This window comes from Chroicocephalus ridibundus, chromosome 21 (genome assembly GCF_963924245.1).
Source record: "Chroicocephalus ridibundus chromosome 21, bChrRid1.1, whole genome shotgun sequence".
Taxonomy (NCBI): Eukaryota; Metazoa; Chordata; class Aves; order Charadriiformes; family Laridae; genus Chroicocephalus; species Chroicocephalus ridibundus.
In genome coordinates this window covers 4,700,742-4,770,365 of record NC_086304.1, presented here as the reverse complement: position 1 = coordinate 4,770,365, position 69,624 = coordinate 4,700,742, and the positions used below count along the sequence as shown (strand labels likewise).

Here is a 69,624-nt window from a genome sequence, read left to right as displayed (position 1 = left end):
GGCGAAGCCGCCCCCTCTGCGACGTCGACTCCCTCTCGCTGCCCGAGGAGCTGCTGATGCTCAATTACAGCATGGAGGAGCTCCTGGAGGGTGCCCGCATCCTGGAAGGATTCCTCTATGGGCCAGAGAGCGACGTCCCCAGCAGCCCCTCTGCTGTCCCCAACAGCCAAGCCCTCGGGGACACAGCCGGCCACCTTGCAGTGCCCCAGGAGGTGCCTGTCAACTACTTTGTCATGGAGGTGACCCAGAAGGCCGTCGTCGTCCTGGAAGATATCTTCACCAGGACGAAGTCCCAGGAGTCGTGCGGGGACACGGGGATGGAGCTGCCGCCAGCCCAGCCTGCCATGGCGGAGAAGAGGGGGACGAAGCGGGGGACGAAGCGGGGGACGAAGCAGGGGACGAGCTCCCCGTTGCTGCCACCCAGGAAGCGCAGGGCTCTGGCGGACAGGCCGGGGGTGGCAGGGGGGAAGAGACGCCCCCCAGCGAGGAGACGTAGATGAAGGGGCGTGTGGGGGGGTTGTATTTAGGAGAGGGGGGTGGGGAGGCTGATTTAAGGGAGGGGACTGTATCTGGGGGGGTGGTGTGTTTGAGGGGGGTGGAGAGAGGGACATGTTTAGGGGAGGGGGGGTTAGAGTAGCTTTGATAGGGCCTTTTCTCTCCTGTTTTTCCATTAAAAGTTTTTTCTCCAGCCCCGCTCCGTGCCTGTCTGGGAGGGGAGGGAGCGCGGGGGACAGCGGGAATCGGTCCCCACCAGGTGCCACAGCCCCACACGGGACCCCGAAGGGCACCGAGCCCCCCCCCAGGGCCGAGTCACCGCCAGTGGGGTGGCAGTGGCGGGGGGAGGGGACTCCCCTGACCCCTTCCCCAGGGGCAGCCAGGACAGACGGGTCCCCGCCGGACCCACAGACACAGCCCCACGCAGAAAGCAGCACGGAGCCCCCAGGACAAGGACAGACCTTGGGGAGCGGGAGGGGACGGACACACACGACCACAAGGGCTGCCAGGCCTTCGGCTGGACCCCGGCCAGCGTCCCCTCCCGCGGGGACAGGCCTCGGGGCAAAGCCCCCAAAGCCTCGGGACAATCACCCCCGTCCGCGGCTCCGCAGCCCGGCTTTGCCTCCCTGCGCTGCCCAATCACCCCAAATCACCCCCACAAGGGCCAGGGGGGAGCTGCCGGCCAGGCAGGGACCCTCCTCCCCTTCTCTGCCTGCGCCTTGGGCAGCCCCGACACCAGCCCGAGGGGAAATAAGGAAAGAAATAAACAAAGAAATCACGGCAGGAGCCAAAAGTGCCTGGAAACCCCAGCTCTTTATTGCCCGTTCCCCCTCCCAGCTCCACAGCCTGGGGCCAAGGCAGCCAAGGGCGCCTTCGGGCAGCGGCCGCCCCTCTGCGGGTCCAGCGCACAGAAGGTGCGGGGGGAGGTCCCCGGTTCCCGTCGGGGCAACCCCGGTGTCGGGGGGAGCCGCTGCGGGCCCCGGGCGGGCGCAGTCCCCCTGGCCTCGGCAGGGCCTGGCGCAGCTCCCGGCACCGCTGCTGCTCCGCGTCCGGCCTCCCAACCCCCCGCCCCGAGCACCCTCCTGCACCCAAAACTCTCGTCCCCTGCAGCAGCTGCACCGCCACCGCCCGCAGCTCTCGGGGGCCGCGGGGACCTGCTCTGCGCAAGAGAAGGCGGAAAAGGGAAGAGAAAGACCAGAACACAAACTGCAGGGCTGACCTCGAGTTAAAGCGAGGGCATTCTCCAAGTGCCTCTTGGGCACAGAGAGACTTGGGGCATCAACCACCTCTCGAGGACGCCTCTTCCAGGGTTTGACCGCCCTCTTGGTGAAAAAACGCTTCCTAATGCCCAGGCTGAACCTCCCCTGGCGCGGCTTTGAGCCACTTCCACGCATCCTGTCCCTGGATGCCCGGGAGAAGAGCTCAGCCAAGACCTTCCCGTTTCCACGAGTCCCCCGCTGAAGGGAGATTTTCGTTAATACTTGGCCCTTGTTTAACTTGGACGTTCAAGCAGATGAACTTTTTCTGACTTACTTCTCCCTGTATATATATATCACACTTTCCTGCCACCAGCCTTTCCTTTTCTCCTGACTTGGCCTTTCCCAGAGAGTTCTTGGCTAGTGGTTTTCTTCAAAGCTGCTTTAGTGCTGCTGAAGGATGTTGAAGCGACAGCTCTGGCCATCCAAGCACTATACCCGCCTGTTGGAGGATTTTTAATACAAAGGGGTCATCCTGTGAACACTCCAAGCACCCAAGAGCTGCTAACAACTATGTAGGCTTTGTTAGTTTGAAGGCTATGTGAAAACATTGTAGCGATGTTAGAAATGCTGAGACCAACAAGATATGAGAAAGTGTGCTGAATTCAGCGTGCGAAATGTAGAACTTCACCCAGGATATAGGAGGGGTGATTGTCCGCGTGGACAGATGCTTTAAGCCAATTATAATATGCTGCTTGCCGCGTGCACAGCTCGTGCAACCAATCAGCAAATTATCGGCGCGTGATGTGGAATCAGAACGTCTATAATAACTGAGCTATCTGTGTAATAAACTGGCATTAACCTGATCACATTGGTCGCTGTGTTATTGTCCGAGCCTTCCGCGCCGACAAGTGGCGCCCGAACAGGGACCCTCAGATCGGTGTTGGGATCAGCGAATACCCGATGAGCAACCGACGAACGGAGGGGGTGGAAGAAGCCGGTCGATAGGCGAGTGCTGCCCCGGCACTCAGGAAGACGCTAGCGCATCAAGGTAGGGAATCTCGCATTGGCCAAGCGAGCGGCCGGGGAGGAGATGGGGTCTACACTCTCCAAAGAAGAAGAGGCAGTATTTAAGCTCCTCCAACATATACTCTCTACGAGAGGATTAAAGTATGATACGCCTACCTTGAGGGCGCTCTTAGTATGGGCGCGGGATAAAGGACTTATCCCCACTGTTGCTACCGCTTTTGCTCAAGATACGTGGGCTAAAATAGGAGCGGTGTTGTGGGATGACGTAAGTAAAGGATCCAAGGAGGCACAGAAACTCTCCGCCGTGTGGAGGTTAGTACCAGAGACTTTGAAAACAATGCAGGCAGAACGTGCTGCGGCCGCCTCTGCCTTTGCAGCATTAACACCTGGAGTTAAGGATGTTTCTCCCACGAGTCTTTCTTTTGGGGGATCGCCAGAAGCTGTTGTCCCTCAACCCCGGGGCTGCAGAATAACACAGGGGAATGTAGCGAGTCGCGCCGTTACTGCCCCGAGCCAGCCTACTCCCACTACAGACTCTCTTGAGATACCTGTTTATGAAAGTGGAAAAGAGGAAGAAACTACGTTTCCTCCTCCCCCTCCCAAAGACACTGTTGTTGAAAATACCGAAGGAGACTCCCCTGAGGATTCCAGGGATCAGTCAATACCGTACCCTCCTCTGCCACCCTCTACTCCACCATCACCCGGCAGCAGCACTAGAGTACCACCTGGTGGACTGACAGACCATCAATTCCGGCAGTTGTTAAAAAAGTTGGAAGAGATGGAAGCTCGTCTAGACGATCAATCCAGTTCACGAGCTTCTCCAGTTTACCCTGCTCCTTTGCCACTGCCTCATCATGCCTTGTCGTGGCCACCATCGTCGGAAAATGCGGGGGGTGGGGGAGCGGTAGGAGGGGAGAAAGAATTAACAAACCGATGGAGGGGAGTAATTAGAGATGCGGCAATTGAGGGCGTGTTTCTTGATCCTATGGCGTTTCCGGTGTTTGCTAATGCGGGGGGTGGAAAAGATTGGGAACCGTTTGATTGGAAATTGTTAAAGGAGGCAAAACAAGCTGTTAGTCAATATGGACTAAGCTCTCCCTATACTAGGGCTATGGTAGAGCATTTATTTACTGCGAATTTACTCACACCACATGATTCAAAGCAGATTTCTCAAATGTTGCTCACCCCTTCTCAGCAGTTGCAGTTTTTCAGTGTGTGGCAGAACCTATGTGATCAGGCTGCTGCCACCCCGCGTCCTCAAGGTGATCCTTTGTATGGGGTACAAACACAGATGTTAATGGGGACGGGACCTTACGTTCGGACTGACTGGCAAGCTAATTTTGCTGTGGAGGTTTTGCAACTCAGTCAACAGTTAGCTCACAGGGCTTTTTTGGGGATTAGAGGGGAAAAAACTCCTCCTGCTTTTACAAATGTTCGCCAAAAATCTACGGAGCCTTATTCTGAGTTTGTTGATAGATTGCATGCGGCTATTTCTGCTCACCCTGACCTTGATGAGACCATGAAAGCGAAGTTTTTAGACTTACTTGCTTTTGAGAATGCAAATGATAAAACTAAAAAAGCTCTTAGTACCCTACCTCGAGGCAGTACCACTGCTCAGCTGCTGGAAACAGCAGAGCGAGTGCTTTCCCAAGAACAGGCTACGGTTATGGCTGCTGCTGTTGGAGCTGCAGTACGTCCGTTGATGCAACAGCAATCAAAAGGAAAATGTAATAATAACGATAAGAAATGTTATAATTGCGGAAAATCAGGTCATTTTCGTAAAGACTGCAGAAATGCAAGTAAGGGACAAGCGAGCGGGCAAGTAAGCTCCCCACGTCAGAGTAGAGGTAGATGGTGTGTGAATTGTCGAAGTGCCACCCATAATTCTGTGGAATGTAGGCGATCGGGAAACCGGGTACCGAGCGCGACGCGTCCTCCTCGCGCTATGACACAAGTACAGGAGGCAGTACAGGGTGCCTGGAGCGTTGCGTCACCGCCACTGCAAGAAGTGCGAGAATGGACCTGGCAACAGCAGTAGATACCACGTTAGTCACAACGGCGGTCACTCTAATTGATTCAGATCAACGAGGACCGCTGGGCCATAAACTGAGTGCTCTGTTAATTGGGCACTCCTCCGTGTCCCGTCAGGGCATTCATTTTTATTGTACCGAGCCTTATCAACACTGATTATACAGAGATTATAAAAATTATAGTATATACGCTGACCCCCCCGATTACCATTCCACAAGGGTCAAAAATTGCACAATTGATACTATTTCAATCAATGCTTCTGAGGTCGCTGCCAAAACAGAGGGGTGCTAGAGGTTTTGGCTCAATAGAGTCTCCTGATGTTTTGTTAGCTATTGATATTGCACGAGGCAAGCCTGAAGAAAAGGTGGTTATGACACATCCTTCAGGATCGTCTATTACACTGATTATGTTGATAGACACAGGTGCCGATGTTACGATTGTGCCTATTTCTAGCTGGCCATCAGCGTGGCCCCTTGTTCCTGCTGCGACGAGTGTAGTCGGAGTAGGGGGTCCACAAAGGACAATGATCAGCCAAACTTTAGTTTCTTTTACATTTATAGATGGAACTGTAGTCTCAGTCAAGCCATATGTGATGCAGATACCTGTCGCCTTGATAGGTAGAGATGTGCTTTCTCAGCTTGGGGCTCGACTTGTGACATCGCCTTTTTAGGAGCGGTCACGGTCGAGCAGCCAACATTAAAACTCACCTGGACCACTACAACTCCTGTGTGGGTGGACCAGTGGCCGCTAAAAGAGGATCGGCTGCATATTGTTCAAATGTTAGTACGGGAACAGTTGGAGGCAGGTCATATTGTACCTTCAACGAGCCCTTGGAATACCCCTATTTTTACTATTCCAAAAAAATCAGGGAAATGGCGCCTATTACATGATCTCCGAGCTATTCATGCAGTAATGCAGGATATGGGGGCATTACAGCCAGGTTTACCATCACCTGCGATGATACCAAAAGAATGGAATTTGTTTATTGTAGATTTAAAAGATTGTTTCTTTACTATACCGTTGCATCCGGAAGATGCAGAAAAATTTGCCTTTTCCGTTCCATCAACAAATAAGAAAGAACCAGCTAAGCGGTATCATTGGGTTGTTTTGCCACAAGGAATGAAGAATTCTCCCACCTTGTGTCAAATGTTTGTGGCCTGGGCCTTACGTCCGTTTAGGGAAAATAATCCATTTTTGCTTGTATATCATTATATGGACGATATTTTAATGGCAGGCCCAAATCTGGATATTGAAACAACTCTGAAGGAGTTAACTGAAACTGTAGAGCAAAAGGGTCTGAAAATTACTCCTGAAAAGATACAAAAGAATGCACCATGGCACTATTTAGGTTGGATTATTACGCAAAGTACTGTTAAGCCTCAAAAGATTCAGCTGACGACCAAAATTAAAACTTTAACAGATGTACAGAAATTAATAGGAGATATTCAATGGGTGCGATCCGTATCCGGTATCACCAATGATGACCTAGCTCCTTTAATGTCACTGCTAGGTACTTCTACACAGGCTGAAGTTTGTCGGCAACTCTCACCAACTCAAGAAAAAGCTTTAGATTTCATTGTTCAAAAAATCATGACTAGGTGCGTGCAACGCTTAACAGGAGTTCCCCTACAATTGATTGTGATAAATTCTGGGTCTGACAGAGAACATTTGGTAGATTTGTTAGTGTAACAGGTCGATTGTACGGTGTCTATAATAGAATGGGGTTTTCTGTCTTACCAACCTAAGAATACTGTCTGTACTCGTATAGAAATGTTTGCTAACCTTATTAGAAAAGGCAGACGTCGTATCGTTGATTTAACTGGACATGAGCCGGAGGTTATATATGTTCCAATTACCCAGAATTATCTGGATTGGCTTCTCTCTTCCTCAGAGGTTTTACAATATGCATTAGCGGATTTTTCTGGACAAATCACTAATGTCTACCCACCGATGAAACTTTTGCCATTAATCCGAAATCAAACTTTTGAAGAGACTCCACGACGTTCGAATTCTCCAATATCTAGACTCACGGTATTTACGGATGCCGGAAAGAAATCAAAAAGAGCAGCGATTACCTGGTACCTTAATGGACAATGGCATTCCAAACTGCTCGATGGTGTTTTACAAGATTCTTTACAGACTTTAGAACTACGGGCAGTGGTGTGGGCTTTTCAAAATTGGCAGGATGAACCGATCAATATTGTTTCAGATTCTATGTATGTGGTTGGTATTGTTATGAGACTGGAACGCTCGATGCTTCGATCTCTTAGAAATTCTGTCTTATATCAGTTATTGTTACAATTGTTACATTTGTTAAATCAGAGAACGTATCCTTATTTTATAGTGCACATACGTAGCCATCAACCGGATTATGGCCTGGCCATTGGTAATAATCGTGCTGACCGTTTGGTTGCAGCAACCTAGGAGAACCGTCAAACGAACCTATTTGGACAAGCTCGAGTGTCTCATGAATTTTTTCATCAATCAGCTAAAGTATTAGCGAGACAGTTTAATTTACCTATTTCTGAGACACGTGGCATTGTGCAATCCTGTCCAGATTGCCAAGGAACTGGTTTTGGGCTTAGCCTGGGCGTGAACCCACGTGGGTTGCGTTCCTTGCAATTATGGCAAATGGATATTACCCATGTTCCTGAATTTGGACGGCTCAAATATGTCCATGTAAGCATTGATACCTATTCGCATGCCATCTGGGCCACAGCACAAACTGGAGAAACAGCCAAACATGTTATTAAGCATATGTGTGCAGCTATAGCAGTTTTGGGGGTACCCCAGGAAATTAAAACCGATAATGGGCCTGCTTATGTTTCTCAACGATTTGCTAAATTCTGTACTTTACCACAGGACAGGCCATAGTCGAGCGTGCACACGCTACATTGAAGTCGCTTTTGCAAAAACAAAAAGGGGGAGAAATTACCTCTTCTCCTGCAGAACGCCTTGCAAAAGCTTTATATGTATTGAACTATTTGCGGTTAACTGGAGAACGTGACTCACCTCCGATAGTGATTCATCACATGTCATTACGGTCTGGTTTGCAAGCAACCACACCAGTACGGGTACAGTATAAGGATTGGCAATCAGGGCAATGGAAGGGTCCAGTGGAGATAAAAATGACTGGTCGCGGATACGTTTGTGTTTTGACAGATCAAGGTCCAAGATGGGTACCAGCACGTTGGATTAAGCCGTGGAGGGAACCTGAAACGCAAGAGAGTAGAACGCGAGACGGTGATGTGACCACGTGAACTCACCACTCTGGCTCTCGCAGGCCTGACAACTGTCATATGTCCAGCTTGTAAAGAATGTGAATCGTGGGTTCTTTGTAAGTGTAACGAGTGGAAGAAGCAACTTTATCAACGTGCCGGATTGACAGGGTTTTGGTGTTTGGATTGTCTGGAAGTCCAGCATGTAAGAATACAACAGGCTGTTTGTATAGCTATTTTAACAGGGCATGTAGCAGAAAAGTTTTAATACCTCGCATTTGGAAGGTAAAACCGGAAGAGTGGGAGGAGACGAAGAAAAAGTGTGCAAGGCGATTTGGCTGGAAGCAAAAAGGAAAGTCATAGCAGCAACATGGGTTGGATAATTGAGATAATGATTATTGGTTTAGTGGGACCAGAAGTGGAAGGTATTACAAACATATCCCCTAGGCAGAACATATGGGTAACATGGGCAAATCAGACAGGCAATTCGGCTTTTTGCTTATCCATGGCTACTCCATCAGATCCTTTCCGAACATATTTGATTGGTTTTCTGTTCCTGCGATTGGAGGACTTTGAAGGCTATGTATCCCAAGTCAATTTAACAAATAGTTCGTTGTTAGAATCAGAGCAGGTTAACGTCACTTGTAACCTGTCGCGAGGATCTGCAGACAGCTATTGGTGTCCAAAAGGAGTAGGATCCTTATTTCAAGGGCATCTCATTAATCATTTAAACCGATCAATTCCTCTTCCTTGGCAGGAATTGGATCTTTTGGGGTCACTTCCAGCAGTGAGACATCATGTGGGAAACAATACTGGCAAGCATATTGGCAACTTTAGCTTAGGATGTATTGAATTGGGAGGACAAAATTCAGTATTACAAAGAGATTATGGGTTTAAGGTGACAGGTGCTTTCACTGGTATGCAAAATGTTACTCCTACTGTATCATTTATTAAGAGTAATTATTGTCAAAACGAAGGTGCTGACCTAGGACTATCATATGGAGGGATTTGGAATAATGCATCTTTTCCAAAGCTACTTCCACCTGGATATTTTTTGATATGTGGTGATCGAGCTTGGGGAGGCATTCCTAGTCGCACAGTAGGAGGACCGTGTTATTTAGGCAGACTTACCTTGTTTGCTCCTGACAGGATTAGTCTTATTAATCTTAGAAACCAGTCACGGCGATCACAACGAGCGATTACCGATTCTACCCCTGAGTGCAGTGATCACATCAAGTTTTGGGACCGCCCGTCAAAAGTTTTTGCAGGCTTTTTAGCTCCAGGTGTGATTGCAGCTAAGGCTTTAACAGATCTAGAAAAGCTAGCCTGTTGGAGTATAAAACAGTTTAACCTGACTTCTGAGATGATTTCTGCTTTATTAACAGATGTTGATAGTATACGACATGCTGTGCTGCAGAATCGTGCTGCTATTGATTTTTTGTTGTTAGCACAAGGCCATGGTTGTGAGGATTTTGAAGGCATGTGTTGTATGAATTTGTCTGATCACTCACGCTCCATTCATGACCACTTAGCCCAGTTACAGCACAATATGCATAAGCTCACTCAGGGTCATTCGTGGTTGGAGCAATTGTTTAATTCTTGGGGACTGGCTGGCTGGGTACAAGATTTGTTGAAACAGGGCCTTGTAATTTTGATTGTTGTAATGATATTGCTGATCATTTTACCTTGTTTGTTTTCTTGTCTACGAAGATCTTTAGAAGCGTCTGTGGAAAAAATGTTTTCAGGTGCTTGGATTGTTCAAAAACAAAAAGGGAGATTTGTTGGAGGATTTTTAATACAAAGGGGTCATCCTGTGAACACTCCAAGCACCCAAGAGCTGCTAACAACTATGTAGGCTTTGTTAGTTTGAAGGCTATGTGAAAACATTGTAGCGATGTTAGAAATGCTGAGACCAACAAGATATGAGAAAGTGTGCTGAATTCAGCGTGCGAAATGTAGAACTTCACCCAGGATATAGGAGGGGTGATTGTCCGCGTGGACAGATGCTTTAAGCCAATTATAATATGCTGCTTGCCGCGTGCACAGCTCGTGCAACCAATCAGCAAATTGTCAGCGCGTGATGCGGAATCAGAACGTCTATAATAACTGAGCTATCTGTGTAATAAACTGGCATTAACCTGATCACATTGGTCGCTGTGTTATTGTCCGAGCCTTCCGCGTCAACACCCACCCATGAAATCCTTCCAGCTCCAGCAGCCGCAACACAGGATTCACAGCTCCTCGCTCCCCTGGACACCCTTCCAACCTCTGTATGACCCAATTCCATGACTATGGAGCTGGAGAGGCTGCAACCAGGGTCCCAAACGCATGGGGAAGATGTGGCAGCTATAGGGGAAGAAAGAGAGGTCAGAGAGTGCCACCTCACACCAAGCACCCCACACTTCTCACCTCACTTTGTCTTTCAGACTGAACTCCCACCCAAACACAAGGACAGACTTTGCTCTCTGGGAGTCTCATGAGCACCAGCCCTTGCTCGCTGCATTAGCAGCACAGCCTCCTTCATACACCCACCAGGAACGTGTGACAGCACCAAACATCTGCAGTGAGTTTTGTGCTGGCTACAGCCCATGCCAGAGAACGACCCCAGCCCCCAGAGGGAACGTGACTTGGTCCCATGGCTCCTCCATCCATCCTGCAGCCTGCCCACAGCAGGAAGAAGGCACAACGGCCTGCACCAAAGGAGGAGAAAAAAACAGTTCCTCCCATGGGCCACCAGCAGCCGAAACACAAAGCCCTCTCACACCTCAGCCGGGCTGAGCTTGAAAATCCTTCCAAGGGGTAATGTGGAAAATCGTGTTGCCAGAGCAGCCACAACAGAATTCTGCCCACGGGACAGCTTCAAGCAGATTTACACCTCTGTGCAATGGGAGACGGCTGAGCCCTGAGCAACCAGGCCTTGCATTTACTGCTTCAAAAAACCCCACATTAAAAAAGCCCACACCAAGCGCCCTGCATCTCTGCAGAGAGCTCCACCTTCTCCAGCTGACAGCCAGCAGGAGGCAGAAGAGCCAAAGCCCCAAAGCACAGAACCCCTCAGAGGTCACCAGATGGGGGCCTCTAGGGGGGTTGTTCTGTCCCTCGAGCCAGGATGAGCCCTGCTCCCCCGGCACAGCAGCTGCTGCTCATCCCGAACGCCTCACAGGCCAGCACCCAGGAGGTGCCCCAAAACACAGGCCCTCAGGAGCCACAACACGGGACGACACCTCTCCCCGGTGCAAGGCCCACACACCGGCCGCCCCGCGCCGCCCCTCCCCACACGGACAGCCCCTCCCCCGGGGGTCCTGCCCCCACGGCCAGGCCCTTCCTGAGGGCCGCCCCCAGCCCACAGGCCCTGCTCCCCCGCAGAGCGCTCAGAGCCTCCCACAGCCGGACGGACACTGACCTCAGCGGCGCTGCGACCCCTCACACAGCCCGCCCGGCCGCCGCCCCCGGCCCGGCCACACACAAACCCCGGCCCCGCCGCCGCTCTGAGGCGGCCTGGCCGCCGCCGGGCCTTTTCTACCCGCCCCGCGCACGCGCCCCCGTCACGTGGCCCGCCCGGCCCCTGCCCTCATCCCCGCGTGCGGCAGCATGGCGGCGGCGGCCCCCGCTGAGTGCGGGCCCACGACGGCCCCGGCCCCGGCCCCGGCCCCGGCCCCGGCCCCGGCCCCGGCCCCGGCCCCGGCCCCGGCCCCGGCCCCGGCCCCGGCCCTGCCCCGCCGGCCCCCCGGTACGTGCCCGGGCCCCCTCCTAACCCCCCTCGGTACGTGCCAGGCCCCTCCCCAACCCCCACAGTACATGCGCAGACCTCCCCATAACCCCCCGGGTACAGGTATGGCCCTTCCATAACCCCCCTGGTAGGGGCCAGGGCCCTCCATAACCCCCCCACTACGTGTACGGCCCCCCCATAACCCCCTCCCGGTACATGCCAAGCCTCTGCACTGCCCCCCCAGTACATGCTCGGCCCCGCTGTCCCCCCAGCAGCCCCCTGTCCCCCCTCTCCCTGTCACACCGCTCCCCCCATGGCTGGGGTGACAGGGGTGTGATGTTTCTGTAAGTTCCTCGCCTCCAAGGAGCAGTTCCATGCCTACCTGCAGGCCCGGGCCGAGCCCAGCGGCGGGGACGAGGAGGAGGAGGAGGAGGAAGAGGAGGTCGAGGAGGAGGAGGAGGTCGGCAGCTGCCAGAGCGAGCCCCCCGCCAAACGGGTGAAGTCAGAGGACCTCGGTCAGGACAGGGAAAGCCGAGAGGATGGTGGAGCAGCGGAGAAGGAGCCCGTGGAGCGGAAGCGGGCCCGGGGGCAGAAGAAGAGCAGGCCGTGTATGAAGCCCAAGCGCTACGAGCAGAGCAGGCTGTGCCCGTGGGTAACGCAGGTAGGGTGCGGGGGCCCTGCTCTGCGCTGCTCTGGGGTGGGGGATTTGGGACCCCGGTGATCCCTCCAGGGCTGTATTGATTTGGAAGTCTAGGGAAGCACACTGAAGAGAGAGCCGCACCAGGGCAGGCTCCCAGCAGGGAGCGCGTAGCAGGGGGCTGCGCCGGCAAAACCAGCTCCGTTGGCTGCCTGGGAGAGGGTGAAGCAGGATGAGCTGAGCGGGACAAGTAAAGCGTCAGCTTCCCTGAAGCGCTAGTGCTAAAATGTCCCCTCAAGTGGGTACGTCACCGCCCTTCTGCAGCACGTTACAGCAGTCGGCTTCCTGCCGGCTTCCTGGGAGCGTTTCGTGGGGCACCCAACATCACCCGGGGAGCGACGGGTGCTTGGAGCAGTTCTGGCCCCTCTCCGTGTTCATCCTTTAGCCAGTCTTGCATCCCTCTAGATCTGTAACTGCTTTGAGTTTCCTCCAAGCCGAGCACTGAAAACAAACGGAGCGGTTCCAGTTTCTGGTTCTTTTCTCCAAGTGATACATTCTCTTGGAATAGTTGGGGCTCTCAAAGAAAAACCAGTGATTTCCTGGGTTTCCCACTGACATTTAGCCAAGGCAAGTGCTACAATTGCTACCTGGAATATCCTTCTGTTTAACCACTGCTGCTTCAGCTCTCCTAACGTGCTCCTCCATCCTTCTTGTTTTCTAGCTGGAAATCCAAGGCAAGCTCTACTTGGCTCCGCTGACCACGGTAGGTGGATAATTCTCTCCTTTTGTCCAAATTTGCCATTGCCACATCTGGAACAGAGCAAATCTCCTGACAAACCATCTCTCTGCTGTCTCTTTCAGGGCGGTAACCTCCCTTTCCGAAGGCTATGTGAGCGCTTTGGGGCAGACGTCACCCGTGGAGAGACGGCTGCGTGCACAAACCTGCTTCAGGGCCAGTCCTCCCAGTGGGCTCTCCTCAAACGGCATCACGCCGAAGGTAATTTTTGGGGTGCAGGTGGGTGCTATCATCTTGAGAACCAAAGAAATGATAACTCGCTTCTGAGGAGAAAAGCTGCTGCTTGAATTCATGCAACCTGTCCCCCTCTGGTAGCTGGAGGGAGCGTTTCCAGACACGATGACCAAATGTGGCTCTGCACAGGCACGGCGAGAGGTGGGGAGGAGCTTTTCAGTGGCTCCTGCTGACTCTCGGCATGGCATTGCCAGGGGTGAGGCTGGTCTTCAGGTCACCAAACTTCAGAACCCGTTTTGGCACCGATTCTGGGTGACTGCCCAGCAAGAGGGGCATTGTCCTTATCGGGAGGCTGCGTCCCTCCAGTGCTGGGGTTCAGGGTTAAAGCAACCAGGTCTGTTAGCAACCGGATCATTTTAAATCCTTGTTGGGATCCGGTGCCATGAAACCAATTAAACCTTGCAGTGGATATGGGAGGTTGTTACGTGAAACGGGGCCAAGTGGTTTTGGCAGAAGATAAACCCCCTTGCGTTCTAACACTCCTCACCGAGGTGGGAGGCCAGGTGCGGCTGGGTTTAAATTCTGAGTGATGCCCAATTCAGCACTATCAGTCCAATCGCGTTTAATATGTATTAAACTGTTACGATTTGGATACACTAATAGTGGGCTGCACCTTCAGTCTAGTCGTGCTCCTGAACTAGCACGGCTTCTCTCAAGTTTTGGTCGCGTTCAGTGAGACGCCGAAACGACCAGCTACTGAAACAGTGCAGTTTATTTAAACAACAGATATACAGGTTCTTTAGGATTGCCGGTGATAAATACACTGTCTGCAAAGCACGTGCAAACAAAGATATTGTTAAGTATACAAAACGCGCGACAAAATTATAAATGATACAGCCTGGCTATAAATGTAGGGTAGAGATTCTCTAGAGAAATTTCTAAGTCCCCGAGAAAGCGCTCGGTGTAATTGAAGTCTTACTCAAAGGCGTCCCTATGGGGGGGAAGAAAGGCTCAGCCCGTCGACTGATCCCGGAAATCAGCGGTGGAATTCTTCGCGATGGTGTCTTCCCTGGCATCCCCTCTCTCTTGGGCTATTTTTATACTATTTTTTTATCTTCAAAGTGGAGTTTGAGTGACTTTAGTCATACGTACTTTTATTATGATTAATGTATTCAAGGAGGAGTGTTCACCCCTCGGGGGCGGATAGCCTCCGGGATGGAGGTGTGTTCTGGTACATTGTGGTGAGCAAAGTTCGCACAAAGGACAGCATTTCATCAACATTTGAGGAAATGTTGGCTTGGGTAGCGTGTAGGCCGCTTATCAGTTCCGTAGTACCATCTCATCCCCATATCTGCTATTCGTCACAAGGGAAGGCCACGGAACAAGCGCGTACTCGAAAGGCACCTTCTGGGGCACTGCAAGGTGTCTGTCCTTGTCCCCGAGGGCTTGGCTGTGGGGGACAGCAGAGGTGCTGCTGGGGACATCTTTCTCCCAGGAGATGTCACTCTCGCAGGGGTTGTCGCTGCTCCAGAAGGTGTCACTCTTTAGGGAGATGATGTTGCGGTCTGAGCTGTTGTCTTCTGAGGAGATGTCGCTTTCTGGGGAGAGATTGTGCTCTGGGGAGGCGTCGCTCTTGGAGGAGATGTTGCGCTCTGCAGAGATGTCGCGCCCCAAGGAGGTGTCACTCTTTGGAGAGATGTCGTGCCCTGAGATGTCACTCTCAAAGGAGATGTTGCTCTTTGGGGAGGTGTTGAACGCAGAGAAGATGTTGCTCTGAATCTGTAGGGGATGAGGAGACACCTCTGTGTCAGGAGCCCTTCTCCTTCTGGCAGATTTCATCTCCCCAGACAGCATGTGGGAAGCCCCTGGTGCTGTGAGGAGCAGGGCTGGGCAGTTCCTGCAGTTTGTGGGAGATGGGAACTTCTTGTCGGCAGCGCTCGGGGGGCCATCGAGGAAAGATGCCCTGCGAGACCTGGTGGTTGTGAGCAGAGAAGGACTCGTGGGAGACGGGAAGGTCTCGGCTGCAGACATCATGAAATGGTTGAGTTTCAAATTGTCAGAAAAAGGGTGGGCAGAGTTGCTCCCCTGGATTTTGGGAGGTGAATGCCCCATTAGGAAGGTTGCTGGTGATCCCAAAGTGGGAGGTGCTGTTGAGTGTGTTGAGGGCCAGGAGGCCTTGCAGAAGGCTCTAGATGGCTTGGAGCGTTGGGCAATCCTGAGGGGCGTGAAATTGAAGCAGTCCAAGTGCCGCGTTCTGCAGGTGGGAGGGAGGGAGTAACGGCGGCACCAGTGGGAATGGGGAGGGGGCGTCTGGGGAGCAGCCCTGCAGAAAGGGGTGTGGGGGTGGTGAGCAGCTCAGGAGGAGCCAGCAGTGTCCCCTGGCACCAAGAGGGCAAACGCATCGTGGGGGGCATCAAAGACAGTAGAAGCAGGCGGCCAAGGGAGGGGATTGTCCCGCTGTGTTCAGCGCTGGCGCGGCTTCACCTGGAGCACTGTGTGCGGTGCTGGGCCCCACCATTGGAGAAGGGTGGGAAGGTCCTCGGATGGTGCAGAGGAGGGCAAGCACGGTGGTGACAGGGCTGGAAGGCATGTCCTCTGAGGAGCGTCTGAGCGCTGGGGGTTGGTCTCGTCTGGAGAGCAGGAGGCTGAGGGGCGAGCTCGTGGCTCTGTGCAGCTTCCTGAGGAGGGGACGTGGAGAGGGAGGTGCTGAGCTCTTCTCCGGGGCATCCAGGGACAGGATGCGTGGAAGTGGCTCAAAGCCGCGCCAGGGGAGGTTCAGCCTGGGCATTAGGAAGCGTTTTTTCACCAAGAGGGCGGTCAAACCCTGGAACAGGCGTCCTCGAGAGGTGGTTGATGCCCCAAGTCTCTCTGTGCCCAAGAGGCCCTTGGAGAATGCCCTTAAGAACACGCTTTAACTCGTGGTCAGCCCTGCAGTTTGGGTTCTGGTCTTTCTCTTCCCTTTTCCGCCTTCTCTGGCGCAGAGCAGCTCCCTGCGGCCCCCGAGAGCTGCGGGCGGTGGCGGTGCAGCTGCTGCAGGGGACGGGAGTTTTGGGTGCAGGAGGGTGCTCGGGGCGGGGGGTTGGGAGGCCGGACGCGGAGCAGCAACGGTGCCGGGAGCTGTGCTGGGCCCTGCCGAGGCCAAGGGGACTGCGCCCGCCCGGGGCCCGCAGCAGCTCCCCCTGCCCCAGCGGCGTCCCTGGGGCTGCCCTGGGGCAGGGGCTCAGCCCCCGATGTTGGGGGTGCCCCGACGGGGACCGGGGACCTCCCCCACGCACCTTCTGTGCACCGGACCCGGGGGCTCCGTGCTGCTTTCTGCGTGGGGCCGTGTCCGTGGGTCCGGCGGGGACCCGTCTGTCCTGGCTGCCCCTGGGGAAGGGGTCAGGGGAGTCCCCCTCCGCCACTGCCACCCCACTGGTGGTGACTCGGCCCTGGGGGGGGGCTCGGTGCCCTTCGGGGTCCCTTGTGGGGCTGTGGCACCTGGTGGGGGCCGATTCCCGCTGTCCCCCGCGCTCCCTCCCCTCCCAGACAGGCACGGAGCAGGACTGGAGAAACAACTTTTAATGGAAGAACACGAGAGAAAAGGTCCTATCGAAGCTACTCTAACCTCCCCTCAAATGCATCCCTCTCCCCTAAACTCAGCCCCCCATCTCTCAAAATACACTACACCCCCTTTAAATATACCTGCCTCCCCTAAACACACCCACCTCCCCAAACACACTGCCCGCTACAACTTTTAATGGAAAAACAGGAGAGAAAAGGCCCTATCGAAGCTACTCTAACCCCCCCTCCCCTAAACATGTCCCTCTCCGCACCCCCCCCAAACACACTACCCCTTCCTAGATACAGTCCTCTCCCTTAAATCTGCCCCCCACCCCCCTCCCCTAAATACGACCCTCCCCCCACTCCCCAAATGCACCCCCCCCCGCGCCCCTTCATCTGCGTCTCCTCGCTGGGGGGCGTCTCTTCCCCCCTGCCACCCCCGGCCTGTCTGCCAGAGCCCTGCGCTTCCTGGGTGGCAGCAACGGGGAGGTCGTCCCCTGCTTTGTCCCCTGCTTCGTCCCCCGCTTCTCCGCCATGGCAGGCTGGGCTGGCGGCAGCTCCATCCCCGTGTCCCCGCACGACTCCTGGGACTTCGTCCTGGAGAAGATATCTTCCAGGACGACGACGGCCTTCCGGGTCACCTCCACGCCGAAGTACTTGACAGGCACCTCCTGGGGCACTGCAAGGTGGCCAGCTGTGTCCCCGAGGGCTTGGCTGTTGGGGACAGCAGAGGGGCTCCTGGGGACATTGCTCTCAAGGTGGCCGGCTGCGTCCCCAAGGGCTTGGCTGTGGGGGACGTCGCTCTCCCAGGAGTTGTTGCTGCTCGAGGAGGTGTCAGTCATTAGCGAGATGCTGTCGTACTCTGAGATGTCCTGCTCTGAGTAGGTGATGTTCTTTGGGGAGAAGGTGAGCTCTGGGGAGATGTCACTCCAGGGAGAGATGTTGCTCTTTGGGGAGCTGATGGTGCTCAAGGAGATGTCGCTGCCCAGGGGTGTCTGCACACGGGAGGCCCTGCTGGAGCTGTTGGTCTCTGAGGACCATTCCTTGGTGTTCTCGAAGGCAGGGATGGACGTTGGCAGCTGGGTGGGTGCTGGGGCCACCGCCCTCCCCTCTCTGATGATGCCACCGGGGTCCCCAGGTGTGGTGATGGTGGTGTCGGGGTCCTGGGAGACCTCGACCGTGTCCAAGGAGGAAAAAAAGAGCCAGAGGGGCTCTTGGAGGAGCATGTCCTCGATGACTTCAGTGTTGGAACCCAGGTCACCAGGAGCTTCTTTGTGGGGGGCAGCAGCAGGGCTGGGGGGGAAGTAGGTGCCCGTGGGGACGCGGCTGGCAGGGGGTGCCCCCAAGTAGGTGGCCTTGAGGTGCTGGCGTCCGGGGATGGAGGTGAGCAGCAGCGGGGGGACTGCGGGCACCGCTGTGCCCTGGTGGCCGTAGGCTGGGAGCTGCGTCAGTTGGGGCAGTGGGTGTTGTCCCTGGGGGGTGCCAGGGGCTGCCCAGGCCGGGAGGGTCCCGCAGCCCCCGGGGCCCCACAGGGCAGCGCCTGGCAGAGCAGCGGTGCCGTGTCCAAGGATGGTAGTGGGTGGCGCAGGCCCGTTGGTGGGGGTCCACTCGACGTGGAAGAAGCGCGGGTAAAAGCAGCAGCAGCCGCATGGGGCCCTGTGCAGCCCTGTGTGGGTGGGAGGGAGCCGTGCTGGGCCGGGGGCACCCTCCGGGGCACCCGCCGAGCCGCCCCCCATGGCCATCAGGGTGCTGATGGTGTCGGGGTGGCAGAGGGGACAGGGGTGCCATACCTGGTGGTGGGGCCTGTGGGGCCGCCCCCAGTGGGGGTGCCCAGGCTGCAGGGAATGGCTGCTGCTGCCCGGGGGTTGGGAACAGGGTGGCTGCGCCTGGAAGAGAGACAGGAGCCATGGCCGGCGGTCACCTCCTGCGCTCTTGTCCCCGAGAGGTGGCCCCAAGTATTATGGAAATTCTCAGGAACTGGGATTCACTGGGCAGGCGAGGGCAGGGACACTCAGCCGGGCTTGCTGAGCCCCCGTGCCAGAACTGCCGGGGGGGGAACAGGGGAGGTGGGATGGTGAAGGTGACCATGGAGAGGGGAGGGGGAGGCTGAAGGTGCCCAGGTTTCATGGGTGCGAAAAGGTGTTGGGGTGGCAGAGGGGACAGGGGTGCCATACCTGGAGGTGGGGCCTGTGGGGCCGCCCCCACTGGGGGTGCCCAGGCCGTGGGGAAGAGCAGCTGCTGCCCGGGTGGTGGGAACAGGGTGGCTGCGCCTGGAAGAGAGACAGGAGCCATGGTCACCTCCTGCGCTCTTGGCCCCGAGAGCGTCCCCGGGCTGCGGGTCAGGGTCGTTCCCTGCCTTGGGGGTAGAAGGTTTGTGGGAGTACAAAATCCTGAAGGCTCTGGGGCGCTGGGGGAGCACGGGGGCCGCGCAGTGGGAGCCACGGAGGTGGCAGCGCCATGGTGGGTCCCCTCAGTCTCTCCGCTGCTAAGGACTCTTTGGCGTCTCCAGGATGGAATGTTGGGGCTCCCTGTGCTCCGCCCCCTCCCAACGGCCCCCCCAACAGCCCCCCCAGCTCCTGCTGGGGAGGGAAGCGGCTCGGAGGGGCTGGGTATCCCCGGCCCCTACCAAGGGCTCTGTGTGCAAATGCTTTTTGCTTTCAACAGTATTTTTCAGGGGGCGAAAGGACCAAGTTGGTCCAGCCGAGCTTTGTGGGGACGAAGCTGCACCCGCAGCCTCCTTGTGCCACACGGCAAATGCCTCTGTGACTGTCGCCTGTGCTGCGCTGCCTGGAGTGACGCAGAGACAGGAACAAGGACCTGGAGGGTGCGAGGGAAGGTCACGCAGCATCCCTCGGTGGCACGCTCCCCTGCCCAGCCCTCCCTCAAATCCTGCTCTCGGGTCTTTTAGTCTCCTCATTGGGAAACAAGCAGCTCTGGGTCCCCCTCGGAGGGGGCTGCACTTCCCCTGGGTGCGTGACACCGGGAGGAGACGGTACCCACCGCTGCATGCTCCCAGAAAAGGCCGGGATTCTGCACAACATCCGATGACGAGATGCTGGGTCTCTCTGTGCTCTGCAGGACCCCAGGGACTGGGTTAGTTCATCCCCTCCTGGCACTGGGGAGGATTTGGCACTACCAAGGACACCCCGGTAGGAACAGAGGCCTCTCGCTCCCGCTACGTGAACAGCATGTGGCGTGGGGGAGCCGGGACAACTGCCGTGAGCTGGAGGCCAGAGATCCCTCCTGGCCTGTATCCTGTTCATTAAACAGATTGCTCTCTGTTAGCGAGGCACCTCTGGCTGCAAGATCGTGTGAGACCATCTGCTGTGTAACTTGTGGCAGGGACCGATGCTGGGGGCGTGAAGGCAACTTCTAAAAAACATAAAACTTTCATTTCAGAGCGCAGCTGAACAACCCCGTTCCTCGACACGCATCGTCCTAACGCCTCCTCTTGACCCGATGCCATGGGAAAGGGCCTCCTCAGCCCTATCTGTAGGAATTTGCCGTGTGTTTAGGCAGGAAGGTGAAGTTGGTAGCTACGGCTCCCAGCAGCAGCTCACTAGAAGAAAGAAAAGAACAAAAACGTCATTTCAGTCGGGACGGAGAAACGACAAGACTCTCCTTGAAGAGTTAAGTTAAGCACACTCTTTATTACAAACTTGGCTTTCTTATATATCTAATCTTTTGTCCACGCTCCGTTCACGCGTTCTTTCTACGCATTCAATTGGTTAGGTTACATAGCACAGGCGCTCGTAGCTACAATATGATTGGTTATTGAAATCCTATTCACATTGCTCAAAATCTGGCTTTCTCACAGCCTAACTCTCCTTGTTCTCTCAAGCAATCTTCTTCTTTCTCCTTTTTGTTACATTGTCCTTATACGACGCAACTCGCGGCCTTCTTATGGGTACACTGCAATCTCTGTCTCTTCTGTCAAGGGGTCTACAGACCCGCCGTATCCCCCAACAACTCCCCCTTTTTGTATTTGTGCTACAAATGCCGCCCCCATCACCTGCTGCAGGGCCCTTTGCAGTAGGGAGATGAGACATGGCACCATCATTAGCACAACTACAACTATCAACAATATTATTAATCCTGCTTTGACTATTGAAACCAGCCATCCTGAGAGTCCCCGGTTTTGCAAAAGGTGATCAAGAGAGAAGAACCCATCCTCTTCTTTTAACTTTTTCGTTTGTTCCATCAACTCTTGTACGCGTGCATGAATAGATCGAGAGTGGTCTGATAAATTCATGCAGCACATCCCATCAAAATCTTGGCAGCCATGACTTTGAGCCAGCAACAAAAACTCTATTGCAGCTCGATTCTGCAGTGTGGCATGTCTAACTGAGTCTACATCTAACAGTAAAGTACTCAAAACTAGAGAAGTAGCATTAGATTGCTCAGCCAGCCAACGTCCAAGCTTGTTAAGCGCAGCGAGCGCTTTAGCTGACGCCGCCCTGGGGGCTAAAAAGGATGCCGCGATTATTTCTCCAGGGTTCCAAAATTGTACATTGTCATCGCAGCTGTTTCTGAATGCGTGAGCACTTCCTTTTGGGCGCCTATAGTGCTGCTCAATCATAGATATATTTGGTGTTAGTAGGGTTAATCTTCCTAAACTACAGGGACCCCCTTTAATATGAGAGGGGGGGGACCAGGCCATGCTCTGTCTCCGCAGATGAGAGAGATTCCTGCTGGCAAGCGAAGAGGGTGAGGAGTAGATGCAGAGACATTGGTTGATGTGGAGTTGCAGATCCTGTGTTACAGGTATCTGGTTACAGATCTGGTGACTGTGTTACAGGTCCTGTGCAGGTTACTGTGTTGCAGACAGGGTACCCAACATCCCAGTTATCAACTACCTCACCCCCTTTTGTCAAGTGCTTCGGAAACTCCGGCGCAGGCCAGGCGTCTAAGGGCTGTCCCACCAGACAGGTTGAGAAGGGATTCTCCGGTGATGAGGCTGACAAACAAAGCGTGTCCTGGCCCGTTAAGTTAGCCAGGGTGACCCATACATTATTCTTTGGTTGAGGTGGAATCCAAACCCTTGAGGAGAGTGCAGTAAATATGTTAAGGCAGATGGTGAGCAAGATAGCCGGAGTCATCCTGCCGGTTCGCTTTGTTCCCCCGTCCTGGTTATCTTCAAATACAGGTGGACGTATCTTGCGGGCACCCACCGTGGTCCGTGATCTGTGGAAACACAAGCATAACCCCTTCCCCACGTGATTAAGTCATGCGGGCCCAACCACTGTCCCGTCCTGAGGTCCCGCATCAGCACTTTTGCTCCAGGACCCACCCGTTCCCGGGTCACCAGAGAACCAAAGTGCCGAAGGAGGGGTGGCATCGCAGCAGGAGTATCGTCAGCAAGCTGCAAAAAATTCAAGACATATACAGCTTTAGCTAATCGTGCTTCAGGGGTTTCCCCTAGCATTCCCCCTTTTTGTTTGTGTAAAAGGCGTTTCAGGGTACCGTGCGCACGCTCAACAATACTCTGACCCGTGGGTGAGTGGGGGATGCCTGTGACATGTGTCACGCCCCAGAGTTGTAAAAAACAAGCTCCTTTTTGCGATACATAAGCAGGACCATTATCAGTTTTGATCTGTGGTGGGACACCTAAAACAGAAAATGCACGCTGCCAACGGCGTAGGGCGTCCCGAGCTGATTCTCCAGCGTGAGCAGTGGCAACGAGGGCAGAAGAAAAGGTATCAATTGATACATGGATATCCCTCAAACGGCCGAATTCAGTAATATGTGTGACATCAGTTTGCCAAAGCTGTAAAGCACGTAATCCTCGTGGATTGGTGCCATAAAATATAGGTACATGTTGATCTTGACAATCGGGGCAGGCTGCAATAATATTGCGAGCCTCAGCGTTACTAAGATTAAACTGACGTTTTAAAGCACGATATCCCTGATGATAAAAACTAGGCGATGCTATCGCTGGCTGTTCAACATTGGGCACAGGTCCCAGGGCCACTGCAGACACTAAAGCATCAGCTTGTGCATTGCCTTCTACAATAAATCCTGGCAACTGGGTATGACTTTTAATATGCATCACGTAATATTCTTGCTGTCACTTTTGTATTGTTATCCGTAACAGTTTCAATACGCCAAACAGCAATTCATTGGTTACATCTCCTAAAACAGCCTTATCTAAACGTTAGTACCAGTCCAGCCACATCAGCCGAATCTGTCACAATGTTGACAGGGCTGGGGAGGTTCTGAAACACCGTGGTCATCGCCCGTAATTCTACGACTTGGGGCGAACCTTCTTGATGTTCGATCTTATGTTGCCATTGTGTTCCTTGTCTCCAGACAATGGCAGCTTTTCCAGTTTTTCCTGATCCATCTGTGAACACCGTGGGGCCCTCCACTGGGTTTCTGCGAGTGAGATTTTTCTGTGCAAAGGCCATTTGGGTGCCCAGTTTGATCAGTGGGTGTGAAGGTAAATGGGAGCTCACCTGCCCTGTATAATTGGTCACGGCTGCTCGTAGGGCAGTGCTGTTAGCTACGCACCGTTCAAAATAATCCCTCTGGACAGGGACTACAAGCTGTTCGGGGTCTCTTCCCATCAGTTCTGAACATCGAGTTCTAATTTTTATAATAACTTGTGCTATTAGCTCAAATAGACCAGGGGCTGTTTTCTTCGTCTTGTTGGGCAAAAAAATCTATTTTAAAACATGTAAGGGATCATCCCATTGTTCACACCATTGAGCAATCCCAGCAAATGGCACTAATTGATCTACTAACACAAAGGCCTGCACCGAAACCGCTAAGTCAAGTCTCCATACGTGTTTACTACTAAGAGCTTGTTCTATTTCAGCTACCACTTTTTTTGCTTCCTCAGTTAACATTTGTGGGGCTAAAATATTAGTGTCACCTTTTAATAGCGCAAAGAGAGGTTGTAATTTGGAAGATGGAATACCAACATAGGGCCGAATGCAATTAATCATTCCTGCTCATTTTTGTACATCATTCAATGTTTTTACTTCTATTTGTAGTTGGATAGGTTGTGGCATGACTGTCTGAGCTCATACTTTCATTCCCAGGTATAACCACGGTCGTTGCCTTTGTACCTTTTCTGGGGCGATTATTAAGCCATATTCACACAATGATTCCCCTGTTTTCTGTTCCATTTTTTCTAACTGTTGCGGTGTTGCAGCCGCTAGCAGAATATCATCCATGTAATGGTGACAGTAATCAGATGGGAACAGGGCACAGATTGGACTCAACGCTTTTGCTACAAACCATTGACAAATTGTAGGTGGGTTTTTCATACCTTGTGGCAACACTTTCCACTGGTATCTTTTGGTAGGCTCCATGTTATTCAGACGGAACAGTAAATGCAAATTTTTCTTTGTCTTGTTCTGCCAGAGGGATGGTAAAAAACCAATCTGTTAAATCCATTACAACAATTTCCCACCCCATAGGTATCATAGTAGGCGAAGGTAATCTCGGTTGTAGTGCTCCCATTGTTGCCATGACATCATTAATCTTTCTCAAATCATGCAACAATCTCCATTTCCCCGATTTCTTTTTGATAACAAATACCGGGGTATTCCAAGGGCTGTGTGAGGCCTCTATGTGTCCTGCAACAAGTTGTTCTGTTACCAGAGACTGCAGGGCCGTTCATTTCCCTTGGCTAAGGGGCCGCTGATCAACCCACACTGGTTTTTCTGTTAGCCATTTTAGAGCTAAAGTGGGCCGAGAAACACCCTGCAAGACAGTGGCCCCGACTAAAAATCCGTCGTTATGCGAACTCCCCATTGGCCCAAGCAGTCCCTTCCCCAGAGGTTTAAAGGAGCTGAGGTCACATATGGCCGCACTGTAGCCCTTTGCCCTTCTGAGTTTACAGTCACCATCGGGTTAGTGGACATAGAACTATTGGCAACCCCTCCGAGTCCTGCCACTCCCAAGGCACTGGAGGTTAATGGCCAAGCAGCAGGCCACTCCCTTAAAGAAACGAGCGTCACATCTGCTCCAGTGTCTCATAATCCAGCCACTCGGACCTTCTTGGGAGTGGCATCACTAAGTTCAAGAACACAGTGCATTTGTGGGCGTTGACCAGATACCGTCTGCACCCAATAGACTTGTGGCTTTCCCGTAGCACCAAAACCGCCATTACCACGTGTAACGTTGTCCCTTTGTGGAACACAACTTTGAAATGGGACTAACTGAGCAAGTCAAGTTCCTTTCTCAATAGTCACAGGTGGTGTAGCTGTCGATACCATGGCACATATTTGTCCTGTGTAATCAGCATCAATCGCTCCAACATGTACCATGAGGCCTTGTAAGGTGCTACTAGATCTTCCTATTAGGAAGGCACTTAAACCTTGGCCAATTGGCCCCCAAGCGTCCAGGGGCACCTTGTGTACGATGGGGGTGGCTCCCCAGAGTCCACCACTTCAGTCCCTTCCTCACCCGTTATAGGACTGCCCTCCTCATCGTCTGACTCAGGTGGCAGGGATGGAAAACCCAGACTCGAGATGGGGTTAGTAGAAATAGGAGGAGAAGGCCATGCCTCTGTTTCCCCCAAGGCTGGAGCCGGGGGTGCGGAGGGACGCACCAGTCCTTCAGGGTGGATAACACCCAGCCCTCTTTGAGTCTCTTTTACAGCTGCTCTTTGGTCACGAGGCAACACGTACTTATATTGTTTCTCTTTTGTGTTCATCGGGAGCAGTCCCTTATTTTCTTTAACAGCAATCCCCCGCCCCTTCATATCATCAACGGGAGGTTTTAAGGCCAAGGGCTCAGGGGCTGTGGGCGGCTGTTCACTTCCTTCCACTAAATCTTTCTGCTCCTTAAAGTTCTTTAACATGTCTAACAAAAGTCGCCACGTAGTTAACAGTTCAATGGCTGGTTTTGAGCCACGCGTAGCTTTCTCAAATAATGTCTGCCCTGGGTTCGTCCATTGCGTTACACTAAATGCTGTAACCGACGTTATTTCTACGCCCTGTTCCTTTCCCCACAGTAGCATTTTTCGCAAAGTCACTTCAGGGAGGATTACACCCTGCCGCTTCAACAGCAGCGTCCATGTGGAGAGTAGAGTCTGCGCTTCCTTAGTTAACTTCTCTCCCATGTCCCCAGTGGCTCACCTACTGCAGGTGTCTTCTTAAATATGATCCAGATCCGTCAACAGCTCTGCCCGCTGTCTTCAGCTTCACTGGGCTCCGGCCCCACGACTACTTCCAGTCGTCTTCTTCCTCAGCATCACGTCGGGGTCACTAATTGTTGTTTCAGTCGGAACGGACAAACGACAAGACTCTCCTTGAAGAGTTCAGTTAAGCTCACTCTTTATTACAAACTTGGCTTTCTTCTGTATCTAATTTTTTGTTCACGCTCTGTTCACGCGTTCTTTCTACGCATTCAATTGGTTAGGTGACATAGCACAGGCGCTCGTAGCTACAATATGATTGGTTATTGAAATTCTGTTCACATTGCTCAAAATCTGGCTTTCCCACAGCCTAACTCTCCTTGTTCTCTCAAGCAATCTTCTTCTTTCTCCTTTTTGTTACATTGTCCTTATACGACGCAACTCGCGGCCTTCTTATGGGTACACTGCAATCTCTGTCTCTTCTGTCAAGGGGTCTACGGACCCGCCGTATCCCCCAACAAAAACAAAGCAAAAAAAAACCAAGGAGAGGTTTGTGTCCAGTACAATAGAGCCACCGGTACCCTGTTGCGTCGCCCTGTGGCTCTACAGCGAAGGTGATGGCAGTCAGATGTGTCAAACCAAGCCTCTACCCTCCCGAAAATTTAGGGCTGCTGCACAAAACCGCCTCCGGTGCTGAGCTTTGACCTGCTCCTGTCATGAAATAATGACAGCCTGCGGAAGCATAATTTAGCCCAGACCTGAAAACGTCTGTTTTAAGGTTAAAAAGTCCTCCCAGCTAAACTTTATCCAACAGCAGCCATGAAAATATCAACTTGTCCGGTGTTCATTTGGGTTCCTCTCATTAATGAAGCCGTGCAGGATCCCAGCCCGGAGGGTCCATCTTTGCTTTATCCCAACTTCCCATATCCACTGCAAGGTTTAATTGGTTTCATGGCACCGGATCCCAACAAGGATTTAAAATGATCCGGTTGCTAACAGACCTGGTTGCTTTAACCCTGAACCCCAGCACTGGAGGGACGCAGCCTCCCGATAAGGACAACGCCCCTCTTGCTGGGCAGTCACCCAGAATCGGTGCCAAAACGGGTTCTGAAGTTTGGTGACCTGAAGACCAGCCTCACCCCTGGCAATGCCATGCCGAGAGTCAGCAGGAGCCACTGAAAAGCTCCTCCCCACCTCTCGCCGTGCCTGTGCAGAGCCACATTTGGTCATCGTGTCTGGAAACGCTCCCTCCAGCTACCAGAGGGGGACAGGTTGCATGAATTCAAGCAGCAGCTTTTCTCCTCAGAAGCGAGTTATCATTTCTTTGGTTCTCAAGATGACAGCACCCACCCGCACCCCAAAAATTACCTTCGGCGTGATGCCGTTTGAGGAGAGCCCACTGGGAGGACTGGCCCTGAAGCAGGTTTGTGCACGCAGCCGTCTCTCCACGGGTGACGTCTGCCCCAAAGCGCTCGCATAGCCTTCGGAAAGGGAGGTTACCGCCCTGAAAGAGACAGCAGAGAGATGGTTTGTCAGGAGATTTGCTCTGTTCCAGATGTGGCAATGGCAAATTTGGACAAAAGGAGAGAATTATCCACCTACCGTGGTCAGCGGAGCCAAGTAGAGCTTGCCTTGGATTTCCAGCTGGAAAACAAGAAGGATGGAGGAGCACGTTAGGAGAGCTGAAGCAGCAGTGGTTAAACAGAAGGATATTCCAGGTAGCAATTGTAGCACTTGCCTTGGCTAAATGTCAGTGGGAAACCCAGGAAATCACTGGTTTTTCTTTGAGAGCTCCAACTATTCCAAGAGAATGTATCACTTGGAGAAAAGAACCAGAAACTGGAACCGCTCCGTTTGTTCTCAGTGCTCGGCTTGGAGGAAACTCAAAGCAGTTACAGATCTAGAGGGATGCAAGACTGGCTAAAGGATGAACGCGGAGAGGGGCCAGAACTGCTCCAAGCACCCGTCGCTCCCCGGGTGATGTTGGGTGCCCCACGAAACGCTCCCAGGAAGCCGGCAGGAAGCCGACTGCTGTAACGTGCCGCAGAAGGGCGGTGACGTACCCACTTGAGGGGACATTTTAGCACTAGCCTTGGGGGTAGAAGGTTTGCGGGAGCATGAAAGCCTGAAGGCTCTGGGGCGCCGGGGGGGCGCGGGGGCTGCGCAGTGGGAGCCACGGAGGTGGCAGCACCATGGTGGGTCCCCTCAGTCTCTCGGCTGCTAAGGACTCTTTGGCGTCTCCAGGATGGAATGTTGGGGCTCCCTGTGCTCCGTTCCCCCCCAACGGCCCCCCCAACACCCCCCCCAGCTCCTCCTGGGGAGGGAAGGGGCTCGGAGGGGCTGAGGGCCTGCAGCCCCTACAGGCAGCTACCGGGGGCTGTGGGTGCAAGTGCCTTTGGCTGGAGCCTTGGTGTGTTCCCAGAGGTGGGGTGTCCTTGGGGTGAGTGGGGCTCGGTGGGACGTTCCCACGGCTGCGGGGCCGTGCTGGAGGTGCCGGGCTGTGCCGGGGGGGTGGCAGGGCAGGGGTGGAGGGGTGGCACCGTACCTAAAAAAGAGGTTTGATGGTCCAGCCACGATGGTGCAGTGGGGGTCTGCAACCCATCGCCCAGCCAGGATGCCGGCACTGAGGCCGTGAGTCTCTGAATCTCTAGGGGATGAGGAGACACCTCTGTGTCAGGAGCCCTTCTCCTTCTGGCAGATTTCATCTTCCCAGACAGCATGTGGGAAGCCCCTGGTGCTGTGAGGAGCAGGGCTGGGCAGTTCCTGCAGTTTGTGGGAGATGGGAACTTCTTGTCAGCAGCGCTCGGGGGGCCATCGAGGAAAGATGCCCTCCAAGACATGGTGGTTGTGAGCAGAGAAGGACTCATGGGAGATGGGAAGGTCTTGGCTGGAGACATCATGAAATGGTTGAGTTTCAAATTGTCAGAAAAAGGGTGGGCAGAGTTGCTCCCCTGGATTTTGGGAGGTGAATGCCCCATTAGGAAGGTTGCTGGTGATCCCAAAGTGGGAGGTGCTGTTGAGTGTGTTGAGGGCCAGGAGGCCTTGCAGAAGGCTCTAGATGGCTTGGAGCGTTGGGCAATCCTGAGGGGCGTGAAATTGAAGCAGTCCAAGTGCCACGTTCTGCAGGTGGGAGGGAGGGAGTAACGGCGGCAGCAGTGGGAATGGGGAGGGGGTGTCTGGGGAGCAGCCCTGCAGAAAGGGGTGTGGGGGTGGTGAGCAGCTCAGGAGGAGCCAGCAGTGTCCCCTGGCACCAAGAGGGCAAGCGCATCGTGGGGGGCATCAAAGACAGTAGAAGCAGGCGGCCAAGGGAGGGGATTGTCCCGCTGTGTTCAGCACTGGCGCGGCTTCACCTGGAGCACTGTGTGCGGTGCTGGGCAGCCCTGCAGTTAACTCGTGGTCAGCCCTGCAGTTTGGGTTCTGGTCTTTCTCTTCCCTTTTCCTCCTCGTCTGGCGCAGAGCAGCTCCCCGCGGCCCCCGAGAGCTGCGGGCGGTGGCGGTGCAGCTGCTGCAGGGGACGGGAGTTTTGGGTGCAGGAGGGTGCTCGGGGCGGGGGGTTGGGAGGCCGGACGCGGAGCAGCAGCGGTGCCAGGAGCTGCGCCAGGCCCTGCCGAGGCCAAGGGGACTGCGCCCGCCCGGGGCCCGCAGAGGCTCCCCCTGACCCCGGGGTTGCCCCGGCGGGAACCGGGGACCTCCCCCCGCACCTTCTGTGCGCCGGACCCGCAGAGGGGCGGCCGCTGCCCGAAGGCGCCCTTGGCTGCCTTGGCCCCGGGCTGTGGAGCTGGGAGGGGGAACGGGCAATAAAGAGCTGGGGTTTCCAGGCACTTTTGGCCCCTGCCGTGATTTCTTTGTTTATTTCTTTCCTTATTTCCCCCCGGGCTGGTGTCGGGGCTGCCCAAGGCGCAGGCAGAGAAGGGGAGGAGGGTCCCTGCCTGGCCGGCAGCTCCCCCCTGGCCCTTGTGGGGGTGATTTGGGGTGATTGGGCAGCGCAGGGAGGCAAAGCCGGGCTGCGGAGCTGCGGACGGGGGTGATTGTCCCGAGGCTTTGGGGGCTTTGCCCCGAGGCCTGTCCCCGCGGGAGGGGACGCTGGCCGGGGTCCAGCCGAAGGCCTGGCAGCCCTTGTGGTCGTGTGTTTCCGTCCCCTCCCGCTCCCCAAGGTCTGTCCTTGTCCCGGGGGCTCCGTGCTGCTTTCTGCGTGGGGCCGTGTCTGTGGGTCCGGCGGGGACCCGTCTGTCCTGGCTGCCCCTTGGGAAGGGGTCAGGGGAGTCCCCCTCCGCCACTGCCACCCCACTGGCGGTCACTCGGCCCTGGGGGCAGCTTGGTGCCCTTCGGGGTCCCGTGTGGGGCTGTGGCACCTGGTGGGGGCCGATTCCCGCTGTCCCCCGCGCTCCCTCCCCTCCCAGACAGGCACGGAGCAGGACTGGAGAAACAACTTTTAATGGAAGAACACGAGAGAAAAGGTCCTATCGAAGCTACTCTAACCCCCCGTCCCCTAAACTCAGCCCCCCATCTCTCAAAATACACTACCCCTTCTTTAAATATACCTGCCTCCCCTAAACACACCCACCTCCCCAAACACACTGCCCGCTACAACTTTTAATGGAAAAACAGGAGAGAAAAGGCCCTATCGAAGCTACTCTAACCCCCCCCCACCCAAACATGTCCCTCTCCCCAACCCCCCAAACACAGCACCCCCCCAGATACAGTCCTCTCCCTAAATACAACCCTCTCCCCACTCCCCAAATGCACCCCCCCCCGCGCCCCTTCATCTGCGTCTCCTCGCTGGGGGGCGTCTCTTCCCCCCCACCACCCCCGGCCTGTCTGCCAGAGCCCTGCGCTTCCTGGGTGGCAGCAACGGGGAGCTCGTCCCCGGCTTCGTCCCCCGCTTCTCCGCCATGGTGGACTGGGCCGGTGGCAGCTCCATCCCCGTGTCCCCACACGGCTCCTGGGACGTCGTCCTGGAGAAGATATCTTCTAGGACAACAACGGCCTTCCGGGTTGTCTCCATGCTGAAGTATTTGACAGGAACCTCCTGGGGCACTGCAAGGTGGCTGGCTCTGTCCCTGAGGGCTTGGCTGTGGGGGACAGCAGAGGGGCTCCTGGGGACATCGCTCTCAAGGTGGCCGGCTGCGTCACGAAGGGCTTGGCTGTGGGGGACGTCGCTCTCCCAGGAGTTGTTGCTGCTCGAGGAGGTGTCAGTCATTAGCGAGATGCTGTCGTACTGTGAGATGTCCTGCTCTGAGTAGGTGATGTTCTTTGGGGAGAAGGTGAGCTCTGGGGTGATGTCGCTCTCGGAGGAGATGTCGCTCCTGGGAGAGATGTTGCTCTTTGGGGAGCTGATGGTACTCCAGGAGATGTCGCTGCCCAGGGGTGTCTGCGCACGGGAGGCCCTGCTGGAGCTGTTGGTTTCTGAGGACCATTCCTTGGTGTTCTCGAAGGCAGGGATGGACGTTGGCAGCTGGGTGGGTGCTGGGGCCACCGTTCTCCCCTCTCTGATGATGCCGCCGGGGTCCCCAGGCATGGTGATCCTGGTGTCAGGGTCCTGGGCGACCTCCACCGTGTCCAAGGTTGAACCAAGGAGCCTGAGGGGCTCTTGGAGGAGCGTCTCCTCGGTCATGTCAATGTTGGCACCCAGGCCGCCAGGAGCTTCTTTGTCGGGGGCAGTAGCGGGTCTGGGGGGGACGCAGGTGCCCATGGGGACGCACCTGGCAGGGGGTAGCCCCACGAGGGTGGCTGTGCCGGAGCTGTTGGTGCCTGCAGGCTGTCCCTTGAGGTGCTGGCGTCCGGGGATAGAGGTGAGCAGCAGCGTGGGGGCTGCGGGCACCGCTGTGCCCTGGTGGCCGTAGGCTGGGAGCTGCATCACGGGGGGCAGTGGTGGTTGTCCCTGGGGGGTGCCAGGGGCTGCCCAGGCCTGGAGGGTCCCGCAGCCCCCGGGGCCCCACAGGGCAGCGCCTGGCAGAGCAGCGGTGCCATGGCCGAGGGTGGTGGTGGCCGGCGCAGGCGCGTTGGTGGTGGTCCACTCAATGTGGAAGAAGCTTGGGTTGAAGCAGCAGCATCCGCATGGGGCCCTGTGCAGCCCTGTGTGGGTAGGTAGGAGCCGTGCTGGGCCGGGGGCACCCTCCGGGGCACCCACCGAGCCGCCCCCCATGGCCATCAGGGTGCTGATGGTGTCAGGGTGGCAGAGGGGACAGGGTGCCATACCTGGTGGTGGGGCCTGTGGGGCTGCCCCCAGTGGGGATGCCCAGGCTGCAGGGAATGGCTGCTGCTGCCCGGGGGTTGGGAACAGGGTGGCTGCACCTGGAAGAGAGACAGGAGCCATGGCCGGCGGTCACCTCCTGCGCTCTCGTCCCCGAGAGGTGGCCCCAAGTATTGTGGAAATTCTCAGGAACTGGGATTCACTGGGCAGGCGAGGGCAGGGACACTCAGCCGGGCTTGCTGAGCCCCCGTGCCAGAACTGCTGGGGGGGGAACAGGGGAGGTGGGATGGTGAAGGTGACCGTGGAGAGGGGAGGGGGAGGCTGAAGGTGCCCAGGGTTCTTGGGTGCCAAAAGGTGTTGGGGTGGCAGAGGGGACAGGGGTGCCATACCTGGTGGTGGGGCCTGTGGGGCCACCCCCACTGGGGGTGCCCAGGCCGTGGGGAAGAGCAGCTGCTGCCCGGGCAGTGGGAACAGGGTGGCTGCGCCTGGAAGAGAGACAGGAGCCATGGTCACCTCCTGCGCTCTTGGCCCCAAGAGCGTCCCCGGGCTGTGGGTCGGGGTCGTTCCCTGCCTTGGGGGTAGAAGGTTTCTGGGAGCACAAAACCGTGAAGGCTCTGGGGTGCCGGGAGGGCACAGGGGCCGCGCAGTGGGAGCCACCGAGGTGGCAGCGCCATGGTGGGTCCCCTCAGTCTCTCCGCTGCTAAGGACTCTTTGGCGTCTCCAGGATGGAATGTTGGGGCTCCCTGTGCTCCGCCCCCTCCCAATGGCCCCCCCAACAGCTCTCCCAGCTTCTGCTGGGGAGGGAAGGGGCTCGGAGGGGCTGGATGTCCCCGGATCCCACCAGGGGCTCTGTGTGCAAGTGCTTTTTGCTTTCAACAGTATTTTTCAGGGGGCGAAAGGACCAAGTTGGTCCAGCCGAGCTTTGTGGGGACGAAGCTGCACCCGCAGCCTCCTTGTGCCACACGGCAAATGCCTCTGTGACTGTCGCCTGTGCTGCGCTGCCTGGAGTGACGCAGAGACAGGAACAAGGACCTGGAGGGTGCGAGGGAAGGTCACGCAGCATCCCTCGGTGGCACGCTCCCCTGCCCAGCCCTCCCTCAAATCCTGCTCTCGGGTCTTTTAGTCTCCTCATTGGGAAACAAGCAGCTCTGGGTCCCCCTCGGAGGGGGCTGTACCTTCCCTGGGTGCGTGACACCGGGAGGAGACGGTACCCACCGCTGCATGCTCCCAGAAAAGGCCGGGATTCTGCACAACATCCGCAGAATGGATCCGCATAGGGCCTCCTCAGCCCTATCTGTAGGAATTTGCCGTGTGTTTAGGCAGGAAGGTGAAGTTGGTAGCTACGGCTCCCAGCAGCAGCTCACTAGAAGAAAGAAAAGAACAAAAACAAAGCAAAAAAAAAAAACCAAGGAGAGGTTTGTGTCCAGTACAATAGAGCCACCGGCACCCTGTTGCGTCGCCCTGTGGCTCTACAGCGAAGGTGATGGCAGTCAGATGTGTCAAACCAAGCCTCTACCCTCCCGAAAATTTAGGGCTGCTGCACAAAACCGCCTCCGGTGCTGAGCTTTGACCTGCTCCTGTCATGAAATAATGACAGCCTGCGGAGGCATAATTTAGCCCAGACCTGAAGACGTCTGTTTTAAGGTTAAAAAGTCCTCCCACCTAAACTTTATCCAACAGCAGCAATGAAAAAATCAACTTGTCCGGTGTTCATTTGGGTTCCTCTCATTAAGGACGCCATGCAGGATCCCAGCCCGGACGGTCCATCTTTGCTTTATCCCAACTTCCCATATCCACTGCAAGGTTTAATTGGTTTCATGGCACCGGATCCCAACAAGGATTTAAAATGATCCGGTTGCTAACAGACCTGGTTGCTTTAACCCTGAACCCCAGCACTGGAGGGACGCAGCCTCCCGATAAGGACAATGCCCCTCTTGCTGGGCAGTCACCCAGAACCGGTGCCAAAACGGGTTCTGAAGTTTGGTGACCTGAAGACCAGCCTCACCCCTGGCAATGCCATGCCGAGAGTCAGCAGGAGCCACTGAAAAGCTCCTCCCCACCTCTCGCCGTGCCTGTGCAGAGCCAAAACCCTGCCAGTGCCAGAAGGCATTAAGGGCAGATGTGGTGGTGTGCTCTTCCCTTTTTCCCCCCCGGCTCCTGCTCAAGCCATGGCCATCAGCGGGAGTTGTGATGAGTCGCACTTGAACTGTGGGAGATGGCTGGCAACATAACCAAAACCTGTCTGGAGTGGGAACCTGGGTATCTTGTTCCCATGAGAATATGGCTATAGGTCAATTCTCTTACTCCATAAACAGTGGACAGCCCAAGAGTCCTTTGAGCTCTCCTGCACGGCAGCGGCTGCACGACAGGATCTCCTCTTGAGTGGGGACGCTCACTTAAGGTTCTTCTCCTCGAGGCTGAGAGATTCCTTGCCGCAACAGATTCTCGGTAAGTGACTAATAGCATGCTAAACTTTGAAATCTTAGCTAAGGGATCTAAGGATTGATTGCGCATATAGAATCCTTTAGAGATAAACCGTTGACCAAGTCTGGGACTAGGATTGGATCCAGCCGCAGCCAGACTCCTCTCTGAGAAGGAGTTTAGAAAGCCAGGGGGTCCTTTCTGAACCTCAGGACTCAACGGGAGGGTCTCCCTGAGAGCTTGTCTGACCCCGGCCTCTATGCAGTAAATAATCAAGTGTGCCCTGGCATCGAATCTCGTAAAACACTGTCGCATTCACTGCTAACTTTGTTAAATCACTGTTTTATGTTAATAAACATTTCCCTACTCTCTTACAAGTGAAGTTATTCACTGGGCTCGGCCCTCGACACCTGGCCTAGTCGGCAGGATGTCAGGAGTTATCACTGATTATTTAGGGAGGCACGGAGTGAAGCCGAGCCCCAAATTCTCAGAGGAATGGGCTGGTGATAATTGGTCCAATTGGGAAGTCGTTGAAGAGTACTTGAAAGCCATTAGGGGCCCTACAAAGGATGGAAAAGATAAGGGAGTCGTCTGTAAAATGTTAGGCACTTGTTTAGAAGCCGCGTACCAAGACAGGGAGAATAGGAATAGGAGAGAGCAGGAATTAGAGAAGGAAATAGAGAGCAGGAAGGCAGCTGAGTTACTGATACCTTTTAAAAATGAACAGCTGCAAAAACGATTGCAGGAAGAGAAGGAGAAAAGGTGGAAATGGGGAGAAAAGGTCGAAATGATGCTTATGCAGGCTCCCCACCCCCCTGACACTGTACAGATTAGGAAACTGATAGTATCCCCTGAAGATTGGGATGGAATCATTTGGGAGGATCCCGATGATAGCGAGTCAGAAGAAGACGTTCCTTTTTTCCCCACAAATCCTCCCGAATATGAAGCCAGACCCATTGTTAAAACAGAAGGAACTGCGGGACCTCGGGGTGCTAATCCACGGCATACCACGCGAACCAGTCCCTGGGGTCCGCTGCAAGGGACAAATTTCCAAGAGAGATATAGCAGAAACCCCGCTGACACTGAAACTGAATCCTTGTGGCGAGTATGCTTAACTGGCGGCGACCGAATCCTGTTAAGCCGCTGTGAAAAATAGTGAAGGTATTGTTGGCTTTCGCCGTAATAACAAGGCTATAAATCTTTGACTTATAAGGATAACTAACCTTTAGTAAATTAGGAAACATGAGAAACCTCAAAGATAACAACTAACAGCAACTGTGGAGAAAAACATCATGAAGAAACACATCCGAGAGAAACAAAAGAGAACTTCTCCAAAAGACTCCACAAGTGATTAAGAGAAGGAAACAGATGCAGAGGAGAAGGGAGCTGATGATAATCGATCCTACCAGAAGGAAACACATGCACGGGAAAAGGGAGCTGATCCTACCAGAAGGAAACAGCTGCATGGGAACGGGGAACTGAAGATCATGGATCCTCAGAAACAATTCAGAAGGAAACACACACATAGAAGAGGAAAAGGACTAATAATAATCAATCCTTATCAACAATTACTCTGTCTAAAAGAGGGAATATGTATGCAATATTGAATGTATATAAGACATGGTTGAAGTGTTAGCTGGTGTGCTTCTGACTTGAGTCACGCACCCAGCGCTGTGCTTTTGCTTTATTGACTTTGTCCCTATAATAAAATAAGTGCCATTTCTCTTTAAGGGATCTGGCTATTTATTACAATTTGGGGGCTCGTCCGGGAGAATTCACTTGGTCCCAGTGGGCTCGGAGACCCCGAGCAGGAGGTGCACCCCACCGATTTCAGCGGCCTGCTCACAGGACTTCCTGGTGCCTGTTGAGACTCCAAGCTGATAATGCCACGAGAGGAGGGACTCATAAAGCAAAAGGGGCAAGACTCCCCAGGAAAACCCGCGGTAGCCCATAATTCTTGTGCACGAAGACCCAGGCAAGAAAACAGGACTGTAAGTACTGCTTGGTTGGGCGGGTTTGGGGCTTGATTGCTGCGTGTGTGGAACTCGGACCGGACAGTCCGGATCTGGGGAGCGAGTGTGGAGTCTTTCTAAGCGCGGTTCCAATCTCCCGCGAGGGAATTGGCCGGTGAAGAGACGAAGCGTCAGAGATTGAGTGAAAGACAGCCCCGGGAAAATTGGGTGCTTGACTGCTGTGGTGAGCGGAAGACAGCCCCAGGGAAAAGGGGAGCGGGAAAGTGCCGGCAGATATACCCCAAGACAGTCCTTTGGGGATAAAATTGGCTAATTGGAATATTGATCCGGCTACTAAAAATAAGGCTAAAGTTAAAATGATTCAGTGTTATATGATAGAATGGACAAAGGAACCTCTACGAGCAGACCGTTTGTATTGGCCTAGATATGGGCCCTTTGAAGGGTGGATGTGCCAGGCTTTAAACCTTTGTGTAGACTCTAAAGAATCCTTCAGCCCAGAGGAGAGGGAATACGCGTCCTGCTGGAAAGGGGAGACTTGGCCAAAAGGAGTTAGTACCTTTAAAATAGCTGAGATCTCAAGGGAAGGAAAGGAGAAGCGGTGGGATCCTCTGGAAGTTTTGCCCCCTCCCTACCGCCTCCCTCCAACAGCCCCCCCTTCTCCTGGAAAAGAGCTGACACCTGGTGCTAGGAGAAGGTCGGACAGGTCTCAGAGGTTCATTGAAAAAGTATCACTTCCAAACTCTCCTAGGTTACGGCGGAAACCTTCTCTTAAAGTCAAGGAATCGGAAGACCAAGACACGGTGCAGGAAAGCCCAGGAGTTAGTTTATTCCCCTTAAGGGAAGTACCCCTGGGGGGAGCACAAGGGGGGATAGGATTTGTAAACGTTCCTTTGACTCCCACTGAAGTCAGGAACTTTAAAAAGGAATTAAACGGGTTACTGGAAGATCCAATAGGCCTATCAGAAAAATTAGACCAATTCCTAGGCCCTAATATTTATACCTGGGAGGAAATGCAGTCAATAATACGTATAACATTTTCTCCTGAAGAACGGCAAAGGATTAGAACAGCTGGGATGAGAATTTGGGAAAGGGAAAATCAGCAAGGCCCACCTGGGGACCAGAAGATGCCAATAGTACACCCAAATTGGAATCAAAATGATGTAGAGGGTCGCAGGAACATGAGTGATTATGGAAATGTAATTATTAAAGGTTTAAAAGAAGCCGCTCCTAGAGGGCAGAATGTAACCGAAGCATTTGATGGGCAGCAGGGAAGGGAGGAAACCCCGACCGAATGGCCTGAAACGCTGCGACCTGACATGAGGCAGTGCTCAGGAAGAGATTCAGAGAGTCCCGCGGGGCAAACATGGCTGAGAGTTCCAGTTGTTACACACGCCTGGCCAGACATTCGGAGAAAATTAAGAGAAACTAGAGGACTGGCAGGATCGGGGCCTGAAAGAATTACTGAGGGAAGCTCAGAAAGTATATGTACGAAGAGATGAGGAGAAGGTTAAGCAAAAGCTAAAATCATAGTAGCCACCGTGAGGGAAGGAAATATTCAGAAAAATCCCAGGGTGATGGGGGGGATGGGACGGAATCCTGAGAGGCGGGAGGAGACTTTTAGAGGGAACCAGATCCCTCCCAGAAGGGGACCATCGGGAACTGAGAAAAGGAATGAAGGAGGTGGATGTTTCCATTGTGGGAAACTTGGGCATTTTAAGAAGGAATGTCCTCAAAGGGATAAAGATCGGAAACTGTTTAGAGAAATTGAGGATTAGGGGTGTCAGGGGCTCTACCTCCTGGAGGATAGCTATCACCTTGAGCCCTTGATAAACCTAAGAGTGGGCCCCAGGAGGAGGTATTAGAATTTCTAGTAGATACAGGAGCTGAGCGAACTTGCGTTTGTAACATACCGAAAGGATGCGTTATAAGTAAAGAAGTAATTAATGTAACGGGAGCAAACGGGGAAAATTTTAAAGCCCCGGTGATCAAGCAGATGGTTTTTGAAGGTAATGACAAAATAGGTGTAGGGAATATTTTGCTAGTGCCTGGAGCTGGGTGTAATCTGTTGGGAAGAGACTTGCAGATCCAGCTGGGGGTTGGAGTAATCCCCGAGGAGGGGAAAATGATTGCAAAACTACTAAGATTAAGTCAGGAGGATGAATCCAAAATTAATCAGCAAGTTTGGGCTGTGGCTGGTAACAGAGGAGGTCTGAATATCCAACCAAGCAAAGTTTCTATAGAAAGGGAAAATCACCCCACCCAAGTCAGGCAGTTCCCCATTGCAATGGAGGGAAAAAAACGCCTCCAGCCGGTAATTGAAGGACTCATCTCTGATGGGACCCTCGAACCCTGTATGTCTCCTCATAACGCTCCTATCCTACCTGTAAAGAAACCTGACGGGACGTATAGGTTGGTGCAAGACTTACGGGAGGTGAATAAGAGAACTTTGGCTCGGTACCCTGTTGTACCAAACCCTTATACCCTTCTGAGCAAAGTTCCCCCGGAACACAGCTGGTTTAGTGTAGTGGATTTAAAAGATGCGTTTTGGGCATGTCCCCTGGCTGAGGAAAGTCGAGATATCTTTGCTTTTGAACGGGAGGACCCAAACACCGGACGTAAACAGCAGCTTAGACGGACAAAGCTCCCTCAAGGGTTTACGGAGTCTCCCAACCTGTTTGGACAGGCTCTGGAGGAGCTGTTACTATCTTTTCACACCCCTCCAAAAACTCAAATCACTCAGTATGTAGATGACTTATTAATATCAGGGGAAGAGGAAAAATTAGTCAGAGAAGTAACAACTCAGTTATTAAACTTTTTAGGAGAGAAAGGTTTCAGGGTTTCCAAGGGAAAGTTACAATTTGTAGAACCTGAAGTACGATACTTAGGGCATATAATAAGTCAGGGAAGTCGCAAATTAAACCCCGAGAGGATTGCCGGAATAATATCCCTCCCACCCCCAACTACAAGAAGAGAAGTAAGGAAGTTATTAGGACTACTAGGGTACTGTGGATTATGGATCGAGGGGTGTACCCGGGCGGTGAAATTTTTATACGAAAAATTGACGGGGGAAGATAAGATAGAGTGGACACAGAATGACGATGAAAAACTAGAAGAACTAAAGTCAAAACTGATGAAAGCTCCGGTTCTGAGCCTACCATCATTAGAGAAACCCTTCTATTTGTTTGTCAATGTGGAAAATGGGATAGCCCATGGAATTTTGGCCCAGGAATGGGGAGGGGTGAGGAAACCGGTAGCGTACTTATCAAAATTATTAGATCCAGTCAGACGAGGTCGGCCAATATGCATCCAAGCGGTAGCCGCTACCTCGATACTAGTGCAAAAAAAGTCGAAAACTCACTTTCAGGGGTAAGCTAATAGTTCACACTCCACACTCTGTAAGGAATATCTTAAATCAGAAAGCAGATAAATGGTTGACGGATTCTAGGATGTTGAAATATGAGGCCATTTTACTAGACAACGAAGACCTAACCTTGGTAACAGATAAGAATCAAAATCCTGCCCAGTTTCTATATGGGGAACCTAAAGAGGAACTAGTACACGATTGTTTAGAAGTAATAAATTATCAGACAAAAATCAGAGAAGATTTGACCGACCAAGCCTTATCGGTAGGAGAAAAGATATACATAGATGGATCATCTAGGTGTATACAAGGGAAAAGAATGTCTGGATATGCAATAATAGATGGGAGTAACATGACGATTATAGAAAAAGGAAAACTGCCATCTAATTGGTCTGCTCAAAGCTGTGAGTTATACGCCTTCAAAAGAGCATTAGAATTTCTAGCACATAAGGAAGGAACTATTTATACAGATTCTAAATATGCATTTGGGGTGGTACATACTTTTGGAAAAATCTGGGAAGAAAGAGGATTACTAACTTCAAAAGCAAAAGGACTAGTAAAGGGGCATGTAAAGGGGCATCAGAAAGGATTAACACCAGAAATAAGGGGAAATAATCCAGCTGACCAAGAGGCGAAAGAGGCTGCTGAAAATGCGGAAGAGAAATTATTAGTTGTTCAACAGAGAAAAGAGGAGCGAGGTAATATTCCTCAATTCACTGAAGCTGAAGAAAAGGAATTGACTAGAATAGGAGGAGAAAAGACTCCGGAAGGAAAATGGGTGTTACCTGATGGGCGTCAGATAGTAAATAAAACATTAGCAAGAAAAATATTGGAGGAATTGCATAGAGAAACCCACTGGGGAACACAGGCCATTTGCGATCACTTTCTTAGAAAATCTGGATGCATAGGGGTGTTCGGAGTAGCTAAACAAATCACCGAGAGGTGTATAACTTGCCAAAAGGTGAATAAAAAGGTAATGAGAAAACCCACCCATGGAGGGCGGGAGTTGGCCTTACGCCCCTTTCAAAATATACAAGTGGATTTTACAGAACTCCCACAAGTCCAAAGGTGGAAGTTCCTCTTGGTGTTAGTAGACCATCTTACCCATTGGGTGGAGTCAATTCCAGTCACTAGAACATCGGCTAATGTAGTAACAAAGATCCTGCTAGAACAAATTATTCCTAGATACGGAATGGTTCGTAGAAGAGACTCTGACAGGGGAACACATTTCACCTCCAAAATAATCACCCAGAGAACTCAAGCCTTAGGCACTCAATGGGAGTTACACACTCCATGGCACCCCCAAAGCTCAGGAAGGGTTGAACGAATGAATCAGACTTTAAAAAGGACTTTAACCAAATTAATGATAGAAACTCAACTGTCATGGGTCAAGTGCCTCCCTTTAGCATTACTCAGGGTTCGAACTCAACCCAGAACAGATCTCGGAGTCTCTCCATATGAAATGATGTTTGCTTTGCCCTTCTTGGCTTCACAGCAGGAAAAGGCTACTCATGAAGGAGGGGAGGCTAGTATTAAACAATACGTAATGCAGCTTGCAAAGAACTTGGAACAACTAAGAAATAAAGGGTTGCTCCCACAAACTACCCTGTTGGATTTTAAGATCCATAACATTAAAACTGGAGAACGGGTTTTAGTAAAAACTTGGAGAGAGCAATCTTTAACTCCTCAATGGGAAGGTCCCTTTCAGGTGCTGTTGACTACGGAAGCTGCAGTACGGATGAAGGAAAAAGGGTGGACTCACGCCAGCAGAATAAAAGGACCAGTAGAAGAACCTAGAGATTGAACTCTGACTTCAACTCCCGGGGACACCAGACTCACCTTAAAACGCCAACCAACGCGGTGATGTGTGGGAGAGGAACTGAATAATAACTTAGAAATCACAGAAACTTGGGGAGTGAAACCAGAACTTTATCGTTGGTTTCGGGTACGGCCGGGGCAAACCTTAAGGAAAATTAGATATCCTCCTTGGGGAAGAGCACTCCCGTTACAGACAGGAGGGTCAGGGTTGTATAAAACTGAAAACTCTCTGTTTGCACTTGCACGTGATTTATATAAAGAAGATAGTCAGCTATATCCTAACCTTGAGAAAGAACTACAGCCCCCTCCAGTACCCCGTAGTGTACCTTGTCTGATACATCCCTGTGCTAGACATCATAGTTGGGTGAAGTGCGAATGCTTAGGTTGTAAGCAAAATTGGTATTACCATTCATCCCAAAGACATCCCTTCTGTTTAAATTGCCGGAAGCAAAATTTGAGTTTGGCTCAAACTCAGATACGATATACCAATATCGTAACATTGATTTGTGGGTGGGAATTGCTAGTGCCGGTTCTGTGGGAAATTCCTGAAGAATGGTGGGAAACAGTGGTTTCTAAGTGGAAAAAACGATTTTGCTTGGAAAAGAGATAAGAACCCTACCTGCTACAAGAGCCAGGGATACCGGATCAAAAGAGGATGGAGGGCAAGACCAGGCTGGCCACTGTACTCGCTGCCAAGAAGAATTATTTCTCGGCTGTTGGAAGCACCCCAATAGGCCTGAGAGGTAGGAGTATAAGCCATACTGGACCTCCACTCCTCGTACTGTTATTAGCGGTATCCTTAGTACCCAGTAACGAATGCATGAAGTGTTACCAGCAGGTCTCCTGGAATAGGAAGATGGTTTGCACGATGGCAGTGCATTCGCATATCAACAGCCGCTGTTATAACTGCCGTGAGTTAACAGTGTGCAAATACGACCAACACGAATACTGGGTTGGGAAGAGTTTAGGAATAGGCGGAACAAGACTAGGAGTGCATTGTCCTAGAGGGGAGCAATGGCTCTGCTTTACTAAAGCAGGCATTGGGACATATCGGACGGAGGTGGGGTACAAGATATGATAAAAGCCGAAATAGTGAAAAATAAAATAGAACAAATTAAGAAAAAAATAACTCAAAAATTTGATGGAGAATTGTATGCAAAAATCAGAAAGCAGTTGGAGGAAGAAATAGGACTCCCAACATTAGGAAAGAATTTGTTTGTAGATTCGGGGGAAAGAATAAGCAGGGAATTAAATGTAACAAATGGCTGGATTTGCGGAGGGCCTTTAATGACGGAAGAGTGGCCTTGGGAAGGGAGCAGTTTAGGGCCAGCGGAACTCCTTAAATGGAATCGTACCAGTAGCACACGAGAAGACCGACCTGAGGGATGGATTTTGAGTTCTATCACAACAGGGGAAGAATGCCTACGGAGAGAGGGTAAAAATTATTTAAAGAGTGCGGGACATTCTCCTTGTAAAAGACTTCAAATCAGCAATGGGACTTCCACCTGGTGGTACCCCGAAAAGCCAAAATGGGTATGGGCCCTAAATAATAATACAGGAAATTGTGAATATGACAGTATGACCAGACTTTTTAAATGTAAAAAAAGGGTCCTAAACCCTTATCAAAACATCCCAGAAATATCCAAGTTTTGGGAAAATATAGCGGAGATGCAGACAGAGTTTTGGAAAGCCCCTGAAGGGTTATTCTGGATATGCGGAAAAAGAGCTTATTCAGAACTACCTTCTAAGTGGAAGGGTAGCTGTACCCTTGGTATTATCCAGCCGGGATTTTTCTTATTGCCTGGACCAAAAGGGGATGATTTAGGAGTACCGGTATATGAGTCCTTAAAAAGAACTAAAAGAGAGATTATAGGAGGATCTCAGAGGTGGGGTGAAGAGGATTGGCCTCCTGAACGGATAATCCAAGCATATGGACCAGCCACCTCGGCTCAAGATGGCAGCTGGGGTTACCGGACTCCCATTTACATGTTAAACCGCATTGTCCGACTACAGGCGGTTGTAGAAATAATATCTAATAGAACAGCTCGAGCAATAAATCTAATAATGAAACAGCAAAAACAAATGAGGGCTGCGATCCACCAAAACCGATTAGCCTTAGACTACTTCCTGGCGGAAGAAGGGGGCGTTTGCGGAAAATGGAACACTTCAGATTGTTGTTTAAAGATAGATGATAATGGGGATGCAATATTGGAAATAACAGAAGAAATCCGGAAAATTGCGCATGTACCGGTTCAAAAATGGGAATCTATGTTAAACGATAATTGGTGGAATAATGTTTTTGGGGGAAGCTGGTGGAAGAAACTAGGCTACATTCTCTTATGGTCAGTTGCTGGTTTATTATTTCTTCCTTGCTTAATCCCTTGTTTTATACGCTTAATGATAACAGTAGTCCAAAGCATGCAAGTAGTTCCCATGCCCAAGACTCCAAAATTGGCAGCCTCAGGCTCAACTAAAAAGGTAATGGTATTAAGGAGAATAAGAAATACTCCACAACAATTGGAAGAAGCAGAATCTATCTATGAAGAAAACAAATTGATTAAGCAAAATGAAAGTTATGGCTCAAGCCAAATGTAGTATAAAAGACAAAAAGGGGCAATTGTGAAAAATAGTGAAGGTATTGTTGGCTTTTGCCGTAATAACAAGGCTATATCTTTGACTTATAAGGATAACTAACCTTTAGTAAATTAGGAAACATGAGAAACCTCAAAGATAACAACTAACAGCAACTGTGGAGAAAAACATCATGAAGAAACACATCCGAGAGAAACAAAAGAGAACTTCTCCAACAGACTCCACAAGTGATTAACAGAAGGAAACAGATGCACAGAAGGGAGCTGATGATAATCGATCCTACCAGAAGGAAACACATGCACGGGAAAAGGGAGCTGATCCTACCAGAAGGAAACAGCTGCATGGGAACGGGGAACTGAAGATCATGGATCCTCAGAAACAATTCAGAAGGAAACACACACATAGAAGAGGAAAAGGACTAATAATAATCAATCCTTATCAACAATTACTCTGTCTAAAAGAGGGAATACGTATGCAATATTGAATGTATATAAGACATGGTTGAAGTGTTAGCTGGTGCGCCTCTGACTTGAGTCACGCACCCAGCGCTGTGCTTTTGCTTTATTGACTTTGTCCCTATAATAAAGTAAGTGCCATTTCTCTTTAAGGGATCTGGCTATTTATTACAACCCGTTTGGCGGGGGGCTCGCTCTGGCAGCTGCCGACCTCCTCCTCCTCCTCGACCTCCTCTTCCTCCTCCTCCTCCTCCTCGTCCCCGCCGCTGGGCTCGGCCCGGGCCCGCAGGTAGGCATGGAACTGCTCCTTGGAGGTGAGGAACCTACAGAAACATCACACCCCTGTCACCCCAGCCATGGGGGGAGCGGTGTGACAAGGCCATGGGGGACAGGGGGCTGCTGGGGGGACAGCGGGGCCGGGCATGTACTGGGGGGGCAGTGCAGAGGCTTGGCATGTACCGGGAGGGGGTTATGGGGGGGCCGTACACGTAGTGGGGGGGTTATGGAGGGCCCTGGCCCCTACCAGGGGGGTTATGGAAGGGCCATACCTGTACCTGGGGGGTTATGGGGAGGTCTGCGCATTTTTGGCAAGGGCCAACCATTTTAGAGGCAGTTATGAATATGTATTAGTATAGGAGATATAAACCAAAAATGGGGTCTGTAAGGTGTGTGTCTTGGTTGGGCAGAGACCCCCGGCACACCCAGCGCTGTTTGCTTGCCTTTGTTCCTTTAATAAATTATAAATTCTAATTGGAATCCTGTTTGCGATTAAATCATTTATCACAATGGGGTGAAATCCTCTTGGCGGCCGGTCACCAGTGGTGTCCCTCAGGGCTCAGTTTTGGGGCCGGCTTTGTTTAATGTCTTTATCAATGATGTGGATGAGGGGATTGAGTGCACCCTCAGTAAGTTTGCAGATGACACCAGACTGGGTGGGGGTGTTGATCTGCTTGAGGGTAGGAAGGCTCTCCAGAGGGACCTGGACAGGCTGGATCGATGGGCCAAGGCCAACTCTATGAGGTTTAATAAGGCCAAGTGCCGGGTCCTGCATTTCGGTCACAACAACCCACAGCAACGCTACAGGCTTGGGGCAGAGTGGCTGGAAAGCTGCCCGGCAGAAAAGGACCTGGGGGTGCTGGTGGACGGCCAGCTTAACATGAGCCAGCAGTGTGCCCAGGTGGCCAAGAGGGCCAACAGCATTCTGGCTTCTATCAGGAATAGCGTGGCCAGCAGGAGCAGGGAAGTGATGGTGCCTCTGTACTGGGCACTGGTGAGGCCCCACCTCGAGTGCTGTGTTCAGTTCTGGGCCCCTCTGCACAAGAGGGACATTGAGGTGCTGGAGCGTGTCCAGAGGAGAGCTACCAGGCTGGTGAGGGGTCTGGAGACCGGGGCATATGAGGAGAGGCTGCGGGAGCTGGGCATGTTTAGCTTGGAGAAGAGGAGGCTGAGGGGAGACCTCATTGCCCTCTACAACTCCCTGAAAGGAGGGTGGAGAGAGGTGGGGGTTGGCCTCTTCTCCCAGGGGAATAATGACAGGACCAGAGGAAATGGCCTGAACTTGCGGCAGGGGAGGTTTAGGTTAGATATTAGGAAGAATGACTTTACTGCAAGAGTGGTCAGGCACTGGAACAGCCTGCCCAGGGAGGGGGTTGAGTCACCATCCCTAGAGGTGTTTAAGAAATGTCTAGATGTGGCACTTCAGGGCATGCTCTAGTGACAGAGATTGTAGGTTGTTTGGTTGGACTCGATGATCTCCAAGGTCTTTTCCAACCATGAAGATTCTGTGATTCTAAGATCAGGAGGGGGATGCCCTCAGCGTAGGAGCTTCCTGGGGGAATGGAGATCCTCTAGGGGTCGGGCAGCAGATTCGGTGAGCCCTTTTGGGTGAGGGGACACTGCAGGGTTCAAACAGACCCAGAAGTTTCTGTGGGTTCCTGGGGCCGGCTTCTGAGCACAGCTGCCAGATGTGCCAACAGAGGTGATGCTCACCTGGATCTCCTACATGCAATCAGGGAAAAAAGGATCAGGGCTGTGATAATGGAGTGGCAGCCTTGGCTGCAGTGTCCATGAAGTAGCGGGTTCTCAGCTCCCCAGGGGAGCAAGCAAGGAGAGACACAGAGTGCAGACAGCAGGTCTCAGAGGGGAAGACTCTGAAGTAACAACCGAAAGGCCGCAAGAAGGTCTCCCCGGAGCCTTCTCTGATCCAGACGGAACAGCCCCAACTCTCTCAGCCCGTCCTCACAGCAGAGGGGTTCCATCCCTCCGATCGTTTCTGTGGCATTCCTCTGGCCCGTTCTGTGAGGCAGCAGCAGGAATGCAGGGAGCTCTGCCTGGGGACAGACAGACTCGGCTGGGAGCTGAGGCGTCAACAGGAGAGGACAGAACAACCTGGGAAACTGGCAGCTTTGTGGCGGGTGAACGTCTGCTCCAGACTTCATACCAACAAACAAGCAACAGCTAGTCAGGGATGTAAAAGCCAGGGCTAAGAAGGTAGAGTTGAGGCTCCTGAGAGACAGGAAAAAGGCCGAGAGCAGGAGACGTCTGGAGAGCAGGCTTTGGCCTGCTGGGGGACTGGCTTGGAAGAATCCTGTGGGATACGGCCCTGCGGAGAAGCAGGGTGCGGAGGGCTGCTTGAGGATCTCCTCTTCACGCTCCACAATGGCCCGCCTTGACATTCAGAAAGGACGGCGTGGATGAGAAAGAAGCTGCTGACAAAACCCAAGCCTGAAGAGGAAGCACAGAGGAGGTGGAAGCTGGCTGCCTGCCAGCCTCAGGGGTTTTGTGTTTCCATACCGGAGACTGGCAGTTGTGTGTGCGTGTGCTTGTTTATGTGGGGGGGAACTGAGGGATGAGGAGATCCTGGGGCCGGCTTCTGGATAGAGGATGTAAAACCAGCTCCTGGAGGGATCCATTTTCTCTGTGTGTCTCTACAGGTCTGTATTTCCCACTGACGTAGTCTGCCATACAGGCAGCGCACCGTACCAATACCCTCCCTGGTATTTTGGTGATGGTTGTCACGGTACTTCCTACTTGAGTCGGAAATTTTATTGAACTAGTACCTCCTTTAATTGTCTATCGTGGCCTGCAACTCCTCAGGTTATCTTGTGAGAGACAGCACCACCAGGGTGAGCCATCAGCATAGAAACATTGACAGCTGAGCAAATGGATCTTCATTCCAGGGCAATGGAGCTTCACTTCAGGGGAACCGTGAGAAACTCTGGGATATGGCCAAGAGAAACCTCCAGAAGTTTACAAGGAGAAGTGTCCGGTCCTGCACTGAGGGGGAGGAAGGTGCATCAGAGCCCGCTGGGACCTAACGTGCTGAGCAGTGGTCCTGAGGAGAAGGTGCTGGGAACTGGAGTGGCCCCCCAAAGAAAAGTGTCCCCCTGTGTGCAGCTCCCCATTTTGGAGGAGTGGGGAGGAACTGGAGAGTGCCCAGAGGAGGTCTGCCCAGCTGTGGTTCAGCGTATAGTGTCGGAGGACGTCGGAGTGGGAGACGGACCCAGAGTAACGATGGAGTCTCAATATGAGTATGATCGTTCTCCCTTTATTCAAGTTTTCACAGAGTATATATAGACAGGCAATAAGAGCACGCGCTAGCGGCAGCTATATGATTGGCTTACAGTCTCTTTTCACGCGCTGTCCATGCAGTTCATTCACAGATCAGATTGGTTACAAGAATTCACATAGTAAATTGCTTAGTCATTAGCACAACATGTTTTCTACCTTCTCAGTTCCCGTTTTTCCCATGTCCTAATTCCATTTTCTACCACCTGTTTTGCCCTTAATCCAATCTCTCACAGTAGGGAGGCTGGCTCACGTGACCATTTTCTCTCAGACACATTCCTACAATCCCCCCTTTTTCTTCTTGAGCCAGCCAGACCTTATGCATGGCATTTTCTATCATGTCAGTCACTTTGCGGAGAACACATGAGGCTACCATAATCAATAATAATATAACCAACAGTAGCATGAGCCCTTGCTTTAGTAAGTCTGATAACCATCCCATTATACCCCATGAGTTTGACCAATCATCGAAACCATTTTTGACCGCTTTTAATTTGGACATGTTATCCTTGTTGTGACGCTCTTAGCAGGTTATATACTAAACACAATTAAAAACAGAATCAAAAAGAACCCTGCTAAGGCAATAAATACCCAGATTCCTAAATTTAGCCCAGAAAGCCAATTTCTTTGGATTTACCCACGAGAAATCCTTTTGTAATATTTCAAATACATTGCGGTTGCTGACAGCATGAGCGACCCTGGAAAAACAATCGTGGCAACATTTCGATCATCATAGTTACTGGTTTTGAAAAGGTATGTGACAAAAATACCCACTCTAATGCAGTCAGGCTCTTTGCATCATCCCACTGTCCTATCAGGGCATAAAGTTGAAATTCTTGTAGGAAGGTGTTCAATGTGTCTTGCAGCAGTAGTAGACTATATCTTATCTTTCAACATGCTGTGATGCCTTCGGAGCTGTTGGGGTTAATGAACATAAAACTTACGGGGGGGGCGGGGGGGGGGGGGCAGACACAGTGCTTCAGGGCATCCCCTGTACCTTCAAAGTGTGCTCATGTCTCCCCCTCTCTGACCCGAGACAGCCTCCTTATATCCTGCACTGGATTGAGTGGAGAAGTACAGGCTAGAGTCGCTGCATGCATGGCCAGTGCACACAGCGAGTCCCACCAGACTCTCCTGCGCTGGATCGAGTAGAAAAGTACAGGCCAGAGTCGCTGCACACGTGGCCAGTGTATGCAGCGAGTCTCACCAAACTCATGATCCAGCTTTGCTAACAGCAGCTGTCTGATACGTGACTACATTGTTGTAATCCCTTCTTGTTATCTTCTTCTGTGAAGGTCAGGTTCTCATGGATACACACATAGTTTTTAGAGCAACATATTCTACAACTCGTACAAGGATACGATGCAAAGCGGCATTTACAGCTGATCGTATAATGCTTATTAAACACGGCAAACAGCGTACTAAACATAACAGACAAATTCCTTCCACACAGGCAATGAGTATAATTTGCTTCAACCAACCCCACCCCCAAGTCCATCCAGCAAAGAGATTTCACCCCGTGGTCTCCACAAGTTGCTGGTTCGGTCGGTGCAGTTCCTGCAGCTGGGCATGGATGGATGTGGAGTGGTCACTTAGATTCATACAGTACAGTCCTTTAAAATCTTGACAACCATGTCTGTGAGCTGAAAGCAAAAAATCAGTAGCAGTTCTGTTTTGCAACATCGCATATCGAATACTATCTACATCTAGCGATAACTCAGAAATAGCTGTACTAGTAGCATTGTTAAACTTATCCTTGGCAGCAAGAGAGTCCTTGTTATCACGAATCCTTGGCAGCAAAAGAGTCCTTATTAGCAAGAGCGCATGCAGACTCCCTGTTCTTGCTGGTGCTGTGCTTTGATCTTCTTCCACAACAGGCCAAGATTCCCAAGCAGCTGGATAAGGTGTCTGTGAGTCCATTACAGGCTTATGTCATCCAAATGTTTTTCTTGCCAGCACCCGAGACTGAATAACAATTGGTGTGATATCTGTGTTTTCCAGCACCCAGGTGCGAGTCCCTTGAGTGTATTTACAGTCCTCCTCGCCGATTTTCCGTTGCTTTCCCATATTCCACCCCCTTGCTCAAGAGACCGCTTCTGCTGGGTTCATTTTAGTCTCGCAGGGTATAACACAGAGCAATCTACTAAGGCATGCAATAACATAGACACATAGGAAAAAACCAAAAACATATCTCTATGGTACTGCTTTGAACCAGGTGTCCTATTTCTCTTTTTCTGATGCTTTCTCGTAATGTGTAAGGCATACTTTTGTGCTAACGTGGCACATTTCCCATCTAATTGTTCCTGTTTGGTTTCTTTTTTTTTTTTTTTTTTCTTTTTTTTTTTTTCCCATCACTTACGACTGACATAAAAGTCTGCCTTTGCAACAAGAGCTCAGTTTCTCATTTTTCCTTAAGTTTCTCATTTTCATACAGAGCATCCTATAGATTTTGGCTCGACTCCTTTTCCCAATCAACCATGACCTTATAGACAAACAACAAACAACCAGCGATACGCCCTGCATGGGCAAGCCGTTCCCGAGAGTGTAAACGTGTCGGCTCATGAAAACTCCCCCAATATTTCAGGACTTCCATCGGTTCTACAGCCCATCCTGGTGTATCTACCTGGGGTGCGCTCGCCTTACGTCTAAACACTGTGTATATACAAACTTCTTCACTTGATGGAGTGTCAGCCCTAGATGCATACGAAAACAGTACCACACCGGGCAGAACACTTGCTCAAGTGGAGTCACCTAACGACACTGCACACAACAAAAAGCAAACAGTAGCACACATGCTGATCAGCAGGTATAAGCTGGCGCCCACACACACTTACACAGCAGACATACAAAACCAGCACTTCTATCTCAGGGAGACGACTGGGGAGGGGAGGGGGCGAGGCGGGCAATGTCAGGAGCAAACAGCTCCGGCTCTGTCCTTCTCTGCTGACATTCTGCCTCCTCCATCGGCCTCAGGTGGAGCAGAGGGGATCAGCAGGGGATCGTCCCGGACCTTCGGACCTGGCCTGTTCGATCCCCCTCCCATGGGTTGTAATGCTGCAAAAGCCCCGGCTGCTGTGGCTCGCTCCGCGTTCATATCTTGTAAGGTCGATAACACCAACCACCACGTCGTCGCTAACGGTGATGCCTCTTTGTCTCCTTTACTTATCATTTCCCACAGTTTTTTCCCAACAGCCTCCCATATTTCTGGTTTAAAAGCTGTCTGGGGCTCTGGTGCAAATCCGTTCTCTCTGCACCAGGTTAACAACCTTCGGAGCATACGCTCATCGTATTTCACCCCTCTCTTAGAGAGGATATGCAGGAGAAGTCTTAATATAGCCCCTTCTTCTTTTGTTACTTGTTGCCCCATCTCCTGCCCCGGCTTAATCAGTTTGAGCAACAGTTTCGCTGGTGTTTCAATCCCTCCCTTAGAGAGGATCCCAGCGAGTAGTGTGGCCGCAGCTTCTGTTTCCATAGCTGCGCCTGGGAGGTGAGGAGCGACCTCACGCCGTTGTCTGCTCCCGCTGATGCGCCCAAGCAGCACGTCTCCCAGCCGAAGTTTCCCACTCCCCTCCTCTAGCTGCTTACCGCAGTCTCGGAGAACTCAGTCGCGCTGAACCATCCTCTGCTACCAGATGTCGGAGGATGTCGGAGTGGGAGACGGACCCGGAGTAACGATGGAGTCTCAATATGAGTATGATCGTTCTCCCTTTATTCAAGTTTTCACAGAGTATATATAGACAGGCAATAAGAGCACGCGCTAGCGGCAGCTATATGATTGGCTTACAGTCTCTTTTCACGCGCTGTCCATGCAGTTCATTCACAGATCAGATTGGTTACAAGAATTCACATAGTAAATTACTTAGTCATTAGCACAACATGTTTTCTACCTTCTCAGTTCCCGTTTTTCCCATGTCCTAATTCCATTTTCTACCACCTGTTTTGCCCTTAATCTAATCTCTCATAGTAGGGAGGCTGGCTCACGTGACCATTTTCTCTCAGACACATTCCTACAGTATAGTGCACATGCGCTGCGTGGGGAGGCTGAGGAATGTGGGCTTCTTTGCCCCTTTGGCCCCATGGTGGAGAGGCTCTGGGCAGGACAGGGGTTGCTCGAAGGACGGTTTCAGAGATGATGGGGCTTTTCTTCTTCATGGGAGACCGCACGAGAAAGAAAGAATGCCAGAACTTGTAGCTTGGGAGGTTTAAACAGGAAACGGGAGAAAGAAACGTCACTCCAAGGGCAGCGCTGTGGAAAAGGCGGCCATCCAGAAAGAATGTGGATCAGCCCGTGGCTTTGTGTCTAAAGACATATCCCCGAAGGATGGCGAGACTTCAGAAAGCTTAGTGAGTTGCTCAGGCGGGAGCAAGGTGGAGAAGCAGGGGAGACGTCTGCAGCCTGCAGGGAACATGCCCAGGTGTGGAACACAATAGGACAGCCTGCGGTGGTTTCAACAGTGTGGGGCTGTTGAAATGTGAAAAGCCCCCAAGAGATCCAAGGTCTTAATCTCCGTGTCTGTGACTGTCACCTCTGCCACTGATGCCTATAAGGAGTACAAGAGCCTGATGGCCTCCTCGTCCCCACCTGGGAGCCTGGGAGGTGTCCTGCTGTCATTCTGCACGTGTCATTGCACCTCCCTTCCCACATCATCCGCATGGAAGAGCAACTTGGAAGACATCATCCTGTTTATGGAACAGGTCATCCTGAGTGCCATTATGTGGCACATGAAGAACAACCAGGCGATCAGGCACAGTCAGCATGGGTTCATGAGAGGCAGGTCGTGCTTGACAATCCTGATCCCCTTCTAAAACAAGGTGACCCGCTGAGTGGATGAGGGAAAGGCTGTGGATGTTGTTCACCTGGAGTTTAGTAAAGCTTCTTGACACAGTTTCCCACAGCGTTCTCCTGGAGAAATTGGCTGCCCATGGCTTGGATGGGCGTACGCTTCGCTGGGTGAAAAACTGCTGGGACAGCCGGGCCCAATGAGTGGTGGTGAATGGAGCTCAATCCAGTGGGCGGCCGGTCACAAGTGGTGTTCCCCAGGGCTCAGTACGGGGGCCGATTCGCTTTAAAATCTTTATCAATGATCTGGACGATGGGATCGAGTGCACCCTCAGTAAGTTCACAGATGACACCAAGTTGGGTGTGAGTGTCGACCTGCCCAAGGGTAGGAAGGCAGGAGAAGAGGAAACGGCATCAAGTTGCACCAGGGGACGTTTAGATTGGACGTCAGGAAAATTTTTTACACTGAAAGGGTTATTAAGCATTGGAACAGGCTGCCCAGGGAAGTGGTGGAATCACCATCCCTGGAGGTATTTAAAATTAGGCGGGTAGACGTAGTGCTTAGCGACATGGTTTAGTGATGGTTTTTGTCAGTGGTCACATCCCTATATGGTGTATGTAGGTGTTTGCAGCCTTGTGCAGGAGGAGTTGGGCATATTAGAATCCAAGCATCATAGAATGGTTCAGGTTGGAAGGGACCTAAAAGATCATCTAGTCCAACCCCCTGCCGTGAGGAGGGACGTCTTTCACTAGTTCAGGTTGCTCCAAGCTCCTGACCTTGGACACGTCCAGGGATGGGGCATCCACAACTGCTCTGGGCAACCTGTTCCAAGGTCTCACCACGCTCATCATAAAGCATTTCTTCCTTATGGCCAACCTAAATATAACCTCTTCCAGTGTAAAGCCATTGCCCCTTGTTCTGCTATTACAGGCCCTGGTAAAAAGTCTCACTCCATCTTTCTTGGCCTATGACCACTGTGATTTCATCTGCAAACACTGTGGAGAGAGCCCAGAGATCTCCCAAGACAGGGTTTGGAGGCCTCAAGCACTTGACCAGTATCTAGAGGCTGAGAGCCCTGGGCTCAGTGGTTTGGAGACTGGGGACGGTATAGGAGGAGCCTGAGCGTGCTGGAAGGGTGCTTTCAGAGCTGGCGGAGCTTTTCTTCCTAGTGGAAAACAGCCTGAGAAAGAAAGAACTCCCCAACATGCAGGTGGGGAGGTGCAGCCTGGCCACGAGGAGAAAGAAACGTCACTCCAAGGGCAGTGCTGTGGTGCAACACGCCACCCAGAAGGAGTCTGGATCAGCCCAAGGCTTTGTGTTTCAAGGAAGAGCCAGGGAGGATGGAGAGATCTCAGCAAAGGAAGGTGACAGCAAGATGGGGCAGCCGGGTGGATGACTGCAGCCTGCAGGGAAAGAGGCAGAGGTGATGGGACACCGTAGGACAGCCTGTGGTGGAGAAGATAGAGGGATGTGGCAAAGCTGGAAGTCCCCTAACAGAGCCAACCTCTTCATGTCTTGGGCTACGGCTGTTGTCTCTGCCACTGATGCCTCTGAGACAACCAGTCCTTCCAGCACTGGGGTCTCGTTGCCTCCTTGTCCATACTCAGGAGCCTGGGAGGTGTCGTACCATAGTCCTGCCCTTGGCATTGCACATCTCCACATCCCACTGTCCCAGGAAGAGCCCTGAGGAAGGAGTGAGGGAGAGGATCTCCCTTCCTGGGGGCTGGGGGTCAGGCCTTGGCCCTTTGGGCGATGGAGTCAGGGCTTGGCCCTTTGCATTAATGAAACACATCCACGTTTACCCAGCATCAGAGTCACCTTCAACTTGCTTTTCCCGACCTGCCATCGCTGCCTCCAGTTTTCTGCTGTAACCGGACCCTGGGGGCAATTCCTCAGTGGTGTCCCTCAGTGGGACCCATCAACACCACAAGAAACTTTGGAGTTTGAACCCGACTTTGACTCCTTGAGAGGTTCCTTCGACTTCCTCGCAGCGTCTGACGTTCACGGACTCGGCCTCGAACCCACCAGAGGGGTCATTAAAACTCCTTGGGCTGGTCCTCTGCGTCTGAGCTGGGCTGGGCTCCTGGGATGGAGGGAGCTCACGGCAAGCGGGCAGCGCTGCAGAGAGACAGCTCTGCCCGGGAGCAGCTCCTCTGCCAAGCGCAGCAGGGCTGAGGGCACTGCCAGGGTGTCTCAGGGAGATGAGCAAGGCAGAGAGAGAGCTTGAAGGTGTCAGGATTGGGAGGACGACTGAGAGCTCACTGGAGGAGAAATCTTTGCAGCCCTTGACAGGGTAAGTCTGCGGGTGCAGGGCACTGCAGGCGGAGTTGCTGGAGGCATCTCCTAAAGCTGGCACAGCCACAGCTTACGGGATCTGTACATGTGGGAGCTCTTGTCAGGCACTTTGAATAGCTGTGAAGGTGGGTGTGCAGCCAGGGGTGCCCAGGGCTGTCCTTCAGAGCAGGCTCCCTGCACCCCAGGGGTCTGTGTGCCGGGGCAGGGACTCTGCCACCTGCCAGGGTCAGCTCTCAGCCTGCCTGGGAAGCCCACCACATCACTGTGGGGAGAAGTTCTGCATGGAAGGAGCATCCCCCGGCGGGGCAAGGTCCTGCTGCTGAGAGGGTTCTGCGTGGCTGAGGGCTGCTCACAGCTGCAGATCACTGCAGGACATTCCCTGGAGACTTCCAGAAGCACAGCAAGGAGGGGGCCAATGGTGATGATTTTTGGTCTGGTGTCTTCTAACATCTCATTGGATTCTTTTCCAGCCTAAAGGTTTCAGCAAATCCAGCACCTCATGCTAAGTAGAGCTAAGCAAGCAGCACAAATCACACCGAATGATAATCCTAAATCATTTATTCTACTTAAAACGTATGTATTTATGCTGAACAATTAATATCCCGCAAGGAGAAGGAAGGAGCACAGGGTCTCCCCGCCCTGCTCAGCCCTGGGCAGCCCCAGCATGACGTCAGAGGTGACACCACTGTGAGGTCACAGCTGGCTGCCCGCACAGCGCTGTGGCGTGTGGGGCAGGAGCCCACAGTTGCCCTGTGGCTGCGGCCCTGGACAGGCTCCTGCTGGCTGCGGCGAGAGGCTGCTGCTGGAGCTGGTTTTGGGGACAGGACACGCTGCTGGGGCTCAGCGGGGAGCCTGCCTTTGCCCGAGATGGCGAGGAGAAAGGCCCCCCAGACAAGACGCCCAGGGGCCTCCAAAGGCTCCTTGGGGACCAAGGGAAACCAACGGCCGGCAGGGTGAGAACGGGGCTGCGCTGCCGGGCGGGCTTCCCGGGGCGGGGGACTGCTGCTGCCAGCTCGCCTCCTCTTCTCCCGGGGCAGGCCTGTCCCGCAAAGGGTGGGGAAAGGAGGGGGACCCCAGCCCTGCTGCCCGCTCTCGCTGCTGCTGGGACAGCCCTTCCTCTGGCAGGGGCCTCCGCTCAGGCTACTCCTCCCCGCCTCAGCTCCCGCGGCCTGGGGACGGTGGGCAGCCGGCATTTGTCTTTGTCCTCCCACAGGGACCCGAGCGCTGGCGTGGAGCTGGTGATGCGCCCTTCACCTGCCGGCTCAGCCGCTCAAGGGCCTGCCGAGGGGCGCGACAAGGCCACAGAAATCGCAAGTAAGCTCAGCACTGCTGCTTGCTCCAAAGTCCTCCGGGGTGAACGTGGAGAGCCGCGCTGTGCCAGAGCTCGGGCCAGTTGTCACAAGTGGCAGGAGAATCGTAGAATCATAGAATTGCCTAGGTTGGAAGGGACCTTTCAGACCATCTAGTCCAACCATCAACCTAACTGTGACAAAATTCATCACTAAGCACTATGTCTACGCGTCTTTTAAACACCTCCAGGGATGGTGCCTCAACCACTCCCCTGAGCAGCCTGTTCCAATGCTTAATAACCCCTTCTGTGTAAAAATTTTTCCTAATGTCCAGTTTAAACCTCCCTTGGCACAACTTGATGCCGTTTCCTCTTGTCCTATGGCCTGTTACTTGGGAGAAGAGACCGACCCCCACCTCTCTACACCCTCCTTTCAGGGAGTTGCAGAGAGCGAGGTCTCCCCTCAGCCTCCTTTTCTCCAGGCTAAACAGCCCCAGCTCCCTCAGCCGCCCCTCACAAGACTTGTGCTCCAGACCCCTCAGCGGCTCCGTTGCCCTTCTCTGTGCCTCAATGTCTTTTTTGTGGGGAGGGGCCCAAAACTGGCCACAGCACTTGAGGTGGGGCCTCACCAGTGCTGAGTACAGGGGAATGTTCACTGCCCTAGTCGTACTCACCACACTGCTCCTGATACAGGCCAGGATGCTGTTGTCCTTCTTGGCCACCTGGGCACACTGCTGGCTCATAGTCAGCCGTCTGTCGACCAACACCCCCAGGTCCTTTTTTGCCGGGCAGCTTTCGAGCCACTCCTCCCCAGGCCTGTAGTGCTGCATGGGGTTGTTGTGACCCAAGTGCAGGACCTGGCACTTGGCCTTGTTGAACCTCATGCCATTGGCCTTCAGCCCATCGATCCAGCCTGTCCAGATCCCTCTGCAACGCCTTTCTACCCTCAAGCAGGTCGACACTCCCACCCAACTTGGTGTCACCTGCAAACTTAGTGAGGGTGCATTCCATCCCCTTGTCCAGTGTAGGCTGCCCTGCTCTTTGCCCCGGGGAGGGCGTGCCTGGGACTCGGTGCCCACCTCCCCACACGGAGCTGAAATATGCCTGGCTGGGCATCCTAGAGAAGAGATCTCAAGGGGCAGGCTTAACTTTTCTCTGGTTTCTTTGCCCAGGGACGGTCTTCAGCCTTCCTTGCCTTCTGGCTGTTGCCCTGGTCTCTCTGTGGAGACATCTGCTGAGCATGTGCCTCTTGGCCGCGTACGTACGACATGTTTCTGCTGCGGATGGGGGGTAGAACGGGGGTGTCTGAGGGCCGGTGCCAGCAAAGGGCAGAGCAGAGGGTGCTCCCCAGCCAGCAGCCCGGGGCTCCCAGTGGGGCGCCTCAGCTTGGGCGCTGCTCGTGCTGTGGCCATTCTCAGGGGAGCCAAGAGCAAAGCCCCTCGGCAGCCATTTGCTGCAGCCCCAAGCTTTGGCTGCGGCAGGACAAACTGCCCCGTAGCCAGACGCTCGGGTGCAGAGCCAAGCCTCCGCAGGGCAAGGGTTTTCCCCAGCTCAGGCAAGAGACCACGCCGGTCTGTGGAGGCCTCTGGGAGGAAAGGCGGACAAGGCTCCTGCGCTTCCCAGCTCTGCGGGAAAACACTTGCCCTAAGAGGGATGTGTGTGATGGCAAGGGAGAACAGGCCTGCTTCCTCAGCCAGAGGGAGAGCAAGGTCCGCACCAGAAAGACTGCTGGAAAGCACTCTTCGTGTGCTCGACGTCTTTGCTTCCTGGGATGATCTTCCTGGAGACCTTCCTTTGGGGAAGAGCTGCCGGCAGCGCTGAACGATGTGGACAGAAATCGTGTTCCTGCTGGACGCTGCTCTGTCAGTTCTCTGTCAGCAGCAGGCTTCCAAAACGGTGTCTGTTTGGCCTGAAAAGGGAAATCCGCCTGTGAAGGGGTTTGTCCAAGGCTTGGATCATGACAGCACCAGGACTCCCTCTTTTTCAGGCAAAAGATGGCCCTGCAGAAGAAGGCGTTCTTGCAAGTCTTCTTGTTGCTCCCCCTGGCTCTTGGTGAGTTTTCATGAGCAACCATCTGAGAGCGACAGCCTGGCTGGGCTGGACGCCACCTTTCCTTTTGGGCCAGTATGTGCGGAAACTCCCGTGGCCCAAGTGCTTCCCAGGCAAGTCCTTGAGTGGGACTGCCTTCTGGGCTCCCAGTAAGACTGGTAGCCTCCCAGTCACACTGCTGCCCTGCCTACCGGACCACAGGGCTCACTTAGTCGGCACCTCTGCGAGAGACGGGGGTAGCTCTTTGCAAGCCTGACCTGGGGATTCCCAGAGGGCAGGGGCCATGCAGGGGGACCGATGGAGAGGTACCTCTCCTCGCCCAGCAGCCTGGTCTCGGTGCTCACTGGGGCAGTGAGGGGAAATGGGGAATAGCTCTGGGGCACCGAGCACACCTGAAGATCACGGCTGCGCAGTCCGCTCAAGCCCGGGCTGATGGCCCCCGGTCAGAGGTGTGTCCTCTCCCTGCACCCCACGTCCCCCGCCTCCTCAGCTCACCTGCTGCCCCAGCCCCAAGGCAACAGGGACAGACAACGCCACTGCAGGCATCGCCAGCACCCCCGGTAAAATAACTGTCTCTTGCTGATGTGAATTGCAGCTGCTGTTTACTGCGGGACCTCGCTGCCAGGCCTGAAGCCCCTGAGGTAAGCGATGTTTCCTGAGCTGGAATTGGGTCTGTGCAGAAGGGTCAGACGACCTCGTGTCCCTGCACCCATTTGCCTGAGAGCCGGGGCTCCCGCACGGCCCTTCCTGCCTTTGCCTCTTGCGCCAGCTGCTGCGGAAGGGAAGCGCTGGCAAAGCAGGGAACGCACGCGTGTCTCTCCTCCTTGCTGAGCTCAGAGGCTCCCAGTGGGGTGGGCAGCTCTCTGACAACATCTGCTTTCCTGGTTCCTGCAGGAACTGCCCGGTTTTAATGGCGCAGCAAACTCAAAAGATGCAGCTAATGCTGGAGGAGGTGGCTCGGCTGAGGGCAGAGATCAGCAGCGTGAAGCAGGTGCTGCGGCGTGTTGGGGAAGGAGGCTTGGCTGGGCAGAAGCCCTTGGGGCTGTGGGTGTGTGGGACTGCTGACTGCAGTCAGCCAGCCTTTGCCCCAGGGGCCTCCTGGGCTGCACAGGCCCTTCTCCGGCCCCACTTTCACCGGCCGCTTCAGGCAGCGCAGGACTCCCTTGGCACGCCAGCACCTCTGGCTGCTCTGGCTGGGCTCCTCAGGCAGGGGTGGGACCCAGGCACGCTCACGGGGGGCCAGCCATCGCTGGCAGGGCTTGAGTCCACCTTCCACCTGCCCTGGAGAGTGTGGAGGATGGGGACGAGGGTGTGGGGACCCTCATCAACCCACCTCGGGGCCGTGGCCATGGCTGTGGACACAGACACTGTTCCTCAGTCCTGCAGCTCCGTGGAGAGGGTTTGCCTTGCCTTTCTGACAGTGGCCCTTTGCCGCTCCGGGCGCTAGTAGCCACGCTGAACGTTGATGTGCTCCTTTTCTCTGTTTGTTTATGGCGTTCCCAGGAAGTCGAGGAAATGAAGCAGGCAGCATCTGAGAGGGCTTTGGAAGCCTACGTGGAGATGTCTGACTGGGCCCTGCAAAGCTCTGGTATGGACACAAGCAGCCCCGTCTCCTTGCCCTGCGCTTGTCTGCAGCCCTCCCCAAAGGCGCCTGCGCTCCAGGCGCTGCTCTCCAAAGTGGGGGAGCTGAAATGCTTGGGGGGTCCCAGGGCAAGGCTGTGGCAGAGCAGCTCTCTCAGACTCCCTCCCAACCCTGCCCTCGGCATCCTCACGCTGCCTCTGGCGCTGCCCCCGCACGTGTTCCTGTGCGGACGGAGGGGCTCTCTTCCTCTCCTCAGCATTGGAAAAGGAGATGGCCGGGCCGTCCTTGGCTGCCCACGCAGCAAGCCCTCAGCTTGGGTCTGCTGCCATTCACATGGGCACCGTCTGTCTCCCAGAACCCTCAGACCTTCTCCTGCTGGCGCTGGGAGTGCAGCAGTCACCAGGCACGTGGCCGCTGTCATTCCCCTGCGCGGCTGGGCAGCCGGGCAGTCCACCAGCCTGGGACGAGGACAGGACTGACAGAGGCGCAGCTGGCCGGCAGTGTCAGAAATAGTGTCTGAGCACCAAGCCCTCCTCGTCTGTGGCCTCTTGCAGTCGTCTGCTTTCCCTTCCCTGCAGGTGCCAGCATTGACCTGCAGAGAACTTCGGAGACCTACACCTGCAAAAACGACTGGTTCTGGAGGTTTATTGAGTTCTTTTGCACTCCCCGCAGTCCCGATCGCATTTTGCAGGTATTGTAGCAGAAATCGAGAGGGAATTCTTTCCTTTCTTCCTGTGAAGTTGGAGACTGACCTCAGGGCTCTCCCTTCGGTCCAGTGTTGTGCCGTCTTGGGGGTGGGAGGCGAGAGGTGGGGGGTGCCCTGCAGAGCCCCTGGGCAGGGATGTGTTTCTGCAAGGCCCTGACTAGAATGGTTTCGTAACCGCTGTTCTCCTCTGCTCCATAATACTGACAGCCCTGGCAAAGGTCAGTCAGGGAAGGAGGCCTCCTGCTTCTGTCCACTTCCTCACACACACCTCATCTTCAAGCTGAAATAGACCCCACAGACACACCGGTGCCTACGCTTCAAGCTACGTGGGCAGTTGTCTTGGCCCCAACACTCTCTCACGCTTCATTGCTCTGGCTTTCTGGTTGCAGCCGGATGTTTCCCCGGGAAACTGCTGGCCTTTCCCAGGGCATCAGGGCCAGGTGGTCATCAGGTTGCCAGCGCGAGTCCACCTGACTGCCATCACTGTGCAGCACATCTTCAAAGAAGCCTCTCCATCTGGGACCGTCACCAGCGCCCCCAGGGACATCGCTGTCTTTGTAAGTCTCTGCTGGGTGCTTCTGGTGCGGATCTGGTCCTGGGGGAAAGCCATGACAGGGTCTTCCTTGCTTTTGTGCCTCCTCTGAGGTTGGAGTCCCGGTCTCCTGAGCACTGCAGGGCCCTGGTGAGGCTCTAGGAGTCTCCTCCTAAGGGCTCTAGAGGTCTCCTCCCTCTTAAGACTTGTTCTGGCCAAGCAGCTCAGGGTTCTTGACTAAAACTCAAGCGGAGCCTGAGCTCCACCGTAACCAGGGCTAGACTAGGGCTAGAGCCCCAGGGGAGGGTGGGTAGGTAACAGGGCTGACCCAGCACCTACGTTCCCTCTTTGTCGGGACGAGTCTGAGCTGCTCTCCTTGTGCTTTGCCCCACAGGGAGTGGATGTGGACGGAGAAGAGGAAACTCTCCTGGTGACCTTCATGTACGATGTGGCAAAAGAGGCCATTCAGACCTTCCCTCTGAAGGTGCGATGCACGCACGGTGTTGGGGGAAGATGCCAGGGAGCAAAGCAGGTTTGCCTGCAGGGCCATGGCAGGAGGAGCGTGAATGCTTTCTCCCTGGGCAGAGGGGGCCTGGGTCACCGCCAGGAGAGAGCTGGTGGGGTTGGGAGGGCTGAGTGGCACGCGGTGGTGCTAGCAAAAGGAAAGTGAGGGCAAGGTCAGGCCCGTGGGAGCATGAGTCCCAAGAGATCCCTGGCTGCCTTCAGCAGAGCCCGCTGCACACGCAGCCACTGCACCCGAGCAACGTCTTTGTGCCGTGGAGAAACAGGGACGCCCGCTGGAGAAAGCCGTCGGGGAGCGCCCTGGCTCCATCCCGTGGCCTGCTGGCAGGCTGGACGGTGTCCTCTCCTCCCAGCATAGCATGCCCCTTCTCTCCCGCTGCTCTCACGCCTGCCCGCAGGAAAGCGGGCAGAGCAGACAGCGGGAGCTCGGGGGGGTGTCACACCAGCTGCCCCACGCAAAGGAGCACCTCCCCGGCCTCTCTGCCGGCACAGAGCGAGGCGCAGAAGAAGAGGCAGAGGGGAGGGAGGCTGAGCCCCAGCCGGGCCCATGCAGAGGGTGCCAGGTGCCTTCCCCCTCCCCGTGTCCCCAGCCTCCCCAGCACCCCGCTACCAGAGCCAGCCTCAGGTTTCCACAGCCGCTCCCACCCACTGTCAGGAGCTTGCTCCTGAGCAGGAGCAGGGCTGGTGGGGGGAGATACCTTGACTGCATTGTGGCTCTTAACACCTCCGATTCCTCTTCCCTCTTTTCCTCGCAGAACGCCCCGCATCCCAGAGCCTTCTCCTATCTCAAACTCCTTGTGAAGAGCAACTGGGGAAACCCAAAGTACACATGCATTTACCGAGTGCAGGTTCATGGGAAGATGGCAAAACCAAACAGCCTCAACTGAAACCAGAGACAGAAAAAGGACAAACATAAAAAAGAAGAAAAAGAATAATGTTGCTGCGACTCAGATTGGTGTAGAAGATTTGTCTCCTAAGTTGGGTGCACAATAAGGTCCATTGCAGGGAGGGCAGTCGTGGGAAAGCAACAGAAGATCGGTGAGGAGGATTGTTAATACGCTCAAGTGACTCACAGCTGGGTGCTGGAAAACACATATATCACACTAATTGTTATTCAGTCTCGGACGCTTGCAAGAAAAACACTTGCACTTCGATAACATAAACCTGTGATGGACTCAGGGACACCTTATCCAGCCACTTGAGAATCCTGGCCTGGTGCTGAAGAAGATCAAAGCACAGTGGGAAAACGATGCCTGTTTGAACCCTTTAAATGCCAGGCAGAACAGGGAGTCCGTGCGTGCTCTTGCTCACAAGGACTCTCTCGCTGCCAAGGGCTCTTGCTAACAAGGACTCTCTCTCACTCCACGGTGCCCGCAGTCCCTGCTTCCGTGCCTCTGCCCGGGTGTTGCTTCGGAGATTCCCTGGTCTGTGAGGTATCGAGAAGAAACTTGTTCTTTGCCTTTCATCCGTGGTTTTGTGGTTGTTCCTGCGTCCTGCCCGCATCGGCTCACACAGCGGGGTTACAACCAGGGACTGAGTCTGGTAAATAGGTAAACGTAGCTCCTTGTGAAGAACAAACAGCGAAGAATACCACATCCCCGAAGAGACTGGAGGGACCGATAACAAGCTCGCAAAATAAATGGGGGAGTTGCAAAAGCTGCTGCATTTATCTTCCCCAGTCCACACAAAGAGATTCCTCTATTATCAGCTCAAACCAGCCACCGTACACCACTAGGAACCACCCAAGACCTACCATGAAGCCCCTAACGGAGCTAATGTGCATGTGCCAAGGGGATGTGAATATGGAGATGAGTTCTGGAAATGTAATGAACGTGGCAATGAGTGCTGAGACATGTAACGACCACGCATATTCTGTATGGATGTAAGTCTCTGTGAATCTCACATTCAGTGGACATGTCAGGTGGAGAGATCCCCCACGTCCCCGGTGCTGAATAAAAGAATGCCTGCTTCTTAAGACTACATCGGTGTTAAGAAGTTCATTCCCGATTTCGGTGACAGTTTCTGGCGACCCAGATGGGACTCTGCCTCTGAATCTCGACAGATCCTTGGAATTGCAGGGCCTCCATCCGGCACCGAGGGATTCTCAGGGAGAACCTCCGATCCCCGGACCAAAGAGCTCCGAGCAAGGCCCCTGGAAAGGCAGACAGCTGTGTAATGTCCTCAGTCCCTCCAGCTGCTATACCAACAGCCCACCGATACGCTTTCGGGTCTTTGAAATACCCTCTCTTGAGCAAGTCTACGCCAAGGATGCATGCAGCGTCTGGGCCACTCACAATGGAGCGCTTCCGCCATTTATTCCCAGTTCGGCTCACTTTGGCCGAAGTACAGTCAGTTCTTGAGACCTGTCACACCAGAATCAGCAACAGATTTTGTCCCTTTATGAGTCAATGGCAATAGGGTACACTGTGCACCGCTGTCCACCATGTCTTTATGCTTTTGTGGCTCTAATACACGAGGACATCGAATCCACACAGCCCAATAAACTCGGTTATCCCTCTCCCCCTCCTGGCTGGAGGCAGGGCACCTCTAATGTTGAGGACAACATCTACAGTTAGCAGATGAGTTCCGACCCGGACCAGAGAACTGCTCCCTGGGCACTGGAGCAGCCACCCTCCTGGAAGAATTCTTTCTTCTATCTGTTTTACCTTGCAACTAGTGCCTGTAGGGCCAAGGTAGGTCCTTCATCCCACTTACTCAGGTCCTCTCCATAGGCACCGAGGTAAAACCACAAGGTGTCTCGTAGTGTCTTCTTTTCCTTCCAAGTCGGTCTCGTAGGAGGGCATCTTCTCCTAATGGCTGCGACATGGGTCCATGCAGGGGAAAAGCGGGATGTTTCTTCCATCCTAGACAGTTTCTCAAACAGTGTCTCCTTTTTCTCAATCATCTTCTCAGTTTTATCAGCTTCCCCGCTGCTGAGCCGGCCGGGGGCGGCGGCCAGGGAGTGGGGCTGCCGAGGGCAGCAGGGCCGGGGCAGGCGGCATGCCTGTGCGCTGCGGGGCAGAGCGGCACGCGCTCCCTGCCCGGCTGCGGCCCGAGGGCCCTGGGCCAGGCGCCCCAGGAAGGACGGGTTTGGGGGTGGATGGAGAGGGCCAGAGGGGCTGGAGACCGTCCAGCAGCAGCCTCAGCAGCATCCTCAGCAGGTCGGCCAGGAGGCTGGGCTCACAGGACAGCGTGTTCCACGTGGCCCTGGCAGTGCTGCAGAGCCAGAGCACACTGTCAGCAGGGCCACCTCGGCCACCACCCCTTCTGCCTGGGCAGGCCCCGGAGGTCCTGAGCTGCCCCTGAGGCTGACGGGCCACATACTTGTCACAGGGCCGGGAAACCCTCAGCAGGCCAGTGACCACCTCATAACTGTCGATGTCAGCCAGCCAGGGAAGGGTGAACGTCAGGATGTCCTGGAGCAGCATCCTGCTGACGCAGACCAGGTGCCTATCGATGACCTCCACGAGGTCGTTGACCTACTGGAGACAGCGGGCTGGAGCACAGCTATGGCCCCTGCTGACACCAAGAGCTGCTGCCCTCCTGCTGCCCTTTGCTGGCCTCAAGGGATGCCCGTCAGGTGCTGCAAGCCCTGGCCTCGGGGCGGGGGGAACGGCCCCCGCAGGGCACGCGCACAGGGCAACCCGGCTGCACACTGCCTACCCCGTATAGCTCTGAGCACGAGCCTCTCAAGACCAGCTCCAGCACCCTGCCAACCAGCAGGGTGTCAGAGACCCTTGGGTCTGCCATGTTTTTCAAGATGGCAAGGACAAAGTCGTTCATCTCAGACGGGAAGAAGGGGCTCCCAAGTAGCTGAGGGAGAGAGGGAGGGAAAAAGCGTCACACTGAGCGCCCTGGCTGCAGGGACCGTGAGCTCTGCCGGCAACCAGAGCTCGCCGGTGGCCAGAATGGCCAGAGCTGCTGTGCTGACGCTGGGCTAAAGCCTTGGACTACTCCCTGCAGAGAGCTGGTGGCTCCCCGCAGCCTGATGGGCGGGAGGCCGTGCCATCCCCCGCCGCGGCTGATGGGCTGGTTCATCCCAAGCCTCCCGCCAGCCCCACGGCCAAGTAGCTGAGGGAGAGAGGGAGGGAAAAGGTGTCGCACTGAGTGCTCTGGCATGGGTAGCGCTGGCTCTGCCCCATCCAGAAGAGATACCATCTGCCTCGCCCTAAAAGAACGGCCCCATTCTCTCTGTCCCTGAAACAGCCTTCTTCGCCTTTGTTACTCAGGAGAGAACTGAAACTTTCTCTTAGAAACGTAGGTCTTTCTTCAGGAAAGATGCAATGTGTCCGGGAGGATTCCAAAGGACAAACATTTTACAGAAGTAAGATGTTCCACCCGTCGTCTTTTCATTTTTTGCTTCTTCCTGTTCTGCTCGTGGCTTTAGGCCGACACGCCTGTACGCAGGGAGGTCAAAGGCCTGGCAGGGGAATGGCCGCCCGCAGCCAAGGCAGACCGTCAGCCCCCGCCCGGACCTAACAGCGCAACCCCCGTCTTTCTGCTCGGGGCCGGCGCCGGGCGCTGCCGTGAGCGGAGCGGGCGGGGCCGGGCCTGGCGGCGGGAAGGGCCTCCCCTCAGGGAACGGCGGGCCCGCGGAGCGTTCTGGGAGCCGTAGTCTCCCCGGGGCGGTAGGCCGGGCACCATCTTGTGCGCGGCGGCAGGCCCGGCGGCGCGGCTCCCACGCCAGCCCCCACCGGCGGTAGGGAGCGGCAGCATTCCCGGGGGGAGCGGGCGCTGTTCCCCGTCACCTGTCGGGACCGGGTGCCTGGGCAGCGGAGACCCTCCCGCCATGGCGACGCCCGCACGCCCAGCTCCTCCTCGACCTTCCTCCCGTCATGCACCGCGCGTCTCCGCCTGTTCCGGCCCAGCGCCGCGCGGTGATTGGCCTCTCGGGCGTCCTACCCGGAAGCGGGCGCCGCGGCAAGAGATTTGAACGGCAGCGGCCGCCCCGGGAGGCGGCTGCCGAGCCGGTGAGTGTAGCCTCCGGGCCCCGCTGCCCCGCAGCCCGTTAGCGGCTCCCGGCGGGTCTGCTGGCGGCAGGACTCTGGGGGGGCTGGGCGCCTTTCGCTGGGCCGCGCGGGCGGGCCCGCGAAAGGAGGCGGCGGCGGCGGCGTCTCCTTGGGTCTCGTTCGTTGCCCCGCGGAGGATACCGCCGGGTCGGGCGTGCTTGCCTCTTCGGCAGCGCAGTCGCCCGCTCTCGCTGGCAAGCGTTAGCCAGGAGCCCCCGTTAGACGGTAGCCGCCTGTGCCCGGGGCCTGCGGGCGCTCGGGCTGCCCCGTCTGGTGAATTTCCCGCTGGGGGTGTAGCGCTTGGTCATCAGCGCAGGTCGCCCCCCGCCCCGGCCCGCGCTGGGCTGCAGTAAATGCGTTTTCCGTTCCAGAGTCTGCTCAGCGTGGAGAAGCCCAAAGGCCGGCTGCAGTTTCTCCTCGCAGGGGCTGAGAAGAATTGCCAGGTCCCCGTTGCTCTCAGAATGGCTTTAGGTGATTATGAGGAAATTCTCAAGTGCTACGAATCACATGAAAGGACTGGGACAGGTAGGCCTGATCCGTGGGCACAACCCGATGCGCGCGCCCTGTCTGACCGCTCTCGTGCTTCCCTAAGCACACGTTAACTGTTGCTGTCGAATGCACGGGGCACGTTTCTGTTGTGTGTTTTGCGTGGCAGAGCTCTGGCAGTGTCACTGGAGGTGGGTGTCAGTGGTCGCTTCTTGCTCTAGTGAAGACGCTGCCCGCTGTGCGCGTGACACATTCGCTGCCCCTGTGAGATTACAGGCAAGAAAACACGTCCTCACGCTGAGCTTTCAAGGTCTCTTTTTCCGGTTCTAGGTGGGTTTGCTGATTATTTCGATGTTCTTCGGTGGCTCGACTCATGGGTGTGTGGGCACCTACGTGATGTACTTTCACCACTAGTTTCCCCAGCGGGTCAGCAATATCTTGCCATACTTGAGCAGCCCAGAGGGGTTTACCTCTGGGTTTGCCTGTGCTGCCAGTTGCTCTGCTTCCAGTGCCTCTGGCCTTCTTGTGGGGCTGCCACCACTGGTGGGGCCACTCTCCACCCCTCCCGGCGCCCCGAGCGTGCCTGGGGGAGGAACTGCCGCTCTGCTCAGCAGCAGAAGGCCCCACTGGGCCTTCCGTGGGGCCCTGCGAGGCCCGGGAGAGGCCCTGGGGCTCTTGGTGGGGACCGCTTGGCCCAGCTCATGCTCCTGAGAGGGCCGGAGAAGCCCTGGGGTTGCCTGGAGGGCAGCAGGGCCCTGCCCGTGCCCCAGACAAGCCCGGCTGCTGCGTCCGGGTATGGAATTGGCCATGTCCACCAGCTATCCCCAGGGTGTTCAGCCTCCTGAGCTGGGAGATAAGGATGGAGAGCAGAACAACCCACCCATAACCCAGGAGGAAGTAGCCAATGACCTGCTTCTGCACCCAGACGCACAGAAGTCTATGGGGCCGGATGGGATTCACCCAAGAGTACTCAGGGAGCTGGCGGGAGAGCTCACCAAGCCTCTCTCCATCGTTTATCAACAATCCTGGTCAACAGGGCAGGTCCCAGATGCCTGGAGGGTGGCTAATGTGACGCCCATCTACAAGAAGGGTCGGAAGGAGGATCCGGGGAACTACAGGCCTGTCAGCCTGACCTCGGTACCAGGAAAGATCATGGAGAGGATCATCTTGAGTGAGCTCTCACGGCAAGCGCAGGGCAGCCAAGGGATCGGGGCCAGCCAGCATGGCTTTAGGAAAGGGAGGTGCTGCTTAACCAACCTGATCGCTTTCTGTGACCATGTTACCCGCCTTCTGGATGCGGGGAAGGCTGTGGACGTTGTCTGTCTGGACTTTGGCAAGGCCTTTGACACCGTCCCCCACAGCATTCTCCTGGAGAAGCTGGCGATCCATGGCATAGACGAGTGTACTCTTTGCTGGGTTAAAAACTGGCTGGCTGGCCGTGCCCAGAGAGTTGGGATTCTAAATATGCGTATGGAGTAGTCCACACTTTTGGAAAAATTTGGGAGGAAAGAGGTTTAATTAATACCCAAGGAAGGAATCTAATACATCAAGAACTAATAGTGAAAATTTTAAAGGCGTTAAGAAAACCAAAGGAGATAGCAGTGGTACATGTGAGAGGACACCAAAAGGGATTAGATTATCGAACCAGAGGGAATAACCTAGCCGATAGAGAGGCCCAGGAAGCAGCCCTGAGGACTCACGTCGCTAAAATTAATGTAGTACAAGTACAAGGAGACATTAGTGAAAAAGAACTAGAGGAGAAAGAAAAGAAATTTACCCCTGAGGAACAGGCAAAATTAGAGAAAATAGGAGCTAAGTTAGAACAGGGAAAATGGATGCTGCCCGACGGGCGAGAGATGTTGCCAAAAGCTTATGCCAGGCAAATATTAGAACGCTTACACACACAAACACATTGGGGTACAAAGGCGATAAGTGATCATTTCCTTAAACAATTTGGCTGTATTGGGATTTTTGAAATAGCAAAGCAAATCAGGCGAGGATGTTTAACTTGTCAAAAAGTAAACAAGAAAGTGTTTCGACAAGCAGCCACGGGAGGAAGGAAAACAGCTTATAGACCTTTT

The 69,624-nt window shown here is 53.8% G+C and overlaps 2 protein-coding genes and 1 long non-coding RNA gene across 3 annotated transcripts; 1 reads left to right on the top strand and 2 right to left on the bottom strand.

Moving 5' to 3' along the window:
• Window positions 1-12,116: 12,116 nt before the first annotated feature.
• LOC134526056 (tRNA-dihydrouridine(47) synthase [NAD(P)(+)]-like) lies at window positions 12,117-34,549 on the top strand. The gene is made up of 4 exons (XM_063357517.1): window positions 12,117-12,339; window positions 13,037-13,078; window positions 13,177-13,312; window positions 34,422-34,549. The coding sequence occupies exons 1-4, from the start codon at window positions 12,289-12,291 to the stop codon at window positions 34,442-34,444; spliced, it is 252 nt and encodes an 83-aa protein (XP_063213587.1). The 5' UTR covers window positions 12,117-12,288; the 3' UTR covers window positions 34,445-34,549.
• On the bottom strand, window positions 24,789-32,858 carry LOC134525904 (uncharacterized). Its single transcript, XM_063357217.1, has 2 exons — window positions 30,767-32,858; window positions 24,789-24,828 (listed from the first exon to the last, which is right to left on the bottom strand). Exons 1-2 carry the CDS (start codon window positions 32,227-32,229, stop codon window positions 24,789-24,791), a joined length of 1,503 nt encoding a protein of 500 aa, XP_063213287.1. The 5' UTR covers window positions 32,230-32,858.
• Window positions 34,550-48,257: 13,708 nt separating the features above from the next.
• On the bottom strand, window positions 48,258-52,099 carry LOC134526037 (uncharacterized). Its single transcript, XR_010073879.1, has 2 exons — window positions 51,879-52,099; window positions 48,258-49,936 (listed from the first exon to the last, which is right to left on the bottom strand). It is a non-coding gene; the product is annotated as an uncharacterized LOC134526037 (long non-coding RNA).
• Window positions 52,100-69,624: the final 17,525 nt, after the last annotated feature.

Bases quoted from the DNA above. Each gene is read 5' to 3' on its own strand.
- LOC134526056 (XM_063357517.1), top strand. From the start codon at position 12,289: ATGAAGCCCAAGCGCTACGAGCAGAGCAGGCTGTGCCCGTGGGTAACG. The intron at 12,340-13,036 runs GTAGGGTGCGGG...CTTGTTTTCTAG, and splicing joins TGTGCCCGTGGGTAACGCAG to CTGGAAATCCAAGGCAAGCT. The intron at 13,313-34,421 runs GTAATTTTTGGG...CTCCATAAACAG, and splicing joins CAAACGGCATCACGCCGAAG to TGGACAGCCCAAGAGTCCTT.
- LOC134525904 (XM_063357217.1), bottom strand. From the start codon at position 32,229: ATGGCTCCTGTCTCTCTTCCAGGTGCAGCCACCCTGTTCCCAACCCCC. The intron at 24,829-30,766 runs GTTGCTGCCACC...ACTCCCAAGAAG, and splicing joins AAGCCGGGGACGAGCTCCCC to GTCCGAGTGGCTGGATTATG.